Raw genomic sequence first — 72,089 nt, forward strand, 5'->3', positions numbered from 1 at the left:
GTGGCTCACCAGGTAAAGAGCTCGCCTGGCAATGCAGGCGACACCGGTTCCATCCCTGGGTCGGGAGAAGGAAATGCAACCCACTCCAGTATTCTGGCCTGGGAAACCCCATGGACAGAGGAGCTTGGCGGGCAGACAAGACTTAGGAGCTAAAACAAAAACCCTATAAAGTTAGCACCTAACATTTCAGTTCTGTCTTGGAAGGGCACCTCATCTACCACAGGTCCCTATGACAAAAGCTGCAAAACATTTTGATGCATTAAAATGCTACCGGGTCCCCCAAGTCGCCCAAACTTTCAAACAGGAGGCGGCTCTGCTACACAAGGAAGTCAGGCCGGGACCGCGGGCGCCATTGGCAGCCCCATCTCCCGGGCGACCAGAAACTAACGGCCGCTACGTAGCCGCAGCCCCGCCCTTCCCTCACGGCGGCCTGGGCCGCCCGCCCCGCCCCCCAGCTCGCTTTCTGCGCATGCGCAGAGCGCTGGCCCCGCCCCCTGGCGCCGCGATCGCAGCCATTTCGCAGCCGCTTTCTTGCAAGTTGCGGTTTGCTCTCCGGTGTCCGTCGCTAAAAGCCCGTGCTACGGACGGTCCTAAGAGGGCTGTGCTCTCGGGCACCAGGAAAGCAGAAGAGGGTAAGGGGAAAACGGCCTTGTGGTTTTCCTTGGGCCGGCGTGGGCCCCGCGGCTCTGCAGCAGGGCTTTGTTCGGTGGCGCGGGCGGTGGCGGGTTGGGGTGGGGGTGGGGAGCCGCCTCGCCGGGTTCCCGGATTGCGGGCTGCGTGCTGCCCGCCGCGCTGCGCTGCCCGTGAGGTCGGGGGAGCCCCGTTGTTGCCCTGCTTGTTCGCACACCCTTTCCCGGCCCGGTCTGCTTAACGGCCAGGCCGCACTTCCTCCTCCGGCCTAGCGCGGCGGCGCGGCTCTCGCCGCAGAGGGAAAGGTGTGTGGGGGCGGGGTGAGTCGTCCTGTGGGGCTGAGCCCGCCGAGGCCCCGCGCTCGCCTTAGGGCCCTTCGGTCGTTCAAGACGCACAGAACGGGCTGTTGTTTCGGGGGCGCTGTTCTGCGGCCGCTGTAGACAGAGAGTAAAGGGCTGAGGCAGCGTCCCGGCCCTTCCTTTCCAGGGGTTGGGGTTGGGGGAGAGGGAGGCAGTCGGAAAACAGGCGTCTGCAGGTTTCCGTCAAGAGGTGGCGAGGAATTAGTGTAAAGGGAGAGAGCCACTTGAGATCGGGTGGCGAGGGCAGGCGTCCCGGAGGAGGTAGTAGACCTTTGAACTGTCGGCCGCGGGGCGGAGGATGCGTCAGCGGCGGAGGAGGGGGCAGAACCGCAGAGGCCGAAGGGAGTAGTGAGTGTTAACAGGCAGGCGTTGGAAACTGAAAGGCGGCCATGTGACTGGAGTGTGGTGAGAATTTAAGGGAAGCAAGGATTCGGGGGTAGCTAGAGTGGAGGAAGTGGGAATCGTTGAGGACGTCATTCCCGCACTCCAGGTGTGCAGAGTGATAGCAGGGAGATGGGACACCTGCCTTGGAGGCAGAAGTGGGCAGTGGATGAGCAGTGGCCTACCTGGCTGGAAATTCTGGGTCCCCCAGTTAGGAGCTCTGTCTCTTGGGGCAGGTTATTCTTGACTTAGTTTACTCATCTGTAAAAAGGGAATAATAATAATGCTTTTTGCACAGTGTTGTAAAGGTTAAGTAAAATAGTTCACGTAGGTGCTCCTTTAAGGATACTGACGGGTACATAACAAGGGATGGCTATAGAGGATCTTCAGGGACTGGGTAGATCCCACACCGTGAGTAACTTGGTGAATGGTGGTGCCATTTGGGGAGATGGGAAAACTGGGCTTGGGAGGAAGAAGAACAGGTTTGGGGAAGAAATTAAAAGTTTTGTATTGACTGAGATGCCAAGGTAGCATCCAAATGGGTCTGTTAGATGAATTTGGTTTTGGAGGTTAAAAAGACTATAAATGTTTAGTATATATTTGGTTATCATTAGGATATAGTTGGTGTTTAATATTATGGAGTTAGATGAGACTATCGAGGGAAGAAGGAATTTGATAGTGTAGTCCTTCATATTCCATGTTAACTCGTTCACCTTGAGGGCTTGTTTTTTAAATGGTTGAAATTTGTAGTTAGATATCCTTAGCTTTCCACAGCTTTTCGTTAATTGGGTGTCTCCAGGGTTAACTTAGTTGGCAGACAAAGGTCCGCATCATCAAAGTTTGGTTTTTCCAGTAGTCAGTTGCAGACATGAGAGTTGGATCATAAAGAAGGGTGTGGGTGTATTTGTGGGGTGTGAGTGTGTGTTAGTCACTCAGTCGTGTCCCAACTCTTTGTGACCCCATGGACTGTAGCCCACCAGGCTCCTCTGTCCATGGAATTATTCTCCAGGCAAGAATACTAGAGTGGGTTGCCATTTCCTTCTCCAGGGGATCTTGCCCACCCAGGGCTTGAACCTGGGTCTCCTGCATTACAGGCAGATTCTTTACTGTCAGAGTCCCAAGGAATTGATGCTTTCAGATTGTGGTGCTGGAGAAGACTCTGGAGAGTCCCTAGGAGTGCAAGGAGATTTGCATCCTAAAGGAAATCAAGTATGAATATTTATTGGAAGGGCTGAAGTTGAAGCTCCAGTAGTTTGGCCATCTAAGAGCTGACTCATTGGAAAAGACCCTGATGCTGGGAAAGATTGAAGGCAAAAGGAGAATGGGGCTGCAGAGGATGAGATGGTTGGATGGCATCACTGACTCAATGGATTTGAGTTTGAGCAAACTCCGGGAGATAGTGGAGGACTGTCTGCCTGGTTTGCTGCAGTCCATGGGGTCTAAAAGAGTCCGACATGACTTAGCAACTGAACAACAACAGGGTGACTGACTACAAAATAAACTTTATACTAAGTCCAGTTTGATGACACAAGACTTAGGTGCTAACAAAATACACTGAGCATCATCAGAAGACAGACTTATTGGGGTTTCCTCTCACATCACAGCAAATTGAATTTGTAGTGTATTTTCTCTGGTTCTAAATTTAGTCTCAGATACTTAGCTAGTAATTTAAATTCAGATTTTAGACCTAGGCTGAATATCTTTTGCTATCTTATAGAGGGAGTAGAGGGAGAATGCTAACAAGTGCAATATGTTGTTTTTCAAGAAGATGTAATATTTCCAAATTTTAATGAATATCAAGGCCTAAAGATTTGGTATAATATATTTAGGTTCATTAATTATTTTAAGTGCTGATTAATTTATGTATTTGGACTTACTAACAATATATTGCCTGCAGCTTTGAGGACTGTCTGCTAGGAGACAGTGCGAATGAGGGTAAACTATTGGATTTATATACGAAATAATTGATGACCATTTCTTAATATAGTAGTTTGGGTTTGAACTTGGGCCTCCACAGTGGATAACTTGGAAGTTACCTATCTATGCCAAAGTTTCTTCCCTTGTAAAACGGTGATATAGTAGGATCTATCATGTGTATCTCCCACAGTTGTGAGGATTAGATAAAACACATAAAGTACCTCTTGTAAAAAGGAGATTACATAAAGTCTCTTTTAAGAAAAGGTAAAAATCACATATAGTTACCTAAAAATAACCATTTGTGGGGGATAGTTGTTTTCCAGTCTTGATTTATTTATGCATACTTCTTGCGTAGTACAAACTATAGTATTCTGCTTTTCTTCTTTTTAAACAAAATGTGATAGATGGTCCAGTTTGATCATTAACATTTCTTAATAGGCAATGTTAATAGCAGCATGATAGAATATCCTGTGCTTAACATAGATTTTCAGTAAATTTCAGCCATTGGATATTTCCAGATTGGTAATTTCCACTGTTTACTTTTATAAATAATGCTGTTTTTAACTAACTTGTTTCTTAGGTCTGAAGAAGACACTTGAATCATGGGTGATGTTAAAAATTTCCTGTATGCCTGGTGTGGCAAAAGGAAGATGACCCCAGCATATGAAATCAGAGCAGTGGGGAACAAAAACAGACAGAAATTCATGTGTGAGGTATTAAAAAAAATACATTTTGCATTTATGTGACTTTAAGGCTTATTTTATTGAAAGAATAATGTTTTCTGTTTGGAAATGTTAATGTGTTGTACATTGGATTATGTCCTTTATTGTGACTTCCCTGCTATTTCTATCATTATAAATCATTTTCAAGTGATATGAAATCAATCATTTAAAAAAAACTTTTGGCTGCACCACACAGCTTTGGGGATCTTAATTCCCTGACCAAGGGTGGACCCGATGCCCCCTGCAGTGATAGCACTGAGTGCTAACCACTGGACAGCCAGGGAATTCCCTGAGCGTTACTTTTAAAACATCGTGGTAGGTAAATTATTCTAATTAGAACAATGTGTCTTTCACACTTTATGCACTACCAGTAATGCAGACTAGAAAAATTGGATTAACTTTGTCTGTAGTTAGTTACTAATTCCAGTAGAAAGTAGGTGCATTCTTAACTGCTTCACATCAGAGAGCTTTAAAATAAGTACGGCTAGTTTATTCTTTGCTCTTGTAAAATCAGATTTTAATGTGGAACTTAATGTTGTATTAGAAGAAATTATATGAGCCACATAAGTTAACATTCTTGCTTTTGGATTAGTTTATCACTGGACAGTATGAATTAAGCACTTTTTTATAAGATAGCCTGTGAATTCTCTTAGGTATGTTATTTTCACTATGTTTATAAAGTATATCTCCAATAATTAACTGTAATCCCTTAATGGTCTAGTAAAGTATGAATTTTTTAAATCCCCAAATTACCCAGGTCACTCTCTCAATATATTTTTTTCTTGAAGGTTCGAGTGGAAGGATATAATTACACTGGCATGGGTAATTCCACCAATAAAAAAGATGCACAGAGCAATGCTGCCAGAGACTTTGTTAACTATTTGGTTCGAATAAATGAACTAAAGAGTGAAGAAGTCCCAGCTATTGGGGTAAGTGTGGCCAAACAACTTGAGACGAATAAGATTATGCTAATCCAGTATGTATGGAGGCTCAGGGTGATAGTTTTTCAGTGTTGTTTTTAAATAGTATATTAATATGTTCCTTAGTGAACCTTGGGGGTGATTTGTTTTCTCAGAGAACTGGGATAATTTCCTAAAGATTTGGATTTCATTTTCATTATGTACCTGACTTGGGGATTCCCTTTAGTCGGTATGTCTTAGGGTTTTACATATTGTATTCATTCAAAACTGATTTTTCAGAGTCTGTTGTATTCTGTGTACTTCAAAAATAACATTTTAAACAGAATATAAAAATCAGTAACATTTTAAAATACATTTGCTCCCATTGACATTTTCTTAGCAGAGTTAAAATAGTATTTGGTACAGTAGAATATCATTCTTGTGTTTTTTATACCATAATTATTTTTAATTATATTGTGTGTATGCAGCAAAAGTTTTGAAAAATAAACTAAAAAGTGAAAGTTTGAATTTTCACAAAAATAGTGGTATTGCTGATGTTTTTAGAAAGTTGTATTATGAAAAAAATCACATTATGATTTAAGCAGATGCCTTAGGTATTACATGAAAGATCCAGTTTTTATAAAACCTTTAGGAATAACATTAATTTCAGCACCCTTCAATGGGTTTTTGTATTCTGACTTGCTTATAAAGGTAAAAATACATGTTTTTTACCTTTCCATTGCATTTACCCAGGAATTGAGTTTACTTTCTAGTATGGTGTACCACTATATAATTACAAGATTTTTAATTAGTTTGGTTGAGCCATCTGTAAAATGAAAAGATTGGACAAGACGACCTTGATTCTTTTTCAGATATTTGACCCACTGGCCTTTGTTCCATGTGTTATGACCTATTCTAGTTGTGTGTTTTGGTTTTATATTTTTAAGCCTCTTCCTAGGTCTGTTGGTGGCAAACTCTTCCATCTCTTTTATGTAAAAATGTTTTTATTTTACCTTGAATAGAAGATAACGCAATTCTGAGGCACCGGTTTTCTTCTAAGACTTCAAAGATCATGTTGCACTGTTGTCTAACTTCCGTTGTCTGATGAGAAGTGGGCAGTAATCCAATCATTTCTGCCTATATATGTTTCCTTTGGTTGCTTTGTTTTTTTCTTTGGTTTCCAGTAGCTTGGCTGTGATGTTTTCTTTGTACTCATCCTGCTTGGAGTTTGCTGAAATTCTTGAATCTGTAAATTTATGTCTTTCATCAAATATGGGAAACTTTTGGCTATTTCTTTTTCCCCCAAATATTTCTTAATTTTTTCTTCTTCTTTTTCTGGGACTTTCATGTTAACATATATAAGAAACCTTTTGGAACTATTTTGGAGGTCCTGGACCGTCTTTTTCTCCTCCTTTCTCTGATTTTCAGATTGGATGATTTCATATATATGTTAAAGATAATCAGTATCTTCAAGTTCACTGATTATTTTCTTTGTTGGTTCTGTCAGTTCCTCCCCCCACCGCCCGCCAGATACTGTCTTTTTTCCCCCCTAAGTTTATTGCCCCCCCCCTTTTTTTTTTAAACAGGTTTTGTTTTTCTGGTGTCATTTCTTTTCATCCAGTCAGTATAAGCATACATTCATAATACGACTGAATTTCTTGTATATCATTGAGCATAGTTACAATAGCTGCTTTAAAATTCTTAACTGCTAATTCTAACATCGGGGCCATCTCAGGGTTGGGCTCTGTTGATTGTGCTTTTTTTTTCCTGTAAAAACACTGGTTTTATTATTGAAAAAAAGAAACAAAATCCTGGTGATTTGCAGTATCTATCAGCTTTCAATTTTGGCTCTCCTGTCCAGAAGTGTTTCATGCAAGAATCCATCTTTCCGGGCCTTTTTCAGAATTTTCTGTCGTCTTTCTTATTTTAAGCTTGTGGTCTTGGAAGCTCTGGAATTTTTTTTACATAATTGATTTCACACTGTTTGACGTTTCCTTTGTCTTCTGGAATATCATCTTTTTTCTTAGTTTCTCTTTCGGTGCAGGATCTGATCTTTATCATTTCTTCTGCCGTTTTACTTTTTGCTTCTATATCACCTGCTTCATTGCATCTAATAAAACAGCTATTGGAGGCCAGTAAAGCCATTTTCCCATCTTGAAAGACGGGTTCCCACTGCTGTCTAGGTCCAATTGCATCTGAATGCCCAACAACAATTGTGCTTTTGAGATTTTTCCTCTTTGTATGTCAAATGGTTTTGCATTATATTCTGGGCATTGTGACTATTACATTTTGGAAACTAAATGATGTTAGTCTTCCAAAGAGTATTTTGTCATTGTGTTGTCAAGCAGTTAATTGAGATGGACTTAAGCGCCAGCACTGTCTTTTGAGTGATAGTTCAGATCTCACTTCAGTTTTCTGATCCTGTGCTGGGAGGCTTGAAATCTCCTCTGCATATATATAGTTTAAAGGTTAGCCAGAGATTTGGGGAAAGTTTATACACAAGAGTTTGGGATTCCTCTTTTGTTTCCTTTCCAGGATTTCTTTCTTACTTTCTAGCAGCTTTGGTGTCCCCAAATTCTTATCCTTTGATACTTCTGGCCAGAAAGACTGGGTTTTCTATTGAGTTTTAGCTGTCTGAGATGGTCTTCCCTAGTAATAAAAGGCATAATAAGCTGGAATTATACTTTCTATTTTTTGCTTTCTCATTTCAAGTTCCTTCTAGAGTTTGCAAGATTTTGTTCACTTTTTAGTGCCTGTGTATAGCTGAGGAGAGTTTTAGGGTTTTTGTTTTTCTGGAGTTCATATTACCTGCAGGAGTTAGTGTAGTAGGAGCTACTGTGCCATACCAGAAATAGTATCCTATTTTCAATTTTTTCTTGTTAGAATTGTAACACATTCAGATCTTTTCTGTAAGGCTCCAACTGTGCATTTTCTACTTTGTCCCTCACTTCTACACTGGCCTTCTTGCAATTCGTCAAATAGGCTAGCGCCTTTTCCGTCTCAAGACTTTTGTGCTTGACTATTCTTTCTGCCTAGAGTGCTATTTCCCAACCATCCTGTTGAAAGTTGCAAATCTGCTGTTAGCCTGGTGGTCTGTCTCCTTTCATTGTTTGCTTTTGTCCGTATCGCTTACTAACTTCCAGTCTGGTGCTTCTCAACCGGGAGTGATCTTGTCCCCCAGGGATGTTTGGCAATATGTGGAGACATTTGTTACAACTGGAAGGGGATGGTGGCATTATTGACATCTAATGGGGAGAGGCCAAAGCTTCCTGAAACAAAGGATCATCCAACCCGAAATGTCATTTATACTGAGATTGAGGACCCCTCTTTTAATCTATTTTTTACCCCTAGATCCTCATACTATAGTTCATGAGAGCAGAGGATGGGGTTGAGGGGGGGGGGTAGCAGTTCCTGTGTTTAATTCGTTGCTATCTCTCTAGCGTCTAGAATAGTTCTGTTCCATACAGTAGGCACTTAATATTTTTTGGTTAGATGAATGAGCGATGAACTTGGAAAAATATTCTATCACAAGCAAATCTTTACTATGCCATCTATATTTTACCTCCCCATCCTCACCAAACCCTGTTTGTGTCACTTTACTTGCCCTTTCATGCAACAGAATGTACTTGCCAAAAGTGACTTATTTCTAAATGCCAAGGATACTTAAACTTTTTTTTATCATGGAAAATGTCAGATGTGTGTCAAAGTAAGACTAGGAATAATATCACAAACCCCTGTGTTGCAATACTTTTCACCATGACCAATCATGATTCATCTCTTAATTTCTGTCTACCTTTTTCCTTTTGGATTATTTTGTGGCAGATCCCAAATACCCTGTCATTCATATGTTACTGTTTCAGTTTGTATTTCTAAAAGGTAATCTTTTTAAAAAACACAGCAATTCCATTATCAAACTAAAAAAAATTAATAGTTTCTTAACATCCCCAAACACCCAGTCAGTACTCAGATTTTCCTGATTGTTCCGTGAGTCCATTTTTAGTAGTTTATTTAAATTATGTTCCAGATGTTGTCTTGTGTTTTTTAATTGATGTCTGGTGTTCTCATCACTAGATTCTCTCTCCCCGTCTCTCTCTAATTTTTCTTTGGAATTCGTTAAAGAAAGCATGTTGTTTATTTTAGTTTCCCACACGTTAGATCTTGCAGATACAGCCCCCTGGTATCATAAAGTATTTCTCTGTTCCTCATAATTGGTGGTTAGAGACTTGACCAGATTTCAATTTGATTGGAGTAGAGGGGCAGGCACAGGAAATCTCCAAAGATTAAGTCTGTACTCCCATCAGGAGGCACCTGATGGGACGTTAGCGGCTATTAATATCACTGTGGATTTAATTCTTCAGTAAATTTCTTTGATTTTTTTAGTTCAAATACTTTTATAACAAGAAACCACCTTTAAAAAAAAAACAGAACCTCTCTTTATCAATAATTCAGTTATTCTGGGATGTAGTTTATACAGAAAATGTTAAAGATAAATGTTTGATTCTTTCCCTTTAACAGTTAAGTTCATCCCTAGTATCTTTTAAAGGTTATCACTTATGTATTAGTCCACAATTATTATGAACTCATTGATTCAAATATGTAACATATTAATACATTCATTAATCTTTTTGTTGCTGTTTAAGTTGTCCCATTTTTAGCTGGTAGGACCTTCAGATTGATTTTTTTCAGTTCCTTTAACCTTACCCCTCTCCAGTACTCTTGCCTGGAAAATCCCATGGACAGAGGAGCCTGGTAGGCTGCAGTCCATGGAGTCGCTAGGAGTTGGACACTACTGAGTGACTTCACTTTTACTTTTCACTTTCATGCACTGGAGAAGGAAATGGCAACCCACTCCAGTGTTCTTGCCTGGAGAATCCCAGGAACGGGGGAGCCTGGTGGGCTGCCGTCTATGGGGTCTCACAGAGTCGGACACGCCTGAGGTGACTTAGCAGTAGCAGTAGCAACCTTACCCCTTAGTCTGATTGTTTTCTTGCTTTGTGGCATATCATATGTTTGACTCAGCTTGAATTTTACTATTAGAGATGTTAAGATCCCTGGCTCTTTTTCCTGGGGGGTGGTGTTTAGAGACTACAAACTGAGTGCCAAGACTTGCTACTAAATCAGTTATTGTTTTAGCCTTTTCAGTGTACAAAGCTTGGGAAAATTTTTTCCAAGACAAGGTATATTTTGAGTTCACCCTGATGCTTCCAGTTTAAACTCAGAATGGCAGAGTTTTTTCTCACCCTTCGTGTGCATCTGTTTGTCTGTTACCCCCAAACCAAAACTGTGTTTCGTTGCACAGCCCTAACATAATTACTCTTGCCTTATTCAATAATACATGTACAGCAGTCTCATGCTGTAAATTCCAGTGCTATTATCAATTATGCAATTACTGGAAAGTTTAAGTTTTTGCAGTTCTTTTCATATTTAGGGTATATCCTACTTGTTGTTGTTTAGTCACTAAGTCATACCTGACTCTTCGCAACCCCATGGACTGTAGCCCATCAGGTTCCTCTGTCCATGGGATTTCCCAGGCAAGCATACTGGAGTGGGTTGCTATTTCCTTCTACAGGGAATCGTAACAGCTCAGGGATCAGACCACATCTCCTGCCTGGCAGGCGGATTCTTTACTGCTGAGCCACCTGGGAAGAAGCCCCCATATCCTACTGCAGACTTAAAATGACTGCACTTTCACGTTGAAATATATAATTCCTCTTTGTGGTCATTCTGTCATCTCTATCCTTTGGTTTGTTTTCATTTTGCTTTAATTTTTAAGGATCATTGTAAAACTGGACAATTACATTAAATAGTTTCATAATTTGTTAAATTAATGAAACAAGTATATTTGGAAAAGTCTGACTTCTGTCCCTGCCTCCTCCATCTGTTTTCCTGTTGGGTTTTTGTTTTTTAGTTATTAGTCAATCTTCTTTTTTCTAACTATAAGCCAAAAAAAATATGTATATTAATATTCCTAACCCCAGCTCTTTATTTTACTAACAGTATCTTGTGTACACTTTTCTTTTTCCTTTACTTACCTGCTTTTCACTAAAATAGTACCATAGTTTCTTCAGCTAACCTCTACTGATGGATTTTTGTGGTTTTTACTGTTACTTACAATGCTAAAATGAGTAGCCTATGTATTATGCATGTGTATACATATAAATTTTTGTATTTTTGCTCATCTGTCTTGGGGAGAGATTAGTTGAAATGGAATTGCTGTATCAGAGGATACTGCATATGTGCTTTTGCAGGCTGTTACCATTTTCTTTCTCTGTAGGATAAGAGTTGAATTATTTTGCATTTCCACAATTTCAGTCATTTCCAGTGGTTCTCAACGGGCAGTTTGGGCATGTCCCCCAGTCCCCATTGCATTTTTGACTAAGAACAGGGGGAGGGTTGCTACTGGCATCTAGTCGGTAGTCCAGGGATATTGCTAGACATCCTGTGATCAAAGCGTCATTCCTGCTTTGGCCCAGCTGGTTCATTCTTACTGGAGCTGTTAGTAATTGCACTCCACTCTTCCCCAGTAGTATATTGGACACCTTCCATCCTGGGGGACTCATCCTTCAGGGTCATATCTTTTTGCCTTTTCATACTGTTCATGGGATTCTCCAGACAAGAATACTGGAGTGGGTTGCCATTTCCTCCTCCGGTGGATCACATTTTGTCAGAACTCTTCACTATGACCTGTCCATCTTCGATGGCCTTGCACAGCATGGCTCATAGCTTTATTGAGTTATGCAGAAAGGTAAATGATATATACAGCATAAAGTGATCCCAGTTTTTGTGTGAAAATTATTTTCATCTACATAATTATGTAATCTCCAGAGAGAAAATTAATGGATATTTTTATTACCCTTACCTTTTCTACCTGAAATGAGAACATAATAGTTTTTTAATTCTGAAAGCAACAATATTAATATTATGAGGAAAAGAGGGGGTGACACATGGGCCTCCTCTGAGTTTTAGAGAATTTAATGGTCTCTGAAGGCAAAGTTACTGACCTTGCCTTGACTTTTCCTCTTATAGGTAGCACCCCCTCCACCCTCAGCTACTGATTCATCTGATACCACAACAGATGATGGAGGTTTACCAGGAAACCTGGGAGGACCTCTTCCTCCACATCTGACTCTCCAGGCAGGTAAGGACTTGAATGTGTGCACATGACACTGTCTTGCACAGTCATCATCTTTTTCTCACTTGGACAGATAGAAATAACTATTCTGAAGTCCTAATGTGAAGAGAACTCAAGATCTTCATAAGTTTGCAGATACAACCAGATTATTTAATCTCTTAAAAAGTGGTACAGCTCAGTTGCTTTCTGTCAATAGATTTTGATCTCTGGATAGATTTTGCACGGGCTAGAATATTTGGTTAAAGGGGTTTATACTGCCCTTTCTTGTTTTTAACTTGACTTCTACCAAATATTGTAGGCTTGTTTGTTTGCTGTATGGGTCCCAGTCACTGCTGAATTCTGTATATATCAAAACTTTCATTAGTGTGTCCCCTGTGGGGTCAGTTACCTGGAATATTTGTCAAATTACCTATGTCTCAGATCCAAGGATAACAATGTTTACTTATAAGATTACTTGAGTAAACTTTTAAAAAGTATTAATAAACAGTTTTAGGGAATATTAAGTACAATTTTTACTCTGCTTTCTCATTAAAATTCATCACTTTTTAACACTTTTTAAACTTCTTATTTCCATCTCTAGCACTAGCTTGTAGCTTTCTTTCAGGGTCATATCTAGTGAAGAAACAGTTACCATTTAATCAGTTATTACATATGTAACAACTTAAAACAGAGGTACATGATAATGTATGCCAGGTTATCAGTCACATGATCATTACTAGCAGCACCCTGCTGCGTACCATCTTTACAGTTAGCAATTTAGACCTGTATTCAGTGAGGTAACACTTGGTTAAGTGAGAGATTTCAGGTCCATTTCCAAATAACTGAAATCTTATTTCTAATAATAGAGCTCTGAAATCTAAATTAGGAGTAGTTTTAAAAAAATATTAAGAGTGTTTGTACAATTTGATTTGCTAAAAGAACATCATTTTCTTTCCGTAATAGAAAATAATTCTGGAGGTGGGGGCTCTGGCTATGTGCCCACCTGGGATCGAGGTGCCAACTTGAAGGATTATTACTCAAGAAAAGAAGAACAGGAAGTCCAAGCGGTAAGGCTATATAACCCTGTTTTACATCTCCTAGAGTGTGATTTAGGACTTGGTTCATGGAACAGTTTAAAATATTTGCAACTTTATAATTTAGTGATTGTTTTAATTAATTGAGACTGATAATTCATGCAAAACACCATAAATCTAAGCTACCTGTTAATTCTGGTCACTAGAATTGCCTGTGAAATAAAACTGTTTTTCCCTGGTATTAATAAAATGTCTCTTCATCTGCTTTGTAGGAAACTTAGTTGCCTTAGTAAACCTCATTTCTTGATCACTTGCAGTAAAAGTGCTTTGATAAGACAGCTTACTTTTCTGACTTGATAGATACCTTATTTTTTTGGCCAAATAGATAGATACTTATATTTTTTTGGCTGTGTGCAGCATGCAGGATCTTAATTCCGTAACCAAGGATCAAACCCATGCCCCTTGTAGTGCAGAGTCTTAACCACTGGACCACCAGTGAAAATCTTTTCGCTTTATTTGTTTAAAGTTTTTAAACCAGCCTAAAAAAAGTGGTCAAAGGCTTCTTAGGAACAGTTTAAATGTGTAATACATTAACCAATAGCGTGTTTATACGATAGGACCGTCACATGGAATAAAAACTAGTTCTGGCTGAGTTTTGACTAGGATTAAAAGCTGTTAAAAAAAGACAACTTTTGCACTTTTAAAGCATGGTACAAAGAAATTGTTGTTATAGAATTGTGTATCTTAAATATACATAGCATCATGAAGCCAAATTTAATTATCATTGATTCAACAGACCCTTGAATCTGAAGAAGTGGATTTAAATGCTGGACTTCATGGAAACTGGACCTTGGAAAATGCTAAGGCTCGTCTGAACCAATATTTCCAAAAAGAAAAGATTCAAGGAGAATATAAGTACACCCAAGTGGGTCCTGATCACAACAGGTTTGCTTGTTTCACTCTTTTCCGTCTATAGTAAGTTAGGGGTTTGTAGAGTTCTTGTTCTGTTCTTGTACGTGGCATCTGGTTCAGTTTGTGGATGAGTAGAAATGGTGAAAAGATGTGTTACTTTGACCGAGAATTGTCACTGATGTGTAATGTGCAGTTTGTGATGGCTTCCACTTAGGAGTGTGATTTTAAGAGTAAAATCACAAAAATTTTCTGTGTAAGAATAAAATCTGCAAAAAATCTGCTATTTGTGTTGCTAGACTTCTGGTTCTCGTATGAATCTGAGAGGCAAAAGCCTCAGTAGTAGCCTCAAGTAGTGGTTTGTCCGTGTTTGGCTAAAAAGTCAGCCAGAGGTAGTGAGTTTGTTGTTCTCTGTGGTGTTAGAAGCAGTTATAATGTGTTTTTCTTTAACGTGTCAAGTTAGACACTTAAAGTTTAGAGTCTTCAGAGATAAGATGGTGTTACATCTAGAACCAAATTTCCCATCGGCTTTGAAAGTTGCCTGTGTTCGAGTCCTATTAGTGAAGTTTTAAGGGCCTGTTGTGAAGCTGAAGGAGAGCCTCCATCTTTGTATGTGAGTTAAATTAGCATAATTTTGTTCTGTTAAATTTCATAAAACTGAACATACAGGGAGGAGGAGGTTCTCACAGTGACAGTATGTTTCTCAGCCTGCTTGCTGTTCTTCCTGAGAGCATTCCAGGGTGTAGTAATTATTACTCCCAGGAAGGCTCATATGGATAAGATTCTTCTGGGGGCACTAATATTTTATTGAAAGGGAGGGGATGTTTTAATGAAAATCTGGATGATTTAATTTGCTGTCCTTAAATGAACTAAGTCAAAATGCATCAAAACTGTTTTCCTTAAAAATCAAAGTGTTGCATCCAGCAACCCTAAAATAATTATTACAGAAATAAAACTTTGATATTGATCAAAATGATGTTCAGAGCATGGTTCCCCCTGCTTCCCAGTGTTTTATTCAATCCTGAATTCTCAAATACTTAATTTTGACATTGACTTTATTAAACCATCAGAGATTATAAAAGAAAGATTCATTTATTGATGATTTTTTTTTTTAAATTTTGTTTTGCTACACTGATTGGGCTTAGTAGCTCTTAATAACTTTAAGGGCAGTTAGATAATTTAAGTATGCCTGAAACTTATTGTAAATTTTTTTAATATCTTAATTGATTCTGATACAAAGAGTTAAAGAATTCAGGCTATGACAAGGAAGGCAGAGGCAGTTGGGGGAGCTTGGACAGCATTGCTCTTTGTATGTCCTTTAAAGGCATAACAGACAGCAACACTAGAGGTCTGTGTTCATACACACATGTGCTGCTGCTTAGGCTGAACTAAGCAATCACATGGGAAACTATTGTAAACTGATTTCTGGTGTTGCTGTTCCCCCCTAGGTGGAGGAGAATGAGATTGAGTGCTGACTTTAAGCCTGGCTGAGAAACATACTGGCATCGGTGTCATTAATGAAAGGGTGGATGTTGTTTCCCTGAAAGCCAGTGGCCTTTGACCCCTGAAGCCGCTGTGCCTGAAGGTCAGTTCACGAGGTATAGGAAGGAATCTTAACATTTTTTTTTTTGTAAGTCTCACCTGACCTTTTATTCACAGCACAAAGCCAAGGTTAGAATATGCAATGGAAAGATCAGAAAGCATAGTTTCCAAAGGGCAATTTTCCCCTTTTTAAAGCCCAAATTTATTCCCTAGTGTCTGCTAGCTATTTTAGCTGTAGTTTTCAAAAATATTTTGTTCTCCGAGACTTGACTTAAATAAGCTAATTTTTTTTGTTGTTAATAAGGGCTACTTCCAACTGCAGGCAGATACCAGATCTCTGTTTCGAGCCACTGACACGGGCTCAGTGTTCGTATACCCATGTGTATGTGTGCATACGAGCCTATTTTTAGCTGATGGTAACAGATTGAAATCATTAGTGGGTGGCCCGTGCAAAGAATCTTAAAACAACCACAACTGTAGTTTAAGGAGAGTATTGGACTTACTTTATTTCTTGGCCTCAGGCTAAGTGGAAAATTCCTTTTCACTGAATGTTTTCTAGCTATTCAGACTGCAGCCTTGAAATACAGTTTAAAGTAAGTAAATATGGAATCACAAATCCTAACATTTTCTTTCCATGAACAGTTGGCTCATCAAGTTTGATTACAGCTGTCTCATGCCGTGTTGTACATTATTTGACGTTTATATACTTCATTTGTTCTAGGAGTGAACAGAAATGTTTACAGTGGTTTTTTGCTTTGATTTGCCTAAGCAGTTGGAAAGCCTGATTTAAGAATCCTGGATTTAATAATTCTAATGGTGAAATTTCTAACCTTGTTTGTATATGTTGTTACAGGAGCTTTATTGCAGAAATGACCATTTATATCAAGCAGATAGGCAGAAGTAAGTGTTATTGCTTTCCTGATATTCTGAGTCTTGTACAGTTTAGTAGTATTCATTATAAAGTCTTGAGCCACATATATTATTAATTTGACAGAGTCCATGCTATAAGGTACCATTTAGGGTGTTTTAGAATATTAGTGATTAGCAGGCCCAGTTTCCCAATTTTACATGTGAAAGATTGTGCTAGTATTGTATTTCAAAGGGTGAGAGGTGGTAGGCTGCTGAGGAATGTGCCAGTGTCAAAGAATTAATCTTTGCGTTGATACAGAAAAGATAGAGCTCCTTCAGGTAAAACTTAGTGACATTTAGAAAGGATTTAATCAGATGATAGGATTGGAGGTCTAAAGGTGAATGTGAGCATTTAAGAGTCATGGAGTCAAGACAGAAAGGTGAGAAAGTTACCCTTGAGGAGGCATTTAAGGAACTGACTGGGGTTATTCATAAAGGAAGTAAAAAGACAAGCATGAACATGTATTCTTTATTCTTAGTAAGTTTAAAAGCAGGCAGTGTGTCATGCTTGAAAGTATAGAATAGCTCTGTGTACCTGATTTTGTCTCTAACAAGTTTAGTGATTTCAACTAAATCATACCTGTGTTGCTGGGACTCAGTTTACCTCACCACAGTTGCGGGAAGTAGGTAAAGATTCTTTCCAGCTTGAGAATTATGCACTTATGTGTAGTGTCTAATTCTTACGACTTAAGTGTAGTGTATCAAAGACTTAGAATAAAATCAAGTCTTTGAAAGAAGCACTAGGAGATGATGTTGAATTTTTTTAATCCTAGACTTTTACGATAACTTTGAGGGGATAGGAGTTTTAAGCTTTTTGGAACATAGCTACAGTCATTTGTTTACATCAGGGAATAGCAAACTTCTGTAGAATTCCAGATAAATATTTTAAGCTTGGTGGGTCAAATATATGACACATTATTATTTCTGTCTTATATTTATAAGCTCTTTATAAACATGATAACATTTCTGGTTCCTGGGCCCATGGTCAAACTCTAGTTGAAGTGTTCTTAGTAAATGGCTTCACTCTTGAGAGACAGAATTGAGTAACTGTGACAGAGACTATATGGCCTTTAAGCCTGAGATATTTTTTGACCCTTAATAGAAGAAAATTGCTCGACTCCTGGCCTAGGCACTTTGGACCCATTTTCATTCCTTTGATTTGCTTTTTAACCCTTTATTTTTCAGAAGTTAAATTCTTCCCGTTTTAATGCTATATGATGTTAATAATGACAGCTTCATTAAAATAGTTTATTTGCTTTTAATGTAAAGATTTGTATGTGGTATGTGTCTTAGTGTGTGCCTATAACCGATGGTCAGCTGTTAATGGTAATGGTTTGAGTTAGCAGTTAGAATGAAAAGAGCTTAGAATTCATACTCTGCATTTTAGGTCAGCTTTTGTACCCTAACCTCCTAGTTGCTTATGATGAGATGTTTCTGTACTTAAGACAATTTATCTTTTTCTCTTTGGTAATTTCGAACTTAAATTATAGGGATTTTTGCACGCGAACATGGATCAAATAAAAAATTGGCAGCACAGTCCTGTGCGCTGTCACTTGTCAGACAACTCTACCACCTTGGAGTGATTGAACCTTACTCTGGACTTACAAAGAAGAAAGAAGGAGAGACAGTGAGTCTTTAGACTTAGTAGCCCAGAGAGATAATATGAGATTCAGTTTTGCTGTTGTTTAATCACTAAATCTGTCCAACTCTTTGTGACCCCATAGACTGTAGCCCGTCAGGCTCGTCTGTCCATGGGATTTCCCAGGAAAGAATACTAGAGTGGATTGCCATTTCCTTCTCTAGGGGATCTTCCCGACCCAGAGAGCAAACCCTGGTCTCCTGCATTGGCAGGCAGATTCTTTACCACTGAGCCACCAGGGAAGCCCGTGAGATTCAGTTTAGCTTCTGTTTAATATTTGGCTAAAGATGTTTGATCATTCTAGGACTCTTGCCTCAAGAAATGGAAATGGCCTTACTCCTCATCATTAAAGTAATTCTTTCACCAAGAAACTGACTTTTTGGTGGCTTTAGGTCTGTTGTAGTATCGACTACTAGTATCGACTCCATCCTCCTAACCCTTCCGTAGTAAACCCGAGTGGTGTCCATGCGTATGTCACACGGTTCTGATGACTCTCCCTTTTCTGTAGGTGGAGCCTTACAAAGTGAATCTTTCTCAAGATCTGGAGCATCAGCTGCAGAACATTGTTCAAGAGTTAAATCTTGAGATCGTGCCCCTAGTAAGCATACAGCTACTCATTTCTTCACCTTTGTATTGACCTTCTTTAGTCAGACAAGAACTGATATTTTTGGTTTTGTTTGTTTTTTTTTAATAGCCTGAAGATCCCTCTGTGCCTGTTGCACTCAACCTTGGCAAACTGGCTCAGTTTGAGCCATCTCAGCGGCAAAACCCAGTGGGTGTGGTTCCTTGGTCACCGCCACAATCCAACTGGAATCCTTGGACTAGCAGCAACATTGATGAGGGGCCTCTGGCTTATGTGAGTGCAACACTGTTGTTGAGATCAGACTTCTGTGTTTTACTTTTGAACATATTTCATTCGGATGCCTAGTTTTAAAGAAATGAATTCAGCTTCATTTGAATTATGCCTTTGTGTGACTGTTGCTTTCCCATTTTACAGGCTACTCCCGAACAAATTAGCATGGACCTCAAGAATGAGTTAATGTATCAGCTGGAACAGGATCGTGATTTGCAAGCAGTAAGTCTGAAGTATTTAAACAAATGGGGCTTAAGAGCTTCAAAACAGTGAATAATATATTTTTGCCCTTTCTAGGAAAGCAAATCAAAGATACTAATCTAACTGATTCCTAGTTACCTCTGAGGATAGGAGTAGTGAGTTAAGGGCCTGTGATTCTTAATGTAAATGAAGAGATGGAGTATAATAACTTTCTGTGTGTGTGTGTGTTTTGGTGTTTTCTGAATAAAGCGACTTAAAATGTTAGAAGAAAGGTAATGTATATGTAATGTCCAGGATAAAAATGAGGAAAATAAGGATGTGGATAAGGCCAAAAGATAGGTTTTTTTTTTTTTTTTCCCAGAAATTTAATGGAAAGAGGCTGTTCAATTAGAGGTGTGTGTGTGTATGTATATATATATATATATTCTTTTCTCAAAAAGTATTTTCTGAGTATTAAGCCAGTGGGAAGGCTCTCTTCCTAGAGATGGCAGTTTCTTTTTCAGAATTAGTAGTAGCTTCTGATATATATGTGGGTGGACATGTGAAGTGTAACTTTTCTAATACAGGTCTTACAGGAGAGAGAGTTACTGCCTGTGAAGAAATTTGAAAGTGAAATCCTGGAAGCAATTAGTCAGAACCCAGTTGTCATTATTCGAGGTGCTACCGGATGTGGTAAAACCACACAGGTTCCCCAGTTTATTCTAGATGACTGCATCCAGAATGACCGCGCAGCTGAGTGCAACATTGTAGTAACTCAGGTAAGTGACAAGCCAGTTGATGAGGCGTGTGCCTGTTGTGAATAGTGTTGGAGAGGTGGAAACATCCAGAAGCCAGAGCATTCCTAATTCTTTGATCAGCTTCCCTTTGTAGTGACAGAAAATTCTGAAAGTGGTAGAGCATTAGGCCCCTTCAAGTTAAAAACAGAAAAAAGGCAGGAAAAGAATTTAAGTTTTGTGTTAATCTCTGGTATCTTTCACTGATAAGGTAAACTGAATCATATGGTAGATTCTTAATGTCTGGGCTTGAAGGGAGTCTTCGAACCTCATTTCAGTTCAGTTCAGTCGTGTCTGACTCTTTGCAGCACCATGGACTGCAGCATGCCAGGCCTCCCTGTCCATCACCAACTCCTGGAGTTTACTCAAATCATGTCCATTGAGTTGGTGATGCCATCCAACCAGCTCATCCTCTGCCACCCCCTTCTCCTCCCGCCTTCAATCTTTCCCAGCATCAGGGTCTTCTCAGATGAGTCAGTTTTTCTCATCAGGTGGCCAAAGTTTTAAGAGTTTCAGCTTCAGCAGCAGTCCTTCCAACGAATATTCAGGACTGGTCTCCTTTAGGATGGACTGGTTGGATCTCCTTGCAGTCCAAGGGACTCTCAAGGGTCTTCTCCAGCACAGTTCAAAAGCACCAATTCTTCGGTGCTCAGCTTTCTTTATAGTCCCAAGTCTCACATCCATACATGACTACTGGAAAAACCATAGCTTTGACTAGACAGACCTTTGCTGGCAAAGTATTGTCTCTGCTTTTTAATATGCTGTCTAGGTTGGTCATAACTTTTTTTTCCAATGAGGAAGTGTCTTTAAATTTTATGGCTGCAGTCACCATCTTCAGTGACTTTGGAGACCAAAAAACTGAAGTCTGTCACTGTTTCCATTGCTTCTGCGTCTATTTGCCATGAAGTGATGGGACCAGATGCCATGATCTTAGTTTTCTGAATGTTGAGTTTTAAGCCAACTTTTTCATTCACCTCTCTCACTTTCATCAAGAGGCTCTTTAGTTCTTATTTGCCTTCTGCTGTAAGGGTGGTGTCATCTGCATATCTGAGGTTATTGATATTTCTCCCAGAAATCTTGATTCCAGCTTGTGTTTCATCCAGCCCAGCGTTTCTCATGATATACTCTGCATATAAGTTAAAGGGTGACAACATACAGCCTTGACGTACTCCTTTTCCTATTTGGAACCAGTCTATTGTTCCATGTCTAGTTCTAACTGTTGCTTCCTGACCTGCATGCAGATTTCTCAAGAGGCAGGTCAGGTGGTCTGTTATTCCCATTTCTTTGGGCCTAAAATAAGATAAAACTGAGAGTACTTTGTCCTTAAGTTTGCATTCAAACTTTGGTTCTCTTTATCTTATCACCTTAAGGTTCAATAAAAACCAATCAGAACAAGAGTAGACAATATAGAAAAACAGATAAATGATTGACTTTAGCAGAATGCTTATTATATGCTGGGTTCTGTTGCAGACAATTGATATTTTTGAGCTCATTTAAAGTTTATGACTTTTTTAAGTTTATGACTCTTAAGATGTAAGTACTGAATCATTTAGTAGTTTTCTTTCAGTAACTTGAGGCACAAAGAGATTTAAAAATCGCCCAAGATTAACACAGGAAGTGGTTGAAACTAATATTCACAACCAGTCTGCCTTCAGTATTCCCCATTTTGACTGCCACGTTCGGTTACCTTACCGAACTATAAGCAATGCTGGCAAGTCTGTCGCACAGTTAGGGAAGAGTTAATTACCCTTCCAAGTCTTCTTAGGTAAAGTGGTTCCTGTCAGCTGTAACTCTGTACTTCTGGCATTTGGAAGGAGAGCATTGCAGGTAGCTGGATACCACCTCCTAGGCTGACTAGGGTTGACTTAGGGATTCTTAACCTGGAAAGTATAATTAATATTCAGGGGAGCGTCTTGAACCTTGAAATAGCACCCCCCCCAAAAGAAATTGTGCATATACATTTATGTGGACATGTGTAAACCATGCTTTTAATGTGTCTGAAATGAATATGTGTCTTAAAATTGCCCTGTATATTTTATAGGAGAGTTGGGTTTGGGGAGGATCTAAAAATGTTGACCAAAGGAATGCATTTAAAATTGATGATATCCTAAGCTTGAAGAGATAGAATGGATAGGTGTCCATTTTTCTAGGATAGGACCCTTAGCTTTTTTCTTCTCAAACTATTCCTTGATTGTCCTTCTCACTCCCCAAACTAGCTATGATTTCTTTGCCTCACAGGAGACGTTCTAACTCCCAACTACACCTATCAGTAAAGTACCCTTCCTCTTAATACTTACCTTACAGGAGACGTGGTGTTCAGGAGGATGCCATTTACAGAACAGTTGAGTTCTGTTCTGCCCTCCTGTGCTGCCACTTCCAGCTTTACACTCAGAACAATCCAGCAATATCGGCAAAAATGCAAACTCCAGCAAATGAGCTGAACACCTGTATTTTCACTCAGAAGTTGTTTGCATGTCACGAGTAGGAAAAAACTAACTCCTGCCCCAGTAGGAAGTGATTTTTTTCACCTCCTATCTGATTTACCAAATCCAAGTTGTTCAGACAAAAAATGGCTTCTGTTTGTTCTAGACAGAATAGTTTCTGTAATATGGTCTTCCACTGTGTATGATTTGCTCACTAACTTGTGCCCCCTCCCAAATAACTTGGACAGTTCCAGTGGGCTTCATCTGTAAAATGCACAGATTTCTATAAGTAGGCTATAACAAATGGCATCCCACTCCGGTACTCTTGCCTGGAGAATCCCATGGACAGAGGAGCCTGGTGGGCTGCTGTCCATGGGGTCACTAGGAGTTGGACACGACTAAGCGACTTCACTTTCATGCATTGGAGAAGGAAATGGCGACCCACTCCAGTGTTCTTGCCTGGAGAATCCCAGGGACGGGGGAGCCTGGTGGGCTGCCATCTATGGGGTCGCACAGTCGGATACGACTGAAGCGACTTAGCAGCAGCAACAAATATCAAAGCAAGGAAGCTAGTGTGGAATGGTGGATCAAGGGTTATTCTCTTTCTTTGCATATAAAACAGCTTTCATTTATTCCCTAGTTTTCCTTTATTGTTATATCTTTCATAAAGTAGTACATTTATGGAGTTGAAAAATGCTTCAGAGAATTATTCCATCTTTCTTCTCAGAGTGGTGTATTTATAATAGATGGTCACCTAACTTCTGCTTGAAAATTTCCGGTGGTGTGGAGGTGTAGCCTATGTCTTCTGATTCCAGGACAGCCTAGAAACACTTAGTCTAAATCTACATGTACCTTTGTTGCTATACTTACAGGATATCATATTAGCCATATTATCTACCAAGTATAATGCTGTTTTGTATACTTGGATGATAGGGAAATCTTTGGAAGTTTTCAGAAAAGTCAAGGCCCAACACTTAAAACATTAACCCATAGCATCATCCTTATGATTCAGCCTGTTTATTCCTACATTGCAGGAAACAATTATATACATTCAGTTTTCCCAGCTACATAAGCACATCAAAACTAGGAGTGATTTCATTGTGGTCTGGGGGGGGTTTTGTTTGTTTGTTTTTTAATCTTTTTCTGTTTGTCTAGCACCTGCTGTGGTACCTGATACTAATGTGCTATGACTACTTACCTTAGGAATTAATAAATGGGTGAATGGTAGATACAGCAAAGGATGAGATTGTTCGCGTTCCTAATAACTCGTACATCTCAGTTAAATAGTTCTTTAAAGGTGTGCCTTCACTTAAGTTCTCTACCACGTGTGATTGGTTTCCCTATTGAAAGATCACTTGATACCATTAAGAGTTAGGGCCAGTGGTGAAGAAATTTTATTTTCTGTAAAAACCTTGGAATCACTTTGTATACAAAGTGAAAAACAGCATTTTAAACATGTCTGCCTGCCAGGGTCCTGCCCTGGTGGATCCAGGGAATTCAAAGGGGAGACGGAGTGGGCAAGGGAAAACTTATTTAATTAGAAATATAAAGAGAGATCAGGAAGAAATAGTGTAGTAGGAAAATTTAGTGGAGAAAAGAGGCTGAATAACTTGGTTTACGTGGAAAGCCAATAAAGTTCCAGACAAGGAACTTGCATCATCTCGGTTAGGCCGCCAGTGTCCTCTTGAATAGCGGGGGGTGCCCCACCTTGGGCTCCCTCTCTCGTGGATCTTAGAAGCCGAGGCAAGTAAGTAGACTTGGTGAGCTTCCACGCCCCAGATGAGAATTCAGCCAGAAAATAGAGTAAAGACATGGGGGAAACCAGTCCAGTGACGGGCCCATCCCCTATTGTCCAGAAAGGCCTTTTATACTTTTTTTTGTACATAGACATCAATGGATAATATAAAATTATGCAGCATCAGCAGCCCTGACTCTTACCAAAACCAGGCTTTCTTTCTAGTATACAGCATACCTAGTTGTATACACAAGTCTTAGGTGATTTACATCATCTTCTGGCCAGAGGGCCAATTAACATTTTATAGCCTTTTTCTGATAAGAATTTGTCAACCAGAAGACTTATTTGTGATGTTCTTCCCAAAGTCTGGTGCCACTCTCAGAAAGCACTAAATAAAGTTACATTTTTACGTAGCAAGGATACAAGAGGAGTGCAGTGATATATAACAAAGAAAAGTAATTAACTCAAAAGTCTAGTGTTGCTAACATCAAAACTACTATATTTCTATTTCTATATCCCAATTACATTGATTAATATCCTTCAGGTGGCTAAAAGGTAAAGAATATGGAGGCCTGGCAGCAGTCATTGAGTCAACAGTGAAAACCCGTCACCAATATAATTTTTATCTTTTTAGAAAAGGCTCTGTATCTCTAAGATGCTCTAAGCTTCGTGCCTCTCCCAGTTAGGGGGCTGTAAACAGATCACAAGTAGAAAAAAGTCCGGGGGAACCTGTTAGGCAAGTTAGAGAGCCATCCAAAGGGGGTTCAGACCGAGACATTCTTTTTATATGCAATAAGGCAGGCAGACTCTGGTTTTTGGGGGTAGATGTTAAGGAAAACTCAGGGGGAACCCCTGAAGCTAGATCACACCTTTGCGTTTTGTCTGGCTTCCTTCCTCGTGACCATTGCCATGGGCGGGATTCCTCACGCTGGCTCCCGGCATCTGCCATAGAATTTTTTTTTTTTTTTAATTTTGGAACTTTGTAAATATATCACTATTATTCTTTCTATTGATTACTGAGCTGGCAGTGGGTCAGGTTTACTACAGTAATTTAATAACCCTACTAAGTATAACTAATTTTGTAGCATTTAAATCACTTTTTTTGTTTGTTTGTCTCAGCCCAGGAGAATCAGTGCGGTTTCTGTGGCAGAACGAGTTGCATACGAGAGAGGAGAAGAGCCTGGGAAAAGCTGTGGCTATAGCGTTCGATTTGAGTCCATACTTCCTCGCCCTCATGCGAGTATAATGTTTTGCACTGTAGGTCAGTGACATGTTTTATTTTTGCCTTTCACTTGGGGTGTACATTGTGTTTGTGAAGAAAACTTGATAACAGCACAGAATGACTAGAAATGATGAATCAAGAGCCCAGTCTCAGAATTCTTGTTTAAACAGAACTTTTGGCAGTTTTCCTCTTAGTATGATACATTTCTGGTTGTTGTAGCACAGAGCAAATGAAATCAACTTAGGTTACGAGAGTAACATCTTTTTCATACTCTTCATTAGACAGGTATGTTTCAGAGTACAAATCACTTTTTAAATAATTTATACCAGTGATGAAACTAAAATGCTGGGGTTGTAGTAGTTGAAGCATGGATGATTGTCTGGAAATTTGTTTCTTTGCACTTTTCTGTACCTCCCTACTTTACCATAGAAGCTCATCTCCAGTGTTTACTCTGATTTTCTTCTCAAGGTGTGCTCCTAAGAAAATTAGAAGCCGGCATTCGAGGAATCAGTCATGTAATTGTAGATGAAATACATGAGAGAGACATAAATGTAAGTAACTTGAGAATTATAGTAAGGTACTGGTACTAATACTCTGAATAAAGAGATCTTACAACTTCTGACAAAATTAGGTACTTTAGTCACTAAGATATTGGCCATTCTGTTTTAGCAAAGTCATTAAACCCTTTTTTTGTTGTTAAAGCAGAGTTCTAAAAGTAAAGACCTCTTATTGTAAAGTAAGTATAATTTCAGTGATTATTAAGCTATACCATAATTCAGCAACTGAATGATTTATCACTGAATATCTGATGGAATTTTAATGATCAGTTTTTCTTTGAGTTGAAAATTTGTAATAAATTTTACTTTTTTTTTCTTTTGGCCATGTGACTGGCGGCATCTTAGTTTTCTGACCAGCATTGAACCCATCCCCATAGCTGAGTCCTAATTGTTGCACCACTAGGGAGTTTTAAAATTTAATACAGTTAATGGTTGTTTTTTGAATATTTGTAGTTTTAGTCTTTTTTGATGTTAAGGATAATACCAGAATTAAGAAAAAAACTAGATTTTTCATATCTGATCCTCTTGGTTCTTAGCAAAACTTATATAGAATTAACTTTTTATACAGTTGTATAATTCAAAGATTGATCCCATAAAGCAGTCTGTTTTCTATGACACTGTTTTACATATCCAAACAAAGATGTTAGTGGATGGATAGTAAGTCATTCAAACTATTGCCAAACTGCTGTATCTTTACTAATAGGTAACACACAAATGTTCTTCGAGTTTAAATTATTCCAGATCATACTAGAAACATGGATTATTGTTACTAATTTCCCCCAAAATAAGTGGTATTGGTTAGCTTTTCTTGAGAGCTTGTCAGGTCTATATTAATGTATTGTTCATTCAGTAAAAATGGAGAAACAGCTTGGCAGAAACTTTGTTCTCTTTCAGATGAACCTAATCTAAATTTGTCACTTTAAGAGGAAAAACTCAAAGAACTTATAAGACCAATTAGAAATATTTAGCAATATGGCTGGATAAAAAGTTAATATAGAAAAGTCAGTTGCATTGTATATGTTACCAACAGCTAGAAAACAACTAAAAAGATAACACTGCACTAATCAGAATGTCAAACACCTAAGACTGACTCCAACAAAACGACCCAGAACCTCTATAGGAAAAATAGAACTTCATAACAAAATACTAGAAAAGAGCAGGTTGTGTTCATGGCTAGAAGGACTTATGTCAGTTCATCTGAAGTTGATCCGCGTTTGAATGTCTAATCATATTTCCAGTAGGTTGTTTTTTTAATGGAAGTTTTTTGTTTTTGTTTTTTAATTGTAAACAGGGAAGCTTTATGGCCAGAAATAACCAGGACTCCTATAGACAGGCAGAATGAAAGCTCTTGCTTTACAGATGTTGGGACTTAATTTGAAGCTCTAGTAATTGAGATAGTGTGGCACGAGGGGGGACAGTTTGACTGACGGAGTAACAGTGTAGAAACAGATCGTGTTGCGTGCAGCTTTGGTGTAGTAGAATGAGTGATAGGTGTCACATTAGATCAGTGGGAAAGGGAGTGGACGATTCAAGAAATGGAGCTGGAAATAAATGCTCATCTGTAAGGAGATACTTGAATAGTTTTCGATCCTTACCTCATATAAAGATCAGCTGCAGGTAGATAGGATCTAAGTGCCAAAGCAGTTTTAAAACTCTAAACTAGAATATGTAAGACAACTAAACAGCAGTACCCAGTAAAAATATAATGTGGCCCACACATGTCATTTAATTTTCTAGCCTCATATTTTAAAAGGTGAAGAGAAATATAAAATTAACTTAGTATATCTAAAATTTTCATTATGTGGTCAATATAAAATATATATCAAGGTTTTTTGCATTTTCTTTTTCATGTTAAGTCCTCAAAAATCTGTGTATTCTGCTCTTACAGCACATCTTAGTTTAGATCAGGCATATTTCATCTCCTCAGTAGCCACAACTTTATGGGGCAACAACAGTCCAGTCCTTCTAGAAGAATTTCTTATAACAAGAGATGCATTAGCCATGATACAAGACTGATGTGTTCATCTAAATTAAGATCAGTTATTCATTCAAAAGATACTTTATGGAAAACCACAAGCTTGAAGATTGCAATGTAGCCAACAAAGGATTAGTAATACAGAAACACCACCTGCAAATTAGTAAGGAAAGTACAGATGGCTCAGTAGAGAAATTTGAAAGAGGAGTTACATTTGGCTAGCAGACATGATGTGGGGTCTTGGTCTCGTTGGTGAATAGGAAAGTACAGACTAAGACCATAGAATACTTCTCTTTTATATCCACTTGATTAATAAAATATAAGTGATGATACCAAGTATTGAAGAATATAAATGTCATCGGCCTCTCTTATTTGAGCATTATCTCCCAAAGTTCAACATTTCACACCCTCTCAGTACAGTTCCACACCTACACTTACTCATGGAAGCTTGGATATGTACCACAGGAGGTGCACACAAGAATGTTCAGAGGGCAAATGTTTGGATGATTAAGATCCTGAAAACAACATAGATGCCTGCAGAGGGCATCCCCAGAAATCTTCAGGTGAATTAACGGGTATATACACACATTGTGATATTTAAGTAGTTTTGTCAGACTGGTAACACACGTGGGTGAATCTTAGCAGTGCTGTGGTGTGTGAAAAAGGAAATCCTAAAAGATGACAGAATATTGTACTCTCTCATAAAGATAAGAATAGGTAAATTTAAAAATTCTATGTATTCATACATACATATGTCTGTGTATATGTATTTAGATACAAATATAGATAAGAGGAAAGGTATATGAAAAGAAATAGAGATTCAGAATGGTGGCTCTCTTTAGCTTGGGGAGGCAGAATGATGGACTTGAAGACCATATTGCCAGAGAAAAGTTTGTCAGAGATCCACCTTTAATGTTGTTTGATAGGTTGATGGAAACTCTACATTATTAAATAAGTGCCTTGATCATTGTTTGTTTAAATGGACTAAGTACAACCTTTTTAACATATTTAAGATTAGGTAGGTGATTGGAAAACTGATTAGGCTGAAAAACTGAAAGGCTCAGTGTGACTCTCCCCCTTTCTTCAGTTAAAGTTTGTGCAACTGAAAATGTAAATTTCGTTGAAAATTTCCTCTCATTAAATTTTTTTCTTCTCCCTTCCCCTACCCTGATAGCACTCATTTTGAATCCCCACAACGAATAGGCTACAACTGTTGTTAAAAAGTACTGTTACTGCATTCCACTGTAATCCCTCATCTTACAAGCCACCTAAAAAACCAAATTTCACTGATATCTTGTGCTTATATAACTCAGAAGTCTTTTTAGGTGTATCTCATGAGCAAGGACTTCTTAATTCATTTGTTTTTCTTTTGTGTTTATGTTATAATAGACTGACTTCCTTTTGGTAGTGCTGCGTGATGTCGTTCAGGCTTATCCTGAAGTTCGCATTGTTCTCATGTCTGCTACTATTGATACTAGCATGTTCTGTGAATATTTCTTCAATTGCCCAATCATTGAAGTTTATGGGAGGACTTTCCCAGTTCAAGGTAAATATTGTGGAAGTAGGGTGGGAAGGTGAACATTTTTTGTGCAGTAGTGTGTAGTTTTCCTTAATACCAGAGATAAGAGTAATCTCAAGGATATTTAAAATAAAGTCTAAATTAGGGTATCAAATACATCATAACATTCTTGGGGTTTTAGTCAAGCAGTAGTGATGATCACAATTTGAGGAGTTTACGTATCCAGTAAATTGTCTGTCCTTAATAGCTAAACTTTTAAGATTCTGTACAGTCAAATGTAAATTACTATGGCCTATATATATTCATGGAAAATGCTGTTAAAAGTTTAAGCTGCCAGGGCCAAATTAACTAGAGAATCAATCTTTTGTAGAGCAGAGCAGGCAGATTTTGAAACAAGGTTAAGGTGAGTGTTTGTCAAATTCATGCATTTCTGATTATTAAGAGCTTCTTTATTTGGAAGATTTTTATCATCACCATACTCTATGATAGTCATTTAGTAGCTTGTTTTTAAAAATGAATTACTTGGTACAATCTAATTTGAAGACATGAAAATAAGCTAAAAAGTTTTTAGTGTACATATGGAATGATGAATAGCTGTGTCAAGATGCTAACTTTTGAAATTAAAAGGTAAGAGTAGCTCTGAAATAAAAGTCAGTGCACTCATATCTCATGAGGGTACAGTTAGTAATTCCCAAATGGCTTTGCATGCATACTGGGATTCAGAAAATAGGTAAGTGAATGGCAGATGGTGAGAACCAGGTTAACTGCTGTAGTGAGAGGCCATATAGGTGAGTATAAGGGGAGACTTGAATAAACTCTGTGGTATTGGGTTACAGTTGTAAACATCTGTAAGAACTCATGTTCTAATAGAAGTAAATAAATGCAGACAAGTCTGGATCCATGAATTTGTATACATATATTTCCTCACTTTGTCTGCTGAACATGCCTGGAAGTAATGACATTCTAGTATGATACCCAGATCTTGTTTTCAATACCATTCTCCAATTAAAGGAGCCAGATGTCCTTAAAGAAAACCGATTCTGAGGCAGGGAATACACAAGATGAGCCTGAAACATTTTGTAGTACCAGAAAGTAAGGAAGTGCTTAAAAACAGCGAAGGAGTCAGAGGGACATAGGAGTCAACTGTAAGCTCTCAGTGGCCAAAAATGGAATAGGTGGAACAGAAAAATAAAAAACAGTATTGGATTTAACCTGAAGTATAAAAATAGGTATCCATGGGGTCGCAAAGATTCAGGCACGACTGAGCAACTAAACTGAACTGATTAATTTGTGCAGTGGTTGAATAAATACGTGGATAATAAAGACACAGCTCTCATATGAAGAATTACAGAAAAAATTATGTAGATACTCAAAAAAGTAACTCTTTAACTCTTTATATCTTCAGGGTGCTCTGCTTAATGACTTGCTTCCAAAGAGTAACATAGGGAAATGGGGAAACAAGTAACTTGGCAAACACTGCCTCACCATGATCAAGTTTATATCACAATGAGGAGTTGTATTGATATGTACCTTTGCTATAATGTGATGAGAATGGTACTCTGGGGCTCTTTGGTGTAGTGGGGAAGTGTTTAGAGTATGAGACATTTCCAGAACACTTCTGGAACACTTCAAAGAACCTCAGGAGCATAATTGATCAGTAGATGATCCAGCCTTTGCACTGAGGTCCTTCTTTAGAGTAGTAACTGGAAGGAACCCATTTTATAAGGATGGACTATGGGTTATTATTAATTTCTGCCCACATGTACCACACCATGGGAATATACAACATAGAGCACAGTATGCAGTCCATGAATGTTAGTGGACACCCTGACTGGCTTTGTGGGAACATGTATGTATAAGAGATACCTCACCCCTTCCTTCATGGTTTAAGAAATGGGAATACTTAGTTTGGTTGGGAAAACAGGTTATTGCCCCTGAACACTTAGTTTGGTTGGGAAAACAGGTTATTGCCCCTGAAAATGCCTTGGCAGTTGTGAAAAATCAGATTGAAGGGCATGAAAGTAATTTTGAATTGTAATTCAAAATTGTGAAATTAGAGGATGAGTTTTAAAGACTGCTCATTCTGAAAGTTGCTGTTACTTACCCGACTATATTGTCCTGGCAGAATACTTTTTGGAAGATTGTATTCAGATGACCCACTTTGTTCCTCCACCAAAGGACAAGAAGAAGAAGGATAAGGATGATGATGGTGGTGAGGATGATGATGTAAGTGAATTTAATGAAGAATTTTCATTGTGGGCAAAATTTTTATTACAGAGAATGATTTCAGTAAAAAGATGCAACAAGTTAGCATTACAGCCAACAATGTAGAATATACTGAACATAACCTCAGATTTTTTTTTCTTTTTTTGTGAGGATTGGTAGTTTTAATCAGATACTTTGAAGATAAAAATGAATTCTATTATGAATTGCGTTCTCATCTTCTGATGAATTAGAAAATTTATGGGGGGTGGTGGGAATCATAACAAGTTTGTTTCTCATTACTGAAGGTTTGGGTTATCTTTGTTTCTCAGACACACTTTTTGGAAAATACCAACCATAGTAAATCAGATGAAGGTGATCCAATGTCCTGTCTGTAGGACTCATTTTAGAATTAAAGAACTTAATATTTAGGGCGAGATGAGTCTGGAAATTACACAGAGAAGCATTGCATATATATATATAAAGTAATTATACAGTAATTGATACAAAGAGAGGATCATAGAAGCAGTTCGTTAATTGGTAAGGAAAATATTTTTTGAAAAACCAAGGTTATAGTCAAGGAAACTTGGTAGAAAGAGCCATTAGTAACCAGTCAAATGAAGAGTTTGTGCCTTGAATTTTAGTCATGTCCTATGGGACATGTTGGTCAGTGGAGAAATTCAATAAGCCAGTATGCAGTGGTTTTACATTTTTAAAAATTAAATTTCTTCTATATGCTAAATACAACTAAACAGCTAGAGATAGTAAGGATATTTAGGTGTCATTTGAACATTGAGAACACATCTATCTAGTTGTGAGCTGTGGTGATTGAGACAGTCCAAAGTATGTTTCCCTGTTTTTTGCAGGCAAATTGCAACCTGATCTGTGGTGATGAATATGGTGCAGAAACAAGGATAAGCATGGCTCAACTGAATGAAAAGGAAACTCCTTTTGAACTCATTGAAGCTCTACTTCTGTACATTGAGACCCTTAATGTTCCTGGAGCGGTGTTGGTCTTTCTGCCTGGCTGGAATTTGATTTATACTATGCAGAAGCATTTGGAAATGAATCCACATTTTGGTATGAGTCTGTCTTGAATTTTCAACTATTTGAGAGTGGGAAGTGAATGATTTTGCTTGTTCTCTAGCCAGTATGTGAAAACAAAGTTTAATGTATTGATTTTTGATTAAAAAGTACATAATGTAGGCAGTTTTAAACTAGGCTCCTTTTTAAGACCTGGACTTTTCCATATTGTTACAGGAAGCCACCGGTATCAGATTCTACCTCTGCATTCTCAGATTCCGCGAGAGGAGCAGCGCAAAGTATTTGATCCAGTACCAAGTGGAGTAACCAAGGTAACAGGGTTGCAAGTGTCTTAGATATTAAATGAGACAGACCTTCAAAGAGCTATCCAAAAAAGTTGTAAATTATCTAAATTGAGGAAGAAAAACACAGGTCTTTTCTTCATGAATTTAGTGGGTTTTCCAGTTATCCAGTCATTGAGTGATTTTAAAAAAAAAAACTTTTGTAGTTCTATTGTCACTTACTACATAGGCAGATCATTCTTTTTTTGAGTACATGATAAAATATTTTCCTAAGTGTAATTTTTAAAATTTTATTTCTTCACAGATTATTTTGTCCACAAATATTGCTGAGACAAGCATCACCATAAATGATGTTGTTTATGTCATTGACTCCTGCAAGTAAGTTCTCAAGGAGCCCATTGCCTGGGGCATAAGAAGTCAGTTAGCAGATTCAGAATACTTGGTTTTTAAAACTCTATTCTTCTACCATCAAAATTACTGTGCTGTATCTGTATGTACTGAGTGATTCTTGGTGTTGATCATCATATCAGTTATGGTAGAAAGTGACAGAGCTTAATGTTAGCTTCTGGCTGCTTCTTATTATTTTTATCTGCTGGTATTTTTCTCATATGCCATTGGGTGTTTTCATTGACCACTGCAGTACAATAGTGAGCTGTGGTGTGTAAAGATACCCAATATTTAGGTTGTGACAGGTGTCCTACTTATAGGATACTCACTTAGAGTAAAGACGTGTATTTGCATGAGGATGGCCTAGGAAACAGCCAGGGAGGCACTGTGTTACAGGTAAAGTAATACACAGAGAGGACAGGAACGTCGAAGCTTGGTTCTGTCTAGCTAGCTTGTGCTGCTTGTCTTCTCTGTGTAGTTCCTAAGCCTGTCCTGGAAGTTGAAAAAGATTTTCCAGTGCCCGTGTCAGGTCACCCTCAGTCATTTAGTGACAGCTGCCTGTGTGTGACATTGACAAATTCCAAGTTTGCTACAGGGCTCCAGAAGTACCTTGCTGATAGCGCTTGGTGAGGTCATTAGAAGTACTGCATGTTCCGGTTTAGCACATAGTCTTTAGATCATAGGTTGCCTAACAGTTATAAACTTTGGAGTAGAGTTGGCTTGAAATAATTATCACTTAGTTACGTATATGTGCCATATCCTGTTTAAATGCTATATGTTCATTAATTCACAAAATGTAAAAACACTGTGAGGTAGGTGCTAGTATTATACACGTTTTCAGATGAGGAAAATGAGTCACAGAAAGATTAGTAACTTGGCCAAGATGATCCAGCTGGGAAGTGGCACGTGTGTGTTACATCACCTCATAGTAGGTTGGCAGCTTAGAGAGTGCAGAGTCAAATTCTTGGCGCTGCTCACAGACAGACATTGCAGGTAGGCCTAACTATCTGGAAGCACCTGCCACTTAGTGGAAATATAATAGCCATGTATTGATAGTCATGTGAGTTTTAGAATTAACCGCCCACTCCTATTTAGGCAAAAGGTGAAGCTGTTCACTGCTCACAACAATATGACCAATTATGCTACAGTATGGGCATCTAAAACAAACCTTGAGCAGCGGAAAGGACGAGCTGGCCGTGTACGCCCTGGATTCTGCTTTCACCTCTGTAGCCGAGCTCGTTTTGAGAGGTAAGACCAATTCTTGAGTGAAGAAGGAAGATTTTCTTTCAGCCTTTTTATGCACACAGCCCCTCCCCACACCTGTGCCCTGACATAACTTAATGAACTCAGTACATGGTGCTTTCAGTTAAGTTCATTGCAGGAAACTTAGCTTAGATATAAGATTATGGTGAGAATGAGATGAAATTAGAAATTATCAACAGTGGCATATTTGATACTGATATACTGTTTATTGATAATCTTTTAAAAGCATGACATGTTTTCCCCACCCCCACCCCACCCCATCCCCCCCCCCAAAAGGATATATGTGCATTATTCAGGCACCACATAGGGAGTACTGTATTTATGAAATGATTAGCTTTCTGAAAAAATATGTCAAAATAATAACACTTCTGTGTTTATAGACCCTACAACCACCCAGCAGCACATCACCTCTGTCATACGATCTGCCTCATGTGTGTGAGAGAGGGCATTGTTCACCTAAAGAAACCAGAGCCTAAGGAGCTTAGCAGACTTCTCCAGTGCTGAAATCCAAGTCTGTCAGTGCCTTGTCCATTTCCATTTATACCACAGAGCCTTTTGGGGAATGTTAGTGGGTGAGACCAGTCGCTTTAATGCGCTTCTCTGGGGCATGAGTGCACCATCTTCTCAGTTTGTTGGCTCTCCAAATGAGGTGGTATTCCCTGTGTGCCTCCCCACAAACCCCCCCCCCCCAATTTTTTTAAATAAAAAATACTGTCCTTGAATTATAGACTTAAGATATCTATTTAGTTGTATGTTTTCTGGAAATCAGTGGTGTACATTAGCTTGTGTGTGTGTATTTACCACAGTGAAGAAATTGTGGGCCAGACTAATTTAGGTCTAGATGTATATAACACACTGAGTAAAAATCAGAGCTTTGATTTGTTTTTATACTGGTAGCATGGCTCCCTAGTAATTATAAATATAGGTTTATTTGAGCATCAGAAATTATTCCAGGCAACTGGCTGCAACGTGATACTTAGTTCTTTTTAAAGGTTGGGTTCTCCCTTGAATTGAAGAAACATCTTGGAGTAAAATCAGCCCACAGCTAGTAACAGCATGAGTAGATCTGAGATTTTTGTTCTTTTTTTCTGTAAGATAAAGTACAGGTATGCTATATGCATTTATGTAAACCCAATTTAAGCTGATCCAAGTCTTGCCAGAAATGTTTGCATTTACCTACAGATGATCCCGCTGAATCTTCATTACAAATAATTCATATAGAATAAGCCTGAGTTAGAAATGTAGGGACCTACATTTTAATATTATTTGTACCTAACGTATCATATAACCTTAAACATTCACGCTCTTTAGGTCTTTATTTCCCCATTCTATAAAATGAGATTAAGTTACTTAACCTTTTTGTGTCTCTTTCCTCAGTGGGGGAAAAAAGGTAGTATAATGCTAACTCCATAGGGTTTGTTTGAGAATTAGGTATGTCAGTAATGGAAAGTATTGAGAACAGTGCTCGGCACACAGTAAACTCTCAGTAAATACTCTTTTTGTTAATTTATTTGTCTAGTTTTTATTAATAGAATTTTTAAAGGTTAGAGAGTCTTGTCCAAGAGAGTCTTTGTAGTAAATATAAGCATTCTTTGGTAATTGTGAAAGGATGAGGGAAGGGCCTGATGAGCTCTCTGCAAGGTTTTAGTTAATTAAACGCGTGTGTACACAAAAGAAGATGGTTATTTTATGCTTATTTTCTCTTAGACTCGAAACCCACATGACACCAGAGATGTTCCGAACACCATTGCATGAAATTGCTTTGAGCATAAAACTTCTGCGTCTGGGAGGAATTGGCCAGTTTCTGGCCAAGGCAATTGAACCTCCGCCTTTGGATGCTGTGATTGAAGCAGAGCACACACTTAGAGGTACCCACAAATACAGATCTGCCTAACTCATGTGAATTAACACCATCTGTCTTGTCCTCACAAATAACACTTCACAAAGGAGTCAAGAAGAGGATACAGTCCACAGGACTGTGATAGTAAAATTTCCAATGTTGCTTAATGTACTTAGTATGATCAGTATATAAAATGAGCAATATAAGGTAAGAAAGGAGTAATATGAGTCTCATTTGGGGGAAAAAAAATGGAGAAAAGGCAGATGTTATTTCTTAACCAGTATTTAAGATCAGACAGTGAATATTCATGATACCCACAGCATTTTATGTACATCTCTTAGAACCTCTATGTTTTCTAATCACACTTAGAGGAACAGTGTATAGTGGGAAAAAAGAACATTGGAGCCGATTTGAATTTTTAATCTCATGCTCATCTGCTATGTGAACTTCAGAAATTTATTCTCCAGATTTCATTTCTTTCTAAAAATTATTAACAGATGGTGTCAGACTTGTTAACAGCATGTTTTATGCACCTATTATAGTTACTGTACTTACAGACTTCTCATGGATGGTACTCATCTTTACAGCCTATAGGGCCTAATTCTAGGGCTTTCTTCGTTAATTTTGTTCTGTTTCTGAGTGAAGAGAATTGTTGATATGGCGTGATGCTGGCAGTTGGCTTGACAAATGATGAAAACTTCAGTCAGTATCTGAAACTTAAGTTTCATCTTTCCCGGGGTTGAGGGGGTATTCATTACTGTTTCTGCTCACAAAGCAATCTCTCCCCACAGAGCTTGATGCATTAGATGCCAATGATGAGTTGACTCCTCTAGGACGCATCCTGGCTAAACTCCCCATTGAGCCTCGTTTTGGCAAAATGATGATAATGGGATGTATTTTCTAGTAAGTGCTTTATTTTATTGCTTACAGCTAAATGGTAAAACAGTTTCAGAATTTTATCCCCCTCCCAGTAGAAACAGGATGGGCCCACATAGAAGAAAAAGCTTAAATATTCCTCAGTAGAGAAGTGGCATGCTTGAGATACTGAGCAAAGTGTGAAATGAGAAGAAACTGTTGTAGTAGATGGATACCTGGGCCTAACTTGTTGAGACGAAGAGCACAGATTTATCAAGAGAAGTGCATTTCCTCTAGGAGGTTAAGCAGCTATCCAAGAAAGAGAAAGGTTAGGAAAACAGGTATATTTTGTTCACAAATTTTGAAGATGAAGAGATTTAGTAAAATGAGGGAGAATGGGAAAGGAAAATATAATACTTGGTCAATTTATGGTAAATAAGCATCCATTAACATCAAAGCTCATTTTGTTTTTTTCTTTTTGCATCTGGAGAGCAGCTGTAAAATTATTTGTTAAACCAATTTCAGTACTAAAAAGGCCATATGATAGCTAATACCCTGACCCACAATTGACTGTACTGCCGAGTTGCTGGAACAAGAATGTGGTTTGGACCGAGTTTTCCCGTCTCTTTCAGTGTGGGAGACGCTATTTGCACCATCTCTGCGGCCACCTGCTTTCCAGAGCCGTTCATCAGTGAAGGGAAGCGACTGGGTTATATCCATCGAAATTTTGCTGGAAACCGATTTTCTGATCATGTGGCCCTTTTATCAGTATTCCAGGCTTGGGATGATGCTAGGTATGGGCTTGAAAGACAAAGATTTGTAAGATTTGAATGAACTGTCTAGTTTGTAGTCTGTGTCTAGTTCTTTAGGCTTTGAGCATAACTTCTTAACCTGTTTGTTTAGAATGGGTGGAGAAGAAGCAGAGATACGTTTTTGTGAGCACAAAAGACTCAATATGGCAACACTAAGAATGACCTGGGAAGCCAAAGTTCAGCTCAAAGAGATTCTCATTAATTCTGGATTTCCAGAAGGTAAGATTCTCATATCTAAAGTACCTTAATATTAAACATTCACATTGACAGTCCCAGTATATTTTAGCTTTAAACATAAGGCTTTTGTTTTTTTTGTATTCCTAGCTATTTCTTAGTTTTTTGAACTCTGGTGATAATCAGTTTTTCACATTAATTGAATTTTTTTTACGGATGCAAAAGGTTATAATGTTCAAATTACAGTTTTGTACACAGATGATGAATAGATGTTTTGAGAGTTGTGCTGCTTTAGGAGGTTTTGTTTTTATTGGATTGTAGTTGATTTACAGTGTTGTGTTAGGCTCTGCTGTACAGCAAAATGAGTCAGTTACACATCACTGTCTTTTTTTAGGTGGAAGGGTGTGTTTTTATTTCTGATCCATTTACTTTGTAAAAAAACAGGCCTAGCTTTTTGCACTTCTAGAATGAGCAGTTTGTTGAATTTACTTCAGGTAGTGGTTTGTGAAGTGATGTGTTAATTTGCTGATCTGTTCATTCTTAGGTGTGAAGTAAACTCTATTGCATTAAATTTTAATTGGCTTTGAGTAAGTTTTAATGGATAGCTAATCATAGAGGACTTTGATATCTGATATTGGAATAGTAATCCAACTGTTCATTTCTTGTGTGAATTTGAACAATTGTACTTCTCCAGCTAGATTGAGACAGTTAATTTTCTGAAATATTGAGAGTTGGAACACATAACCAGAAATAGCTAGTTGAGAGAGAGAAGGACTACCTTCTGGGCCATATCTAAATAACTAAACATTTTTCTTCTGTTGTAAACTGACTAAATTTGTACTTTCAAAAATCAAAGGAAAATAGGACATTTTTGTATGATAGACTCTTTACAAAATTCCTGAGATGCAGATATGACCTCCATTTTACAGGTTAGGCAGCTGGCCAGAGGTTTAACTTACTTGTCCAAATTCATTCAGTTCAGAAGTTTATAAGACTGGTATACAGGCTTTTTGGAACAAAGTTTATCCACACTCTTACCATCATATTTTCCATGTGATGGCCTGGGCACAAAGCATTTTTTGGGTGAAAACAGCGTTTTTCTAGTGTGTTCCTCTTGGTCATCTTCTGTAGAAGGAACAGCTTTTTAAGAGCAGCAGGTGAAATACTGGTCATACCGGTCTAGCTCTAATCTGAGAGGAGATGGTTAATTGGGGCATTTGTTTTTAAGTACTTCAAGCTTAGTTGTGTCTACAAAAGAAAACAGATGTTTTAATTTTACTAAAATTGTGAAGACTCAGCAGAATTTCTCCTTGCATTAATCTGAGTGCGAGAATGCTAAGAACAGAGGCAGTGAGATGGGTTATTTGAAAAAGAGAATGAGGGAGGAGTTAATTCTTATAATTGTCATTTAATTTTGGTAAATTCAATGTTAGAATTAGCCAGATACTTGATTTTTTTTTTTTTACTCTCCTTCCTCTTTACAGAGTGTTTACTGACACAAGTGTTTACTAACACTGGACCAGACAATAATCTGGATGTTGTTATCTCTCTCCTGGCCTTTGGTGTGTACCCCAATGTGTGTTACCATAAGGAAAAGAGAAAGATTCTCACCACTGAAGGGCGTAATGCACTTATCCACAAGTCATCTGTTAATTGTCCTTTTAGCAGCCAAGACATGAAGTACCCATCTCCCTTCTTTGTATTTGGTGAAAAGGTAAGAAAAGAGAGGTTTAGAAAACTTCTACATTTAAAATCCAGATTACTTTATTAATGTGTAGTGGGGACATGGGTTTTAGTTCATTATTATATGGTAGTTGATTGACAGTTGGAATGTCAACTTTTTCCTCTTGCCTCTTTATCTTCAGATTCGAACTCGGGCCATCTCTGCTAAAGGCATGACCTTAGTCACCCCCTTGCAGCTGCTGCTTTTTGCCTCCAAGAAAGTTATGTCTGATGGACAGCTTGTGGTTGTAGACGACTGGTATGGATTTTCAGATGTGAACTCACCTGAATTCTTAGAATTGAAATGTACTGGAATTCAGCTGCTAATCTATTTGTGAAATATGGCAGAATTCGATGGCATAAACAATGTGTTGTGTAACACTGTCTTTTCTTAGAGGAGTATATCCTAGGCTTACGATTTGTAGCTGATAGTGAAGTCTCAAATTGATTATACTTGTAGAGGCAGATGCAGTAAATCAGGGGTGCCCACCCTCTGGGGTCTAAGGCCTGATGACCTGAGGCGGAGCTGATGTGGTAGTAATAGAAATTCAGTGCACAGTAAATGTAATGCTCTTGAATCATCCCAAACCATCCCCACCACCACCCCAGTCTGGAAGAAGTTTCTTCCACAAAAATCGATTCCTGGTGCCAAAAAGGTTGGGGGCTGCTGCATTACTCATTGGAGCCCCATCCACCACCGTGAATACCATACTGAGGAGTTAAAATCTAATTGGAATTTGGATGCCTCTTTTTTTATGTACACTTACTTGGCAGAATTGGACAGAACTTAATGGTTAGTAGTCTCTCATTTCATTCTTTTATCGGAGGCTGAAGTGATCTGTATGGCTAAGCGTACTTTACTTGGTAGACTTCATGGTTCACAACTCCTGCCAGTAGCTAGCAGTGAAGTTTAAGAAGTTGGTTTAACTTATTGTTACTCTTCATACCTGTGTTTGCTAAATCTAGGGCCATTACATTTGGAAAAGAAGTTAAATTTATCCCATCACTTGCCATGGGTGAAATTGGGAGATAATAGTCTTTTTCTGTGTGTACCTCCTCTCATTTTTAATCATTTTTCCCTAATTTAGGATAAGACTGCAAATATCTCATGAAGCTGCTGCCTGTATCACTGCTCTTCGAGCAGCCATGGAGGCTCTGGTTGTTGAAGTAACCAAACAGCCTGGTATCATCAGCCAGTTGGATCCTGTTAATGAACGTATGCTGAACACAATCCGCCAGATCTCTCGGCCCTCAGCTGCTGGTATCAACCTTATGATTGGCACTACACGGTGGGTACCACAGTAACTTTCTTTGAACTAAGCAGAAGAGACAGTAATCTTACTCTACATTTAGTTTATGGAGGCCTTGTTATTTAAGTTAAAATTATATACACATTCTAAACGAAGTTTAGTTCTGGTTAACACATTCAGAGAAAGAGTGTTAATGATATGTTACACCAGTGCATGCTAGAGATAGAGACCTTGGAAGTACATATGGAGTCCAGGATAGGTCCCATGACAGGAAAAAAAGCGACAGGCCCAGACAGTCCTCTTCCCGCAGAACTGCTTTGCCATCTCTACAGGAAAAATGATGAGGGCTTAAATTGCTGCTGCTTCGAATGAAAAGCGTCAGAGTTTAATCTTTAAAGTGTTCTAATTGCCTCATTTTTTTTCACCTTTAAAAATTTTCTTTGCCCACTGCCTTTTACTCTCAAAATTTTTGATACCTGTAGAAAAGGCAGAACAGTAGTACAGTGAACTCTGTTAACTTAGGTTTCAATGATTGTCAGCATTTTGTGACACTTGCTTTGATACATATATATATTACACACATACTGAATCATTTGTGATTCAGTTGCAGGTGTTATGACATTTTACATTAGTATGCTTCATGTATCTTTTAAGAACATAGCTATAAGTCACACACAAAAATGTGTTAAAATAATAGTATCTAATATACAGTCATTAAAATTTGTCATTCAAAAATATTTTTCAATCTCCCCATCAAAAATCACTTAACTGCATTTGGTTTTAAAGTGTTAACTTACTATACAGAAATGCTGTGTGCTTTATGGATTCTGGCATTCCATTTTGGTTATAACTGAGTTAACTTTTCCTTTGAATTAATCAAACATAGTACTTAGATGTGGCACACTGTGCTAAGTGCTTTTCTGATATTCGCTTGCTTTAATACTTGATCCACCTGTGATGTAGGTAGATCATTATCCCTTTTAATATAAATGAATAAACTAAGCACAGGGAAGTTAAAACCCAAGATCTTCCAGCTAGTGAATGGTAGAGTTGAATTCTCAAGCAGACAGGATGGCTCCTGAAATGGTGCTCTCATGACTGTGGTCTGCCCACAAGGTCAGTTGTATAGAACAATTGAGAAAGAATCTTCAGAAAGAAAGATGGAAAATACGTGTCCCAGGCATGGTATAAATGCAGTACTCATAGATGTTTAGGAGATAAAACTTCTGTCAGGAAGGGGTGGTGATCAAGAAGGCTTCACATACAAGCTGCTCTGTGAAGGACAAAACTAGTAAGGATGGGATAGAAATAAGAGGTTAGGTTGTGTGAATAAAATGGTGGTCTGAATTAGAGTCAGGGGAATTGAAATGAAAAGTAACTAGATTAGAAAGATTTGCAATAGAGTCAGTAAGTATTGGTTATGGGTTAAAATGGGGAGAGCAGTGTAGTGAGGGAATGAAGACAGATCCTACCATGTTTCTGGCTTGGACAGCAGCTGAATTGGTAATGCTAGTCTCTAAGAAGGAGAAGGCAATGGCACCCCACTCCAGTACTCTTGCCTGAAAAATGCCATGAACGGAGGAGCCTGGTAGGCTGTGGTCCATGAGGTCACTAAGAGTTGGACACATTGAGCGACTTCACTTTCACTTTTCATTTTCATGCATTGGAGAAGGAAATGGCAACCCACTCCAGTGGTCTTGCCTGGAGAATCCCGGGGACAGGGTGCCTGGGAGGCCGTCTGTGGGGTCCACACAGAGTCGGACACAACTGAAGCGACTTAGCAGCAGCAGTGTCTAAGAAAAGCTTCACAGGAGGAATGAGCAGATTGGGGTATGTTAAATTGACATTTTGGTGAGACATCTTGATTTTCTGCAGCTTTTCATTACCCTCCTTTCTTTGCCATATGAAGCTGATTTAGATGTAAGTAAATTACCAAAAGGCATTTTACAAAAACATTTTTCAGAGTTGATACAGGAAAATATTTTGTGGTAAAGGTCAAATAATTTATTGCCAGGTCAAATTATTACTTTCTTAGAATGCCATATATTTGAGATGAGTGAAAGTTGTAAGGACATGCCAAAATTTTAAGAGTTTTAGAATGAACCAGTAAGAACTTTAGAAAAACAGATATTTATAGGTATGCCTCCTCTTGTGTCTGTCTTGGAGTTTAGCAGATTTATTTCATTTCAGCTTAATTTGTGCATTTGGCTGTATTCCCTTTGTGTACTAAATATTCAAATATGACTAAATGTTACTATTTTGTGACTAGTTGAGAAGTATTCATGATGCTTTGCTAAAGTGGTGGTTTTGTGCTTTTCCTAGGTATGGAGATGGTCCCCGTCCTCCTAAGATGGCTCGTTACGACAATGGAAGTGGATATAGAAGGGGCGGTTCTAGCTACAGCGGTGGGGGCTATGGCCTTGGAGGCTATGGCACTGGAGGCTACGGAGGTGGTGGAGGCTATGGTGGTAGAGGAGGCTACAGTGGCGGTGGCTATGGGGGTGGCTCCAATTCGTTTCGGGGAAGCTATGTTGGAGGTGGTGGTGGCGGCGGCGGTGGCGGTGGTGGTTTTAGAGGGCTTTCCCGAGGTGGCTATAGAGGTATGTCAGGAGGAGACTACAGAGGGGAGAGTGGAGGAGGGTACCGAGGATCTGGAGGATTCCAGCGAGGAGGTGGCAGAGGGGGTTACGGGGGTGGTTACTTCGGACAAGGAAGAGGAGGTGGAGGCTATTAAAGTTTAGTTATGTCAGTGTCTATGCATAGACAGTTTAAAAAAAAGCATGCTACCCATTTTCTCAAGTTATTTGCTGCCAGTAAGTAAACCCATTTTCACCTGTTCTGTAGTTCATTGTAGCTTAAACTACTAGACATTTAGTTATATTAGTGATTTTGTTTATATTATGTAAAATATCTATAATAAAGGTACCACAGTTTGTATTTTTTTTCTTTCAGGAGTTGAGAATTGTCTTTAAAATACGTGATATTTTCTTGACTTTAGTTTAATACAATAGAAAATAAAGTATTACATTGAATACTGGCCATGTATAGTTAATTGTTGATCTTACACATTAGAATAATTTTACAATGCCAGTTAATTACATTCATTAGTTTTAAACGTCAGGGGAAAGACTACTTCATTTCATAACTATAGCAACTGATGTCATTACCTACAGTAGTTAGAATAAATAGCCTTGGAATGCTGTTATTCTTGTGTTAAATACTGGCCAGTACCCAATTTACATGAATCTCTGTACCTGAATAAAACTTTTGACCTAGGACTGACTATTTTTACTTTTTCCCAACCATTGTCTTTGAAAAATCTAAGACCAAGGTCAGCATTCTCCTTTTTCCTGGTTAGTAGTTTCCAGTATTAAAATTAATTTTAATTAAAATTTTAAAATTAATCCAAAAAACTAAGGTAAGTGAAACTTCAGTGCATAATGTTTAGGTGTTTGACAAATAACTACATTAACATGTATTTCAAAGGATATTTGTTAAGCTGGGTTATTTTATTGGAGACATTTATACACTTAGCATATACTTGTTTCCAGTGAATTTTCACATTTCTCATTTCAGTAGCACAGTAGAGTAGAGATGACAGTTTTTCAATTAGAACCGAGTTCATATCTTCATGCTGCTGACATGTGAATGATCTTGGACAACTTATATTTTGTCTTAGTGGCATTTTCAAAATCCTCTTCTTGCGGATTACCTTCAACGGTTAACTGCTGATAAATCCAATTTATTTATAGACTCTCAAATCTGTCTCCAGCTGAGATTTTCTTTCTGTGCATCAGGCCTTTGTAAAAAAACTGCTTACTAAACAATAGAGTGCTGTCCAGAAACAAAGCTTTCCAAACTGGAAAAAAAAACCCTAATTAACTGCATCTTGTGTGTCTCACAAAGAGTTAGCAACTGCTTGTACCTTGTGCTGCTGAGGAGTCCTTTCAGTCCTTTGGTTTGTAGCCACCTTCCACTTTATTGCTTCTAATAAATTGACAAGAGACTCTCGTATTATGGCTCCCATTCTGTTCTTAATTTAGTTGAGACTACCATAGCTGCTACCGGCATTGCAGTGGAGCAAAGGAAACCCCTTACAAAAAAGGAGTTCTAATTCATCCCTTTTCCTTGTACACCAACACCACTTTTCATCTTGATTTGTCAAGCCTTCCCCTCCAAAATCCTAACATTTCCATCCCCAACAACTATGATGAAAAATCCTTAACAGTCCTACATTGTTTCTCTGCATCAGAGAATAAACCATTTCTCTGCATAAGCAGAGACCCATTGGTAGCATTCCTTTTAAAAGTTAACATTACTTGCAATACACAGTACAGTGTGGAATACAGTGGTTATTAGGACCCAATGCCTGTACTCCAAAATTAGTCTAGTAGGCCAGCCAGGTATGTGCACAAAAGGGAAAGAGCAGAAAAACTGAATTAAATCCCATTTGAGAGGAGTAGGATTAGAATTTGTCGTCCCTTGACTTAGAAAATAAAGATGGGTGGTAAGCAGAAAGCCCCCTCAAAGATGTCCACATCCTAATTCCCAGAGCCTGTGAATGTGTATCCTGCATGGCAAAAGGGGCTTTGCAGGTGTAACTGAAGTTAAAGACCTGGAGATGGGGACATTACCCTGGATTATCCAGGTGGGCTCAATCTAACCATGGGTTCTTAAAAGTGGAAGGGAAGGGACAGAAGAGTTGGGCCAGGGAGGCAGAAATTCAAAGCAGGAAAGGGACTCATTCTGTTGCTGGCGTTGAAGACGGAGGATGGAAGACAACCCAAATGCAGTTGGTCACTAGAAGCTGGGAGTAGCCCCCAGGTGACAACAGTTCTCAATCCTACAACCGCAACAACAGAATTCTGCCAACACTATCAAAGTTCTTAGAAAATCTTAAAGCGCTTTGTGTATGCTTTGATGAACTGAGAATTGGGGGGGCAGGAGGAACTGTATTCTGAAGAAGGACTGAAAAGTAATTCGGAAACCAGTGGAAGCAACCAAAAGGAGGCAGGTGACCAATGATTGAGAAGCTTGTTCATGCAAGGCTCTTGCTTTCTGTTCACTCTCAAAAGGGTCTGTCTGTCCATCACTTACTCTTTGGAAGAAACAAGGAAGTAGAGAATTGGAAAGGAAAACCCCCACTTTGACAGCTTATTAAATTCATTATAAAGAGGCTTTTTCTTAAGGCCTCCTCAAATTACGTCATTTGGCAACAACAACCTTGTGTTTAAAAAGCTATTCAGTGAAATACTGAGGAACAACATTTATTAAATTCTCTAAGCCTTAAGAGATAGCAACACAGGGTCACTTCTACTAAATTCAGTTCAGCCCAGTCTCAGTCACATCTGACTGCCACGCCATGAACTGCAGCATGCCAGGCCTCCCTGTCCATCACCAACTCCTGGAGTTCACTCAGACTCATCATCGAGTCAGTGATGCCATCCAGCCATCTCATCCTCTGTCGTCCCCTTCTCCTGCCCCCAATCCCTCCCAACATCAGGGTCTTTTCCAATGAGTCAGCTCTTTGCATGAGGTGGCCAAAGTATTGGAGTTTCAGCTTTATCAGTCCTTCCAAAGAACACCCAGGACTGATCAAATTTGCAGAAAGATGAAGGGCTGAAGCCTGTGCTTATTTCCTTTTATATCCTGAAATTAATGTAAATTGTGCTTAGTGAAAAAGACCAGTTTCTTAACCCTCTTGTAAAGCACACATGGCAATCCAATTTAAAGGTTTTCTAGCTTAATTTGCACTCAGAGCCATGTGATTAGATTCTGGCTGGAGGCGGGGGAGGGGGGGGCATAAAAGTTGAAATGTGTATGACTTAGTAGAGAGGTCTTATCCCTTCTTGGCTTGAGCAACAGTTGCTATCTTAGACCATGTGGTGATTTGGATGAAAACCATACAAATGGAAGAAGAAATCTGAAGCACTTTGAATTTCTAGCACTCAACACCTAATAGTACCCATGTGGAACATCTGCTAGTTTTGTAACTGAATACCTCTGGATTTCTTGAACATAAGGAAGAAATACATTTTCTTTGTTTTTTTGTCTTATTATGACTTTTTGTGTTTCCTGTAGCTAATCCTATATAACTTATCTTATTCCAGTTACCTGCACAGATACGTAGGAATGAATCAGGAATTGACCATAAATTGGCCAGAAACTACGTAAAAAACGTAACGCTGCTTATTGGACTAAGGCTATAAGAACAATGTTCAGGGACTTCCCTGGTGGTCCGGTGGTTAAGACTCCATGCTGTCAGTGCAGGGAGCTTGGGTTCAGTCCCTGGTCAAGGAACTAAGATTCCTCTTGCCCCATAGTGTGACCAAAAAATTTAAAGAATTTTAAACCATGTTTGCTTTTGGAATGGGTGGTGATGGTATTACCATTTAGCTTTTAGGTTGTGTGATACTTCAAAGACATTTTTTAAAAACATTAAAATGACTCTTCAGTGAGAGAGCATTAAATACAACCAGGTTAGCTCACCTAGAGGGCGTTAGTCTCCCAGGTGTGTGTGACTTTGTGATCCCATGGACTGCTGCCCACCAGGCTCCACTGTCCATGGGATTCTCCAAGCAAGAATACTGGAGTGGGTTGCCATTTCATTCTCCAGGGAATCTTCCCAACCCAGGGATCAAACTAGGGTCTCCTGCATTGCAGCCAGATGCTTTACCATCTGAGCCACTAGGGAAGCCCTTAATTAAATAAAATTTGAATTTAATTAAAACGACCATTTCTATGGGATATGAGATTTATTAAATATCTGAAATATAAAACTTTAAATCCAGATGCTTCAACTTGTTACTATTCTAATATCCCCCTTTAAGTTTGCTTCTATTTTATTATTGTTCATTTCCAAATTCAGATTTTGCATTACTTTGGAGAGCATATTATCATCTCTTTTATCTCCTGAAGCAGCCCCTTTGTTGAGGGCGTCTTCTGCTACAATAAAAAACTGTTCAGTTGGTTGAAGAATGCTTACTCCATAGCCATTGTTGTTGTAAATATGATTATTAGTCATCTTCAATTTGGGTGCTTGAAGAACCTGTTAAATTATTCAAGGAAATTGGGTTTTCAGTAATTTCTATAAAAATATGAACTAATGAACATTTCATAAACTCTAGAACTTAATTCTTAAGCTCACACATTACCTTGAAACAACTGAATCTGTTTTGAACAAGTGTTATTTTCCTCATACTGGAATAATGTAATATTAACTACAAAAATGTTTGAGGAAATAGTATATGAAGTTTTCAAGTTTATCGTTAACTATACAAGTCGAGAGAGGGACCTATAAAGGTAGAATTTACATAAGTAGAAAAGAATGGGAAAGCATTTCACTTACAAATTATTGCTATTTATGTTTTAATTGGTTAGCTTAAATTATTTTACAACTTTTGAATGACTTAAATATTTCTTAATATATTTATCCTCTTTATTCACTTTACTTAGCCAAATGTATTAATACTACAAGTCTGGCTCAATGAAAACAAAATCTAAAAAGAACTTACCCCTTTCTCATATTCAAAGTTATTTACTAAGAATTTAAGTTGAAATTATTATAAGACTAAATTTGTTTCCTGTCAACTATCATCTAAACAGTATTTTAATTGCTTGTACCATACTTAACAGACTAAAATTTAAGGCTGAAGCTAATATTTTGGTATCTTTATAATATTTATAATTCTTATGTTAAAAAATATGAGAATACCTTCATATTAACTCCACCTAAGGTGCTTTTTGAACTGTCACAGGTTCTGAGGTTATTACAGTGATGAATTTCATTTCGTTCCAGAATGGCTACGCTCCCAGGATACAGTTCAACACCAGCACCCTGTAAATTAAAAGCAAATAAAACAATCTACAAAACACATGTCCACCTCCAAAATTTTCGAGTTCTATATTAGCAGTCTAAACATATTAAGTTACATGAAAATACAATAGTACAATTTATTGTGGAAATAATGTTTAAAACATTGAAAACAAACTCTGTGTCAAAGAATCATTAGACCTATAAGAAGGCTGAAGTTGTATGTACCATTACATTGCTCTCCACCCACCCGTATCATGTCTTAGAAGGGAAGATCTCTTAACAGCAATTATTCTCGGTAGTTATAAAAATTGATGTATATGTACTTTAAATCCTTCATAATGCTGCTAAAATCTGTTAACCTGACTCATAATCTGTTTATAACCGCTGATTCCTATTTTTTTTAAAAGCACACATCAACAAAACTAATTTCTTTCTTTGGCAGTTCACTTTCCTAAGTATACTAAGTGTATAAAATGACATGCTTGTACTTGTTCTCATTTAATTTACTTTTTATCAGTTTCCAAGCTTAATTATAATTCCATTCAAAGATAAAACAATTGGTACCTTCTGTTTACATATTAAGATCACTCAAAGTTATATACAGCCAAATAAAGCCATAAATTTTATAAAATAAAATACCTGGGCACCAGTTATTTCACTGTCTGTAATAGTCAAAGCAGCCCCTGTAAGAACACATACTCCTGTTCCTTCACATTTTAATATACAGTTTTCTAGAGTCATGTGACCAGACTCTACCACCACAATACCATCAACTGTCCCTTGTTGTATCAAAGATAGATGCATTAGTTTCACATTATCAGCTTTGGACACCACAAAACTGTCATGAGAAGGTTCAGAAGTAATCATAATTTCCTCTCTCTTTCCAATTCCTGATTTATAGGGACAAAAATACATAATTAAATGAGTACTTCCAAAGCTTAAAGCCCGTAGTCATTCAGTAATACTCACTATTACAAGTAACATTTGTAATTATTCAGTCAACCATTTAGACACTTAAATATAATGTAGTCTTGTTTCCTTATTTTGATGCCATGATGGAAGAATCTGGGTTTATAATCAACCTAAATGTACCTATGGTACTTACACTCATTCCACTACATATTTCCCTATATTACATAGTGAGCAGTAATCTACAAAATGTGTAAGATACAGAAAGTATCTTACCATAACCTGGTTTCAAAACCATAATAAAAAAGACTGACAGAGACTCTTGAATTAGGTTACAAGATGACTGTAATCGTGTCTATAATTTTGCTCTAGTAGTTGTTGCAATCATCGAAGTTTAATGTCTATCCAAAAATGAGGGGTTGTATATTAAAGACAACAAATTTTTAAAATTAACAAATATCCTTATTACCCATATAGTTCAGCAAAGTGAACATTACAGTCATCAAAATCTAGTGGAAATTTTTGAAATGATAGCAAAGTTTAAGTCATCTGTCTTGACTTCTGGCCAGACAATGGGAATAACCTTAAAGTAAACGGGTAGAACTAAAGTCACTAAATATGTTCAGAACCTAAAAGAAGTTTAGTAAACTCTGCTTTTTTACTTCTAGTTTAGTAAGTTTCCACAGAATTAAGCTTTTACAGAAAATATAATACTGAGTATATATATACTGAGTATATTTTAATATAACTTTACATTTGGGTTTTCTACTATAGTAATATGAAATGCTGTGGAGACAGAAGAGAAAAAAGTAGTTTAGGTAAAAAATAGAGCTGATGAAAGATATTGTGAGCAGGTTTTTTTTGTTTTATTCTGACTTTGGTTGTTTATCATGGGGAAGCAGTCTCACTGGTCTGCTCTGGTACGGTATGTCCAAATGAGGTCACCTGTACAGATAATACACTACTGGACAGGTGCATACGCACGCGCATGCTCAGTTGCTCAGTCGTGTCTGACTCTTTCTGACCCCATGGACTGTAGCCCGCCAGGGTCCTGTCCATGGGATTATCCAGGCAAGAATACTGGAGTGGGCAGTATTCTTTCCTCCTCCAGGGCATCTCCCCAACCCGGGGACTGAACCCTCATCTCCTGCATCTTCTGCACTGGCAGCTGAATTTTCTACCACCAAGCCACCTAGAAGCCCACACTGGACAGGTGAGAAAGTATTAATTGGAAAAGGCACATACAGGATTTTCGTGAAATGCCAAACTCTTCTAATTTCTAGTAATCTGATTAACCATGTTTATAATATACAGTTTGTCCAGAATACATTGCTATTAAAAAATTAAAAAGGATGCCTTGCTAACCCTTTATAACAATGTCATCAGTCAATAAAGCAAGATTTACAGCTTGATATTCTCCTGGAAAAATAACAACTGTATCTCCACTATAACAGCTATCCAAAGCCAAATCCAAATCATCATGCTGTTGGAGAAGTGTGTCTGGAGATAAATCCTTTACCTGAAAAGAAGAAATAGAACAGTAGGTCAAACTGACATAGGTCATTTAAATGAGTTAACTCCTTGGTAATGTGCTTTTTCACATTATCTTATAGGTAGTGCACTGTTTAAATATTGTGTGTATTTATGTTCATTAAATGTCTGAAGAATAATGAAAGACTTTCCTTATAATCCCTAATAATTTTTACAGCTACTAAATACAGCCAGAAGTTATTGTGACCTTTACCCCCTAAGCCTCCCAATAGTTCTTTGAGGTAAAGTATTATTATACCCTTGTAATGTTAAAAATTTCCAGTAGTCATGTATGGATGTGAGAGTTGGGACTGTGAAGAAGGCTGAGCGCCGAAGAATTGATGCTTTTGAACTGTGGTGTTGGAGAAGACTCTTGAGAGTCCCTTGGACTGCAAGGAGATCCAACCAGTCCATTCTGGAGGAGATCAGCCCTGGGATTTCTTTGGAGGGAATGATGCTAAAGCTGAAACTCCAGTACTTTGGCCACCTCATGCAAAGAGTTGACTCATTGGAAAAGACTCTGATGCTGGGAGGGATTGGGGGCAGGAGGAGAAGGGGACAACAGAGGATGAGATGGTTGGATGGCATCACCGACTCGATGGACGTGAGTTTGAGTGAACTCCGGGAGATTGTGATGGACAGGGAGGCCTGGCGTGCTGTGATTCATGGGGTCCAAAGAGTCGGACATGACTGCGTGACCAAACTGAACTGAACTGAATGTTGAAATATTGAAATTCAGTGAGAGTGAATGATTTGCCTATGGACACAGAGTGAGTGAGTGGTGAAGCTAAACTTTAGGTGTAGGTTTTGATGACCCCAGATTTCTTTCCTATTGGAAACTACTACTTTATTTTCTTTAACTCAAACTGACCCTAAAATTTTGGTAAACCATCAAAAATTTATTATAGATTCTAAAACTAAAATGAAAAAGGACCAGGAATTTGCACTGGGAGTAGAAAAGGTAAAAGAACTTCATTATTAGAACCAGTAAGAATGAGAAACTTTAAAAATAAAATTTGAAAACTAAATATATACCATGAAAAAATGTCTATTCTTTTATCCCAATAGAAATGGCATTATCATTCATGTCTCTTTTTTCTTATTATAAAAAATAAAAAATTGAAACAAAGCATAACAAAAATGGAAATTTTAACAAATTTTTACCTAAATAGAATATATTTATGAAGCCATTTTCCTTCTTGTCTTTTTCCTATGCATATACTCACATGCATAATATTGATGTATCATAAGATGGATGCAGATGATTTTGAATCCTAATTTTCTCATTACATTATATCACATTTTCCCATGTCTTTAAATATTTTTTCAAAACCTAATTTTTTTAAGTTATGTAATAATACATCATATAGATGTGTATATATTTATTTATTTGACTGCCTGAGTCAGATACGGAGAAGGCAATGGCACCCCACTCCAGTACTCTTGCCTGGAAAATCCCATGGATGGAGGAGCCTGGAAGGCTGCAGTCCATGGGGTCGCTAAGAGTTGGACACAACTGAGCGACTTCCCTTTCACTTTTCACTTTCATGCATTGGAGAAGGAAATGGCAACCCACTCCAGTGTTCTTGCCTGGAGAATCCCAGGGATGGGGGAGCCTGGTGGGCTAACGTCTATGGGGTCACACAGAGTCGGACACGACTGAAGTGACCAGTAGCAGAGTCTTAGATACAGCATGTGGGATCTAGTTCCCTGATTAGGGGTTGAACCTGGGCCCCCTGCATTGGAAGTGCAGACTCTTAGCCACTGGGCCATCAGGGAAATCTCGATGTGTCATAATTTATGTTATGATTTTCTATCCTTATTTAGATGGCTTATAATTTTTCAATATCATGAAAATACTACCACAAATAAATTATGCACATCCCTGGTTATTTTTTAGGGTAAATTGCTAGATTGAGAATTACTGTGAAAAGGTATAAAACATTTGAAGCCTCTTGTATACATATTGCTAAACTGCCCTCCAGAAAAGTTTAACCAATTGAAACTTGATCTGAGAACTCACTTTTCTTTCTGCAAGCTCATCAGAATGGGGTATCTTTTAAATGTATAAAAATATTCGCCATTTTAACAATTTTTGCTGCCTAATTTTAATTTTCCTTGATAAACAGGAGTGACCATTTTTCTAGAAATATATATATGAAACTCTTATAATAATCCTCGCTAAGTCAGCAAACTAAGATAGTCATTTGTGTTTGTATTACATCTTATGTACTCTTATACATCTGTGGCAAACAGTACAAGGATTATCTCTGTAAATAAATGTTTTAGAAAAACTCTAGAATCCATCTCATTATTTTCCCCTAAGTTTTTTGTTTCTTTGGGTTTTGTTTTGTTTTGTTTTGCTGCACCATGCTTGCGGCTTGCAAGATCTTTATTCCCTGACGAGGGATAGAACACATGTCCTCTGCACTGGGAAGCTTGGAGTCCTATTCACTGGACCACAAGGGAATTCCCATCATTTATATTTTTCTTATTCCTCCTTATCTCAGAAGAGGGACTGGTAAGGAAACTGAGCTTTGTTTTACCTCCCTCACATCATGGCAAATAGATGGGGAAACAGTGGAAACAGTGGCTGACTTTATTTTTGAGGGCTCAAAAATCACTGCAGATGGTGATTGCAGCCATGAAATTAAAAGACGCATACTTGTTGGAAGGAAAGTTATGACCAACCCTAGACAACATATTAAAAAGCAGAGACATTACTTTGCCAACAAAGGTCCGTCTAGTCAAGGCTATGGTTCTTCCAGTGGTCATGTATGGATGTGAGAGTTGGACCATAAAGAAAGCTGAGACTGAAGAATTGATGCTTTTAAACTGTGGTGTTGGAGAAGACTCTTGAGAGTCCCTTGGACTCCAAGGAGATCCAACCAGTCCATCCTAAAGGAGGTCAGTCCTGGGTATTCACTGGAATGACTGATGTTGAAGCTGAAACTCCAGTACTTTGGCCACCTGATGTGAAGAGCTGACTCATTTGAAAAGACCCTGATGCTGGGAAAGTTTGAGGGCAGGAGGAGAAGGGGATGCCAGAGGATGAGATGGTTGGATGGCATCACTGACTCAATGGACATGGGTTTGGGTAGACTCCGGGAGTTGGTGATGGACAGGGAGGCCTGGCGTGCTGCAGTTCACGGGGTCGCAAAGAATTGGAAGTGACTGAGTGACTGAACTGAACTGAACTGAGGATGGAGGAACTTTGCAAGTAGCAGCTGATAAAAGCATTTAAAGACATACTATACCCAAAGCTACCTGGGACAAAGGATGAAGGAAGGGACAAGAAAAAGCCTACAAATGAGGAAGCTGAAGAGGAAGATTCTTGGGGTAATAAGACCTACCTCTTATCTTGGGAACCTAACATGAAATGCACAATCTCAGTGATGGATGCATACTCAGAAAAGATCTGTAAAGACCTTAGGCTTGTGCTTCTGACTGACCATGGCCCTGTGCTAGCAGAACATGAAAGCAATTGGCAGTTGTAGGTAGCCTGGAATAGCTTTGCTGCTGCTGCTGCTAAGTCACTTCAGTCGTGTCCGACTCTGTGCGACCCCATAGACATCAGCCCACCAAGCTCCATCCCTGGGATTCTCCAGGCAAGAACACTGGCATAAGTTGCCATTTCCCACCAAGCTCCATCCCTGGGATTCTCCAGGCAAGAACACTGGCATAAGTTGCCATTTCCTTCTCCAATGCAGGAAAGTGAAAAGTGAAGTCGCTCAGTTGTGTCCGACTCTTAGTGACTCCATGAACTGCAGCCTACCAGGCTCCTCCATCCATGAGATTTTCCAGGCAAGAGTACTGGAGTGGGTTGCCATTGCCTTCTCCAACCTAGACAGCATATTAAAAAGCAGGGACATTACTTTGCCGAGTAAGGTCCATCTAGTCAAGGCTATGGTTTTTCCAGTGGTCATGTATGGATGTGAGAGTTGGACTGTGAAGAAAGCTGAGCGCCGAAGAACTGATGCTTTTGAACTGTGGTGTTGGAGAAAACTCTTGAGAGTTCCTTGGACTGCAAGGAGATCCAACCAGTCCATTCTAAAGGAGATCAGTCCTGGGTGTTCATCGGAAGGACTGATGCTGAAGCTGAAACTCCAATACTCTGGCCACCTCATGCGAAGAGTTGACTCATTGGAAAAGACCCTGATGCTGGGAGGGATTGCAGGCAGGAGGAGAAGGGGATGACAGAGGATGAGATGGTTGGATGGCATCACCAACTTGATGGACATGAGTTTGGGTGAACTCTGGGAGTTGGTGATGGACAGGGAGGCCTGGTGTCCTGTGATTCATGGGGTCACAAGGAGTCAGACGTGACTGAGCGACTGAACTGAATTGAACTGAATATTAAAAATACCCAGTTTTCAACAAAAATTATAAGACATTCAAAGAAACAGGAAACTATGGTCCATTCATGGGGAAAATTAAAAAGAAAAAAAAATTGACACAAACCACCTGAGGAAACCCAGAAAAGTAATTGGACCTTTTCTTTGGAAAGAATGTTTGACAAAATAACAGTTGAAACCTTGAACAAATTTTAAAACTTCTGTGCATCATTGAACATTATTAAGAAAGTCAAAGGACAACTACAGAATGAGAGAAAATAGATGCAAACATATATCTCAAATGAATACAGTATCATAACAAAAAGACAAACAACCCAACTAAAAATAGGCATAGGACTTCAGTGTATCTCTCTCCAAATAAGACATACAAATGGCCAACAAGCACATAAAAAGATGAAATGAAAATCAAAACCACAATGAGATACCACTTCATATCCATTAGGATGACTGTAATGAAAGAGACAGATAAGTGCTGCTAAGGATGTGGAGAAATCAGAACCCTCATACATTGCTGGTGGGAATATGAAATAGCTCAGCCACTGTGGAAAACATTTTAGTGGCTCTTTAAAAGGCTAAACATAGAATTACCATACTCAAATGAATTGAAAACAGGTAGTCAGACTAATATTTGTATATACTACCATTCACAATAGGTGGAAACAACTCAAATGTCTATGAGCTGATGAATGGATAAGCAAATTGTATATACATACAATGGAATATTATTCAGCCATGAAAAAGAAATGATATGCTGATACATGCTCCAATGTGGATGAATCTCAAAAACATTATGCTAAGTGAAAGAAGTCACTATATATGACAAAAGGTCATATATAGTATGATTCTATCTAAATGAAATATGAAGAATAGGTAAATCTACAGAGACAAGAGACTGGTAGTTGTCAGGGCCTGGGAAGAATGAGATTAACAGTTGAATGGATATAGGGTTATATTTAGGGGTGATGAAAATGTTTTGGGACTAGACAGATGACAGTTGCACAACATAGTGAAATAATATTACTAAATGTCAGTGAACTGTTCACTTTAAAATAGCTCATTTTTTAATGTGAACTTCATATCAATTTCAAAAAAAGGGAAAAAATATACAAGAAAGAGAAAGAATAACCAAAAGCACAGTCTCTCTGAGGAGTCAGGTAGCAACAGACTCAGCAGTGCAGATGGAAGGGAACTGATTATTCTTCTTTGCACCTGGTATATTTTCAGACACACTTTACCACACTTAACCACACACGTTACCACACTTTCTGAAGCATTACAAGGAAACTGTAATTCTAGCAATGATAGATATATGACTGAGATCTGAATGGCAAAATAGTAATAATATTAGGAGTTCACATTTTTGTGGTAGGCACTTTGCTAAAAGATTTACATAAATTATTTTACTTAAGCCTTCCAATCCCAAAGAAAGGCAATGCCAAGAATGCTCAAACTACCACACAATTGCACTCATCTCACACACTAGTAAAGTAATGCTCAAAATTCTCCAAACCAGGCTTCAGCAATATGTGAACTGTGAACTTCCAGATGTTCAAGCTGGTTTTAGAAAAGGCAGAGGAACCAGAGATCAAATTGCCAACATCCACTGGATCATCAAAAAACCAAGAGAGTTCCAGAAAAACATCTGCTTTATTGACTATGCCAAAGCCTTTGACTGTGTGGATCACAATAAACTGTGGAAAATTCTTCAAGAGATGGGAATACCAGACCACCTGACCTGCCTCTTGAGAAACCTGTATGCAGGTAGGGAAGCAACAGTTAGAGCTGGACATGGAACAACAGATTGGTTCCAAATAGGAAAAGGAGTACGTCAAAGCCGTATATAGTCACCCTGCTTATTTAACTTATATGCAGAGTACATCATGAGAAACGATGGGCTGGAAGAAACACAAGCTGGAATCAAGATTGCCAGGAGAAATATCAATAACCTCAGATATGCAGATGACACCACCCTTGTGGCAGAAAGTGAAGAGGAACTAAAAAGCCCCTTGATGAAAGTGAAAGAAGAGAGTGAAAAAGTTGGCTTAAAGCTCAACATTCAGAAAACTAAGATCATGGCATCTGGTCCCATCACTTCATGGGAAATAGGTGGGGAAACAGTGGAAACAGTGTCAGACTTTATTTTTTGGGGCTCCAAAATCACTGCAGATGGTGATTGGAGCCATGAAAGTAAAAGACGCTGACGCTTACCCCTTGGAAGGAAAGTTGTGACCAACCTAGATAGCATATTGAAAAGCAGAGACATTACTTTGCCGACTTAAAGTCCATCCAGTCAAGGCTACAGTTTTTCCAGTGGTCATATACGTATGTGAGAGTTGGACTGGGAAGAAAGCTGAGCGCCGAAGAATTGATGCTTTTGAACTGTGGTGTTGGAGAAGACTCTTGAGAGTCCCTTGGACTGCAAGGAGTTCCAACCAGTCCATTCTAAAGGAGATCAGTCATGGATGTTCTTTGGAAGGAATGATGCTAAAGCTGAAACTCCAGTATTTTTGCCACCTCATGTGAAGAGTTGACTCATTGGAAAAGACTCTGATGCTGGGAGGGGTTGGGGGCAGGAGGAGAAGGGGACGACAGAGGATGAGATGGCTGGATGGCATCACCGACTCGATGGACGTGAGTTTGAGTGAACTCCGGGAGATGGTGATGGACAGGGAGGCCTGGCGTGCTGTGATTCATGGGGTTGCAAAGAGTCGGACACGACTGAGTGACTAAACTGAACTGAATGACTCTATAGGATAGACTTCATTACTCCTTTTTAAAGATAATGAAATAAGAGAAATTATGTAATTTTAAAAAATCCAACCCAATTATTATGAAGAAAAACTATGAATCAAACCTAGATTTCTATTATTGTAAAGCTTATATTTTTCACCACCACACTATCCTGCCTTCTAGACAAAGAAGGAACATGATAGAGTTCTATGATGAACAATGGGGACATTGATATTTCTCCTAAATACAGGAGAAAACCTAATGTTGAACTTTAAGCACTGAAACAAATATTGCTTGTCTCTGTTAGGAATGATTCAGAAGTCAGACTGAGTCTAAACCTAAAGACAGAATTTAAGCCCCTCATCACAATTTGAGAGACTAAGGAAGTAAAGACATATTTAGTCCAATTGACTGGAAGGATATCTAGGACATTAATTCAATAGAGAATACAGGAGGACTAAGGACAGGCTTTGTACAAAAGAACAGTAAGTTCAAATTTAGGGTCGTTGTCTGTTAGTGAGACATAAGGTAAAGATGCTGAGAAGAACTTGTAGTGATGTTGATCAGCAAAAAATGCAAGAGGGGATAAATTTACTGAAAAGCCACTGCATGCCAGGCACTGCTAGGTATTTTATACATAGGATTTAATTTCATCCTCAAAAAAACAAAAAACTAAAGTTTAGTGGTGGTATTGGTGGTGATGGTTGTGATGGTGGTGGTGGCAGCAGTAGCCATCATACTAGCAGAAAACGATTATCGAGTACTTACTATGTGCTGGCCATTATTCTAAGCACATCACAAATGTGAATTCATATAGTCTCTATAAATAAAGAATACATATTATCTCTGTTTTATAGATGAGGAACTAAAGCGCAAATGGGAAAACAGCTTGTTGAAAATCACATAATTAATGAATGCCAAAGCCAGACTCTGCATCCAGGCAGTTTGGCTCAAGATCATCCTCTTAATCAGCAGTTTTTCTCTCTTTTTAAAGCACTCTAAAAATAAAGAATTTGGGGTTCAGAGTTAGGCAGCTTGCCCAAAACAGGCTATTTAAACACTGGGCTACCTGACTACAAAGTCCATGCCTTTTCACTACACTACTTGTAAAGATCACCAGTATAATGGCATGGATTAAATGGGCATGGGTTAAAACTGTTTATGGAGAGTATAGAGCAGGAAAAAGACTAAAGAATCTTCAAAGTTGAGAAAACTGTTAAAGGCTTATATACATAGCTGTGACTAGGTACACCAAATTAAAATATTTTGTCCACCTCAAAGGTAAATCTAAAATCAAAGATCTGAGCAAAGTAGAAATTGATGATGCTGCCTTCTCAGAGTACTCTTCCTCTCATTGTCCTGTTGTCTGAAGTTTGTGGATATTTACTTACACAAATGAAGACAGGGTTGCAAAGCACTGAATAAAAATTACAGAAACATTTTACTGTTATATAGTAAAATAAAGCCAAAAACAGATTTAAAAACAAATTAAAAGATAGGTAGAAATAAAAATATTTTAAAAGGCTGGAGATAAAATCTATACCTTACTTTACAATGATGTTTCAAAAGATGTTTACAAATATAGTTGGTGGAATAATTAATGTTATTGAAAATCTGATCCAGTAAGCAAATCAAAGGAAAATTAAATTTTGTTTAAAATAATAAAAATTGGTAGGATAACATATAAGACCAGTCTAATAGGCCAGGCTTTATCTCTATTCACTCTCCTACTAGGTATTAAATACCATCCTTTCTGGACTTCTTTTAGTTACTCATATATACCCCCTACTCTATCAAACATGTACTCATTTACTATTCAATGAAAAATGCTCAGCACCCACCTTATACCAATCATCATGCTCGGTGACTAGATGAATGATAAACATACTCCCCTTGCTCTTAAAAGCTAGTATATTAATAGTAAAAGAGACAGACACTCAATAGGTAGCCACAGAAAATATTTAACATAGTTATGTTAAGGAAAAGTGACAGTAAGGGAACATGCAGGGTGCACAGTATGTAGTCTATGTATTCTGGAAGGTTGAGCAAGTTTTTTCCTATGGAAACGACATTTAAATTGAGACCGAAAGGACATACGGTAGCTCTCTGAAACAACATGGTGTATGCCAAGAGGTGGTTTAGTGAGGGAGGAAGGGGTATATGAAGGCGATGAGGGGACGACAAACTCTCAGAAGATGGTGATTAACAACTGGGTAGATGGTGGTGCCGTTCACTGAAACAGAGAACTCTAGAATATAAACTAGGTACTGGATAAGATCATGAATTTAATTGCGGACACTGAGTTGAAGTACTCAGAAGATAATTAAGGGGTGATGAGCAATAGGTAGCTAGACATACTGGTTTGGGGCTCAGAACAAAAAATGTGGGCTGTGGATACACATTTTAGATTATCAGTGTATATAACTGAAGTTACGGGAAAAGATCACATCAATCACTTAGGCATATTATAGTGCAGAAAAAAGATAAGTTCCAAGCATTTAGAGTACAGAAGGAGAAAAAATACAACAACAACTAGAGAGATTGAACCAGCAAAGTATGGTAACAGAAGACAATGAAAGACTATTCAAGGAGAGAGCTGTGAAATACTACTGAGAGGTCAAGTGAGATGACTTAGAACATTTCCCCACTTGGGCTAGTTCAATTTACACTCATCCTTGAGGTTTCATCTGCATTATTTCTTTCAGCCAGCGTTGCCAGAATTCCTAATTCTGCTTATGTACCCATCCTAAGCGCCTCCTGTATATACTCCTATCACAGCATTTACTATTATATTATTCTGTGTGGCAACTGCAATAGCCTATTTACTTGTCCGTGTCTCCACCATAGGGCTTCCCAGGTGGCTCAGTGGTAAAGAATCCACCTGCCAATGCAGGAGATATGGGTTTGATCCTTGGGTTGGGAAGATCCCCTGAAGGAGGAAATGGCAGCCCACTCCAGTATACTTGCTGGGAAATCCCATGGGCAGAAGAGCCTGGCAGGCTACAGTCCACGGAGTCACAAAGAGTCGGACATGGCTCAGCTTCCACTAAACAACATCTCCACCATCATTCAAACTGCTCAGATGTATGGAAGAAGCAGGACTGTGGGTCTGGTTCAAAAGTGTATCTCCCTCAAATGCAGTATTTCTCATATTTCTCTCCCATAGGTGCTAGCATAGCACCTAGCAACAAGATTAGTACTCTGTAAATAGTTGTGGGCATTTATTTATTTAGTACCTATTATATGTCAATCATTGAGCTGGGTGTAATGGAGGAAATAAGACATTAACGTCATACAAGAATCCAACCTTCAAAGAGCTTGTTTTCTAATTATATGCAGCTAAAACTTAAATGAACAAATAAGAATAAAATGTATTTCTTACCATGTCAGTAGTCATCACTTTTGCTACGATATGTGTTATAGTCTTTCCAAAGTTTCTTTTTCCTTTCCTACGCCTCAGAATTCTTGGAAAGAAAGGTCCATGAACTCTGAAGTTGAAAACATTTATTTTTAATTAAATCAATATGAAAAATATTCAAGGTACACCTACTTAAAACTTTATACTAAGCATCTTTGAGAAATAGGTTCCATTCATTTTGAGCTTCTTGAGAGCAATGAGCAACTTGAAAGTGATGGAATAATTGAGATCTTTTAGATAACTGAGTGTTTAAACCACTGAACTCTGAAATCTTTTGAACTCTGAAAATCTGCATGCAACTCACTACAATCAATACCTCAATCATCTTTTCAGTACAGTAGAAAATTTCCTGATTATACTTTCATAATATATTGAATTGTAGACACTCAAAGCAGAGATAGGTCATATCTGTGTTACTGAGGTATAAGAATATTTGGGGACCTGCCTAATTTGAGAGACTATGTTTAATTGAGATTGTTTTTGTATCTATGGAGAACTTATCCTTTGAAACAGGATAAGTTGGCTGTTGGCCTCCATCAGACAATTCTAGCTTCTTTCTTCATTGTTTTTAACTGATTGCTATTCAGCACTTTTAGATAATTCCATTCTTTGTCTTCTTTCTGCTTTCCTTTACAGTTCCTGTTTCCTATTAATCATTTAAGTGTTATCAAAAGAAAGAAAAAAAATTGAGTATAACTTTTATCATTACTGTCAGACATATTTACCTTATGTGTAATCTTTTGGGTTCTCTGCAGCACTTTGATTATCACTTGATGCAGCATTAATACCAATATTTTTCCGCTTATGTTTCAATTATCAATATTTAAAATAATTTATTGGTATATAATTAATTTATAAGGTTGTGTTAGTTTCAGGTGTACAGCAAAGTCAGTCAGTTGTGCATATACATATAGCCACCCTTTTTTTAGATTTTTTTTCCCATATAGGTCATTACAGATTATACAGTAGAGTTCCTTGTGTTATAACAGTAGGTCCTTATTAGTTATCTATTCTATATACACTTTGTAGTGTGTATATGTCAATCCCAATTTATTTCTCTCCCCTCCCCCTTATACCATGGTAACCATGAGTTTGTTTTCACATTTGTGACTCTACTTCTGTATTGTAACTAAGTTCATCTGCGCCCTTCTTTTTAGGTTCCACATATAAACAATATCTCAGTAACCAATATTTTTGTGAAGCTTAAAATTTCATAGAACTGTTCCTAAGTATTTATCATTCTAATGATTAAATTTTGAACTCTAAGATATTAGCAATGTCCTCCAAAGGAAGTTTCATTTAACATTTCAACATCAAACCCATTTAGCACTTTTACACCTATTTAAGCAAATTTTGATTTGAGAAAGAGAACTACTCATGCATTTTTTTCACCATATATCTAATTATTAGTTGCTCAAAGAGTAAAGCATCTTACATGCAGGAAATAGTTTACCATACAATCCTAGCTTTAAAATTAAAGGTATATGTCAGTGATTTTCAAGATTATACTTTCAATAAGGTATAATTTACATAACACTCATTTTAAGCGAACCACTCTATGAGATTTCACAAATGTATACACCCATTTAACTCAATCATAACACTCAATATATAGAACATTCCCATCGTACAAGTTCATACATCTTTGCAGTCAGTCCTCAACATGGACTTTCAGAAACCCACTTATCTTTTTGTCATAGATTTTCCTTTCTTGTAATTTTAATTGGAGGATAACTGCTTTATAAGTTGTGTTGGTTTCTGTTATATAGCCATGTGAATCAGCCATAAGTATACATGTGTCCCCTCCCTATTGAACCTCCCTCCCACCCTTCTCCCCATTCCATCCCTCTAGGTTGTCACAGAGCACTGGGTTGAGCTCCCTGTATGATACAGCAACTTCCCATTAGCTCTCTGTTTCATATATGGTAATGTATATGTTTCAGTGCTACTCTCTCAATTCCTCTCTTTCCCCAGCTGTGTATGCAAGTCTGTTCTCTAGGTCGGCATCTCTGTTGCTGCCCTGCAAATAGGTTCATCAGTACGATTATCTTTTTTGTAATTTTAAAATGGAATTTTAAAGTAGAATATGCTATATACTCTCTTGTGTCTGGAGTTTTCCAGTCAGACTATTTTGAGATCCACCATGTTATTTTGTATATCAGCAATTTCTTTACATCACAGAAAAATATTTCATTATTCAGTTCAGTCACTCAGTTGTGTCGACTCTTTGCGACCCCATGAACTGCAGCACGCCAGGCCTCCCTGTCCATCACCAACTCGTGGAGTCCACCCAAACCCATGTGTCCTTTGTGTCAGTGATGCCATCCAACCATCTCATCCTCTGTCATCCCCTTCTCCTCCTGCCCTCAAACTTTCCCAGCATCAAGGTCTTTTCAAATGAGTCAGCTCTGTGCATCAGGTGGCCAAAGTATTGGAGCTTCAGCATCAACATCAGTCCCTCCAACAAACACCTAGGACTGATCTCCTTTAGGATGGATGGACTGGTTGGATCTCCTTGCAGTCCAAGGGACTCTCAAGAGTCTTCTCCAACACCACAGTTCAAAAGCATCAATTCATTACGATGTTCTATATACAAGATTATGTCATCTGCAAGTAGAGATAATTTTCATTTTCCTTTTTGGATCTGCATGAATTTATTTCCTTTTCTTTCCTATTGTTCTGGCTAGAACCTCCAGCACAACTGAATACAAGAGTGGACATCATTGTCTTGTTCCTGATCTTAGGCGGGGAAACATCCATTCTTTCATTGGTAAATATGATGTTATAGGATTTTCACAGATAGCATTAAACAGGTTGAGGAAGATCCATTCTAGTCTAAGTTTTTTTTAGAATTTTTATCATGAAAGAGGAATTTTGTCAAATGATTTTTCTGTAACTTTTGAGATGATAATATGGCTTTATTGTGTATTATATTATTTCCATATGTTAAACCAACCTTGCATTCCTGGGATAAATTCCACTTGTCATAGTGTCTAATCTTTTTCATATGTTGCTAGACCCAGTTTGTTAAAGTATTATTGAAGATTTTGCATCTATATTTATTATTTAAGTCTTTTGTCTGTGTCCTGCAGCATGTGGGACTTAGTTCCGTGACCAGGGATTGCACCCACATTCTGTGCTTTGGATGCTCAGAGTCTTAACAATTGGACCACCAAGGAAGTCCCAGCATCTATATTTATACAGGATATTTTCTGCAGTTTTCTTGTGATATCTTTCTATAGTTTCAGTATCAAGGTGATAATGTCCTCATAGAATGAGTTGAGGATAGTAGTCCTTTCTCTTTTTTTTTTTTGGAAGACTTTGCAAAAAAAAAAGGTGTTGGCTTCCCTGGTGGCTCAGTGGCAAAGAATCCACCTGCCAACAAAGGAGACGCAAGAGACACAGGTACAATCCCTGGTTTGGGAAGATCCCCTAGAGTAGGATATGCAAACCCACTCCAGTATTCTTTCTGGGAAAATCCAATGGACAGAGGAGCACGGCAAGCTACGGTTTATGTGATTGCAAAGAGTCGGACATGACTGAGCAACTAAACACACACACACAGGTAGAGTTTATTTACCCTCTTGGTTTCTTTCAAGATTTTTTCTTATCTCTGATTTTCTTCATTTTAAATATAATATGCCTATTTGCACATTTTGGGAGTATCTGTCCTACTTAGTGTTCTCTTAAGCTTCTTGGATCTGTGGTTTGGTGTCTTCATTTAATTTTGGAAATTTTCACCATTATGAATTTGAATTTTTTTTTCAGCTGCATTTGCTTTCTCCTTTTCTGGTATTCCAATTGCACATATGCTACATTCTTTGAAACTATTCCACAATTCTTAGATTTTTTTTCATTATCTTTTCTCTTTGTACTTCAGTTTGAGACAATTTGATTGACATATCTTCAAGCTTTCTGATTCTTTCCTCAGTTGTGTCCCACCTATTCATGAGCCCTTCAAAGGAAGTCTTCATTTCTATTTACAGTGTCTTTGATTTTTAGAATGATCTTTTAATTCATTCTTACAGTTTCCATGTTTTGTTTGAACATTATCCATTTTTTTCTTGCATGTTGTATACTTTTTTCCATTAAAGTCCTTAACATATTAATCATAGCTACTTTTTTTTTTTTTTTGGTTGCACTGCATGGCGTGTGGGATCTTAGTTCCCTGACCAGGGATCAAACCTGTGCCCCCTGCAGTGGAAGTGCAGAGTCTTAACCACTGAACTGCCAGGGAAGTCCCAATCATAGCTATTTTAAATCTTCTGTCTGGTAAATTCTGAAATCATAATTGAGTCTGTTATTGATGCTTGCTTTCCCTCCTCAGACTTGGTTTATTTCCTTGCCTTTTAGCATATCATAACTTTTTTTGAAACCCACACATGGCTAACAGGAAGTGAGGTAGATTAATTATTAATCCAACCAGGAGGTAGCCTATGTTTATTTGCTGTAGCTTTGTGTGTCAAAGACTTCAAATTCCTGTGATTTCCAATTTTCAGTCTCCTCTATATACCTTCAGGCATCCTTTAGAAGCCCCAAACTACTCTTTAGAAGAGTCTGTGTCTTACAGCTCTTTTAACTACAATCCAGTTATTGTCCTAGAATCTTGTTGGTATGGTTTTAAGATTTAGTGGAGAGGAAGTGTCTATACTCTTGTGATTACTTATCGGTCTTTTACTGAGTCTATGTCCCTGGACTGTGACCTTCACAACTGTTTCTTAATCCTCTCTTTCCCCAGACAGGAAGGCTAGAAGGGACTAGAGTCAGAGAAATGCCTTTCTTCTAGGTGGCAAAAAGCTCTGGTAAAGACTTTTTCTTCTGGAGAATAGCAGATCTTTATATGGAGAATGCTCTGGGTATATTTCATAATGGGTACTTTTCCCTTCACCCTTCCAGAGTCATAACAGAATCTTTCTCGGCTCTTCACTGAGAACCTAGTGAGACTCCTAGAGGTCAAACCCCACAAAGGTATGGGATCTCACTAATAACTGTAGCTCCCTGTGAGTTTCTTTCATACTAGTTATCATTCAGCATCCAGCAATCTATCAAAATTACCATTTAAATGTTCTTATAATTTATGGCTCTGGCTGGTTCTGTTCAAGATAAGCAGATCTTAGCTGTGACTCTCTGAATTTACCTTTCTCCAAATTTTAGGGTGGCAGTTTGTCCTGTGATCTCAGTTCTCTGATGGTTCCAAGAAAGTAATTTTCAAGTTTGTTCAGCTTTTTTCTTGTTGTAAGGATGGGGATGATAACTCACAAGCTCTTTGCATGTCAGAGCTAAATCCAGAAATTCTTGGTTCTTTTTTATTATAGTTTTCATTTCTCTGTTGCTCGAATTTTGGGTCTCACTCCTTTTGCAGCTCTCTCACTTTCAGAATATCCCAACTAAATTTCCAGCTACTCTGTCAGCCTTGAACTCTGTCCTTTGTGTCACCTCGAAACAGTAAGATGGCACATTTTTGCTACCTGAGCTATAACAGCTGGTGATGACCCTCAAACCAAAATGCCACAAATTCTCACTCTCTACTTGCATTTTATATGTGGACAATGTCTCCTGACTCTTTTCTTATGCTTTGGCCAAAATTAAGAAGGTAAAGAAGAAAGGTAAGGAGAGGACTAGATTTATGAGATATTTTTTAAAATTAAAAACCCCAAAACATTGATTTCAGTGAATTCAGCTCATACAAAAATAATTTTCCAATACTGGTAGTTGTGCCTGTGCTTATCTCATAAATTCAGTTCAGTTCAGTTCAGTCGCTCAGTCGTGTCTGACTTTCTGTGACCCCATGGACTGCAGCACACCAGGCTTCCCTATCCATCACCAACTCCCAGAGCTTGCTCAAACTGATGTCCATTGTGTCAGTGATGCCATCCAACCATCTCATCCTCTGTCGTCCTCTTCTCCTCCTGCCTTCAATCTTTCCCAGCATCAGGATCTTTTCCAATGAATCAGCTCTTCGCATCAGGTGGCCAAAGTATTGGAGATTCAGCTTCAGCATCAGTCCTTCCAATGAATATTCAGGACTGATTTCCTTTAGGACTGACTGGTTTGATCTTGCAGTCCAAGGGACTTCCAAAAGTGTTCTCCAAAACCACAGTTCAAAAGCATAAATGTCTATTTTTATAACCTATTTCAATTGGGGTGATATATGACAAGTGATATGATAAAAGAATGACCATGGAAGATGAAGGAATAGGACAGGGAGACCACTTTCTCCCCAGTGAGTTCATCAAAAGATCATTTGAATGCTGAAAAACTTCCACAAAACAACTTTTGAACGCTGGTGGAGGACACCAGGCATCCAAAAAGGCAGCTCATTCTCTTTGAAAGAGGGTAGGACAACTATAAAAGACAAAAAAAGAGGCAAAAGAGTTAGGGATGGAGACCCATCCCGGGAAGGGAGTCATGAAGGAGGAGAAGTTTCCAAATAGCGGGAAACCCTCTCACCGGTGGGTCTGTGGGGAGTTTTGGAATCTCAGAGGGCAACATAACCAGGAAGAAAGAAAAAAAAAAACAACCCACAGAACACTCGCCTAACTGCAGCTAGCAGCAGAGAAGTAGCCCAGACGCTGCGTCCACCACCAGCGAGCGGGGGCTGGACAGCGAGGTGCGGGTTGAATACTTAGGGTAAGGACCGGCTTGAATGCCCTGAAGACAATCTGAGGGAGCTAACAGGAGATAGCAACCCAAACTGTGGGATAGCCAGAGAGAGAAAAAAAAAAAGAGAGAGAGAACTTTCCTGCGAAAAGCTCTAACCTAAGGCACAGCCTGGCCCGCTCACAGAACAAAGGATTACATAAATACCAAGGGAAAGCTAGCCAGCTCTGGACCAGCCCCTCCCCTTGCCAGAGGCAGAGAGGCAGGCAGGCAACAGCCAGAGCCAGAAGATGAGAGGCAGTCTTGGCCCCAGAGACAGCATCCTCCACCAAACTGTGAGCAGACTCTGAGTTGCTAACTAAGTCTTCCTGGGATCCTGGACAGCTGACATCTGCCAGGAGGGTTGCAGCCAGAGATCAGCTCCCTAGAGGAGACACACAGCACACCTGAGACAGTGCTCTCCTGGTGCAGCTAGGAAACCAAGCAGCTGGGACCGGGGAGGTGATTAAGACGCACAGCCCACCTGGCACAGTGTGCTCACCAAACACCTGGTCACCTGAGCCGCTCGGACCTGGGAAGGGCACAAAACACACGCCCAACCAAGTCTGTGCCTTTGTGGAGTATCTGAGAACCTGAACCTGAGCATCTTAGACCTGGGAAGTATGAAACACAGGGCCTGCTTTGGACAGTTCTCCTGCAGAGCCTGAGCACTGCAGACCAGGAAAGCACATGCCTCCATGAGCTGGGGCAAACCCAGTGTGGTCCATAACAGAGCACTCCCCACACACGCCAGTGATATTTGTTTGCAGTGTTCCTCCCTTCCCATAGCACAACTGAACAAGTGAGCCTAAATAAGTGACCACCTTTGCCCTTTTGTGTCAGGGTGGAAATTAGACACTGAAGAGACTTGCAAACAGAGGAAGCCAAATAAACAAAGAAGAGGGAACGGCTCTAGAAGTGACAGGTGCAACAGATTAAAACCCTGTAGTTGGCATGACTAAGCACTGGAAGGGGCCTACAGACCTTGAGAAGAAGTATAAGCTGGTACAAGGAACTATCTGAAACTGAACTGACCCCCACACTGCCCTAAACAGCTCCAGAGAAATTCCTAGATATATTTTTACTATTATCATTTTTAATTTTTACTTTTTTACTTTTTAAATTTTTAGGTTCTTTATTACTCCTCTAATTTTCATTTTATAACCTATTACTACCTTGCAAAAAAAACCCATATATATATTTTATAATTTTTGTGTTTGATTTTGTTTGTATTTTTAATATTGTAGTTTTGAGAGTCTAATCTCTACTCTAGATTTTTAATCTTTGCTTTTTGGTATTTGTTATCAATTTTGTATCTTTAAGAATTTCATCTTCAGTACCCATTTTTACTTAGGGGTATAATTACTGGCTTAATTGCTCTCTCTCCTTTTGACTCTCCCTTTCCTCCCCCAGGTCACCTCTGTCTCCTCCTTTCCCCTTCTCTTCTCAACTCTGTGAATCTCTCTGGGTGTTCTGGGCTGTGGAGAACACTTAGGGAACTGATTACTGGCTAGATTGGTCTCTCCCCTTTGACTCCCCCTCTTTTCCTCCTGGTCACTTCTATCTCCCTCTTCCATTTTCTCTTCTGTATGTAACTCCATGAACCTCTCTGGGTGTTCCAGACTGTGGAGGGCACACAGGGAATTGATTACTGGCTAGACTGCTCTCTCCCCTTTTGATTTCCCCTCTTCTCCTCCTGGTCACCTCTATCTCCCTCCTCTCTCTTCTCTTCTCCATGTAACTCTGTGAACCTCTCTTGGTGTCCCTCACTGTCGAGAATCTTTTCACCATTAACCTAGATGTTTTATCATCTGTACTGTATGGATGGATAAGTCTTGAGACTACTGTAAGAATAAGACTGAAAGCCAGAGGCAGGAGGCTTAAATCTAAAACTTAAGAACACCAGAAAACTCCTGACTCCAGGGAACATTAATCAACAAAAGCTCATCCAAAAGCCTCCATACCTACATTGAAATCAAGCTCCACCCAGGAGCGAACAAGTTCCAGAGCAAGACATACACAGCCCTGAGCATTAAAATTCAGGCTGCCCAAAGTCACACCAAACCCATAGACACCTCAAAACTTATTACTGGACACTTCATTGCACTCCAGAGAGAAGAAATCCAGCTCCATCCACCAGAAGACAGACACAAGCTTCCCTAACCAGGAAACCTTGACAAGCCACTAGTCCAACCCCACCCACAGGGAGCAACCTCCACAATAAAGAGGAACCACAAACTTCCAGCCTACAGAAAGGCCACCCCAAACACAGCAACCTAAACAAAATGAAAACACAGAGAAATATTCAGCAGGTAAAGGAACATGATAAATGACCACCAAACCAAACCAAAGAGGAGGAGATAGGGAGTCTACCTGAACAACAATTCAGAATAATGATAGTAAAATGATCCAAAATCTTGAAAACAAAATGGAGTTACAGATAAATAGATTGAGAAGATGCAAGAAATGTTTAACAAGGACCTAGAAGAAATAAAAATGAGTAAACCAATTATGCATAATGCAATAACTGACATCAAAAGCATTCTGGAGGGAACCAACAGTAGAATAACTGAGGCAGAAGACAGAATAAGTGAGGTGGAAGATAGAATGGTGGAAATAAATGATGCAGAGAGGAAAAAAGAAAAAAGAATGAAAAGAAATGAGGATAACCTCAGAGACCTCCGGGACAATGTTAAACGCCCCAACATTCAAATCATAGGAGTCCAAAAGAAGAAGACTAAAAGAAAGGCTATGAGAAAATACTTGAGATAATAGTTGAAAACTTCCCTAAAATAGGGAAGGAAATAGCCACCCAGAGAGTCCCAAACAGGATAAACCCAAGGTGAAACACCTCAAGACACATTACTCAAACTAACAAAGATCAAACACAAAGAGCAAATATTAAAAGCAACAAGGGAAAAGCAACAAATAACACACAAGGGGATACCCGTGAGGATAACAGCTAAGTTTTCAATAGAAACTCTTCAGGCCAGAAGGGAATGGCAGGACATACTTAAAGTGATGAAAAAGAAAAACATACAACCCAGATTACTATACCTAGTAAGGATCTCATTCAAATATGAAGGAGAAATCAAAAGCTTTACAGACAAGCAAAAGCTGAGAGAATTCAGCACCACCAAACCAGCTCACCAACAAATGCTAAAGGATCTTCTCTAGACAGGAAACACAGAAAAGGTTTATAAACTTGAACCCAAAACAACAAAGTAATTGGCAATGGGATCATACTTATCAATGTGAAGTGAAGTGAAGTGAAGTGAAATTGCTCAGTCGTGTCCAACTCTTTGTGACCCCATAGGCTGTAGCCTACCAGACTCCTCTGTCCATGGGATTTTCCAGGCAATACTCCTGGAGTGGATTGCCATTTCCTTTTCCAGGGGATCTTCCCAACCCAGGGATCGAACCCAGGTCTCCCACATTATAAACAGACACTTTACCATCTGAGCCACCAGGGAAGTCCTTAAATGTAAATGGGTTGAATGCCCCAACCAAAAAACAAAGACTAGCTGAATGGATACAAAAACAAGACCCCTG

The 72,089-nt window shown here is 38.6% G+C and overlaps 2 protein-coding genes across 4 annotated transcripts in view; one reads left to right on the plus strand and one right to left on the minus strand.

Moving 5' to 3' along the window:
• Positions 1-465: 465 nt before the first annotated feature.
• On the plus strand, positions 466-45,154 carry DHX9 (DExH-box helicase 9). Of its 3 annotated transcripts, XM_069544940.1 has the most exons (28): positions 466-632; positions 3,868-4,000; positions 4,798-4,938; positions 11,935-12,046; positions 12,983-13,086; positions 13,850-13,998; positions 16,358-16,404; positions 17,904-18,040; positions 18,561-18,650; positions 18,747-18,908; positions 19,050-19,127; positions 19,673-19,864; positions 25,157-25,298; positions 25,728-25,810; positions 29,181-29,337; positions 31,436-31,536; positions 32,379-32,592; positions 32,773-32,867; positions 33,142-33,215; positions 34,320-34,472; positions 36,195-36,355; positions 37,119-37,230; positions 37,815-37,976; positions 38,086-38,213; positions 39,653-39,882; positions 40,034-40,149; positions 40,979-41,179; positions 43,463-45,154. In XM_069544940.1, exons 2-28 carry the CDS (start codon positions 3,890-3,892, stop codon positions 43,872-43,874), a joined length of 3,864 nt encoding a protein of 1,287 aa, XP_069401041.1. In that variant the 5' UTR covers positions 466-632; positions 3,868-3,889; the 3' UTR covers positions 43,875-45,154. The 3 variants fall into 3 exon arrangements, with proteins under 3 accessions (XP_069401041.1, XP_069401043.1, XP_069401042.1); XM_069544942.1 differs by lacking the exons at positions 466-632; positions 3,868-4,000; positions 4,798-4,938; ... (1 more) ...; positions 12,983-13,086; positions 13,850-13,998 and adding an exon at positions 15,411-15,560; XM_069544941.1 differs by lacking the exons at positions 466-632; positions 3,868-4,000; positions 4,798-4,938; ... (1 more) ...; positions 12,983-13,086; positions 13,850-13,998 and adding an exon at positions 15,411-15,547.
• Positions 45,155-47,882: 2,728 nt separating this feature from the next.
• SHCBP1L (SHC binding and spindle associated 1 like) overlaps positions 47,883-72,089 on the minus strand; it is a 38,713-nt gene continuing 14,506 nt past the window's right edge. Inside the window, exons 7-11 of the mRNA XM_069544943.1 lie at positions 61,863-61,968; positions 51,231-51,384; positions 49,596-49,846; positions 48,855-48,977; positions 47,883-48,188 (exon numbers count right to left, since the gene is read on the minus strand). Coding sequence (XP_069401044.1) covers positions 47,937-48,188; positions 48,855-48,977; positions 49,596-49,846; positions 51,231-51,384; positions 61,863-61,968 — 886 coding nt within the window. The 3' untranslated portion in view covers positions 47,883-47,936. The remainder of the gene's footprint in view (positions 48,189-48,854; positions 48,978-49,595; positions 49,847-51,230; positions 51,385-61,862; positions 61,969-72,089) is intronic.

Source organism: Ovis canadensis, chromosome 12 (assembly GCF_042477335.2).
Source record: "Ovis canadensis isolate MfBH-ARS-UI-01 breed Bighorn chromosome 12, ARS-UI_OviCan_v2, whole genome shotgun sequence".
Lineage (NCBI taxonomy): Eukaryota > Metazoa > Chordata > Mammalia > Artiodactyla > Bovidae > Ovis > Ovis canadensis.

Coding starts and splice junctions, on each gene's coding strand:
- DHX9 (XM_069544940.1), top strand. CDS start 3,890: ATGGGTGATGTTAAAAATTTCCTGTATGCCTGGTGTGGCAAAAGGAAG. Junction 19,128..19,672: donor AGGATCGTGATTTGCAAGCA/GTAAGTCTGAAG, acceptor TTTCTAATACAG/GTCTTACAGGAGAGAGAGTT. Junction 38,214..39,652: donor TAATTCTGGATTTCCAGAAG/GTAAGATTCTCA, acceptor TCCTCTTTACAG/AGTGTTTACTGACACAAGTG.